Source organism: Tachypleus tridentatus, chromosome 10 (assembly GCF_004210375.1).
Source record: "Tachypleus tridentatus isolate NWPU-2018 chromosome 10, ASM421037v1, whole genome shotgun sequence".
NCBI classification, from domain to species: Eukaryota; Metazoa; Arthropoda; class Merostomata; order Xiphosura; family Limulidae; genus Tachypleus; species Tachypleus tridentatus.
The window spans coordinates 136287634-136359722 of NC_134834.1; the positions used below are offsets into that span (position 1 = coordinate 136287634).

Here is a 72089-nt window from a genome sequence, read left to right on the forward strand (position 1 = left end):
CATATCCCTATCGCACCAAACATGCTCACCCTTTCAGTGGTGAGGAATATTGTTATGTTACATTCAATCCCACTATTCGTTGATAAAAGAGTAGCCCAAGAGTTGGATGCGGGTGGTGATGACTAGCTGCCTTCCCTCTAGTCTTACACTGCTAAATTAGGGGCGGCTATCGAAGATAGCCCTCGTGTAGCTTTGCGTGAAATTCACAAACAAACAAGATTGATACACACAGTTTTCTTTCTTAATATAGATATATTTTAATATGCAAGCAATAATACAATTGATAATAACGATTATTACAAACAGTTATTACAAATAATGATTTATATACAAAGGTTTAACAAACTTACAAATATATTGAGTCTTCTATTCGAAACTTTCTCGACAGCTTATCGAGGGTTCGCAAAGAAGAAGTTAATTCTGAGTTGCTGTAGGTACAATTCATTTAAAGGGGCGCTAGCTAGCTCTTCGCTGATCACAAGTTATTTTTGCACTGCTGAAACTACATAACGTCTTCATAAAAATACTAATGTCCGATGTTAATTCGCTGAAGTTAAGTGGTTTGTAATGTTTGAAATATATAAACGTTCCTGGTTAATATCTAAGTTCCCGATATTAATCACAGTTATAGCTTCCGAGCTTTATAGTAACTCTGTAGCAAGCCTACAATATACAGTTTTCTTGGTGTGTTGCATTGGTTACATTTTTTAAGAGTTAGGCGAAATTCCAGAAAGTTCAGCTAAAAAAAATACTGGCTTACGCAAGTACTTTTTTAGAACATATATTGTTGATTCTTACACTCGAGAATCTTTTACAATTTTAGTTAATGGACCGAAATATTGCAATACACCTTTAAGAGTACAAGTTACGTGCATTTCTAAATATGTAATTAACTGAAAAATAGATATTAAAATTGATATATAATAGTAAATCAGTTACAATATTGTATTTTGTCATGTCTTGGAGCCTTGTCTTTTGTTTTGTATTTCTGGAACTGTTATCGATTTAATGAGTTGTTACGTTGTGTTATCTTGAGTGTTACTATTCCCTCGTTGGACATCTCAGGGACCGAAAGAATATTGTTTGTGTTAAAATTGTTATACTTTATTTGTGTGTTTTGCCCGTGCTTTTCATGTTTTCTAAATATATTTTTTTTCTGCGTTTGTGTCGGCTGAGATGTTATTGTATTTTAGCGTGGGATATATGTGTTTATTTGTGTTGTTTCAACTTAAATCTTTTTAAGTTTGACCAAATATTTTCTATGGTCCGTGGGTATGTTACGTTATGAGCAGCATTCATCCCATTTATTAGTTTTTTATTTGGCTTCCTACTATTTCTGAGGGTCTGGTTTTGTATATTCATATGTATATTTATTTTTTTTTGCGTTAATTTGGTTGTTGGGACACATATTTTTGCTACATTTATAAGGCACTATTTGACTGTACGTCAGTAATTATCGATTATAGTAAGGTTTTCGGCACTACTAGTAATTTCGCGTTATTTAGTTATTTAATTGCATCGGTAACGAATGGTTTATGAAGAGCAGCTAACACTACTCACGTGACTTGTCATTTCTTTTCAAATTTAATGAAGTTGTAACCTCGAGGTATCGCCCCTATCATTAGAAAAGGGGTATGCAGACCTTACACAACGTCTAGCTTACCAGGTATTATCTCAAAGGAAACGAATGACAAAGAGCAAATATAGCTAGAATGAAATCAACAATTTTCTTGGTCATGCGTGATGTGAAAACTGCAAATACCTAGAATCAACGCAATTGTTTGAAAAATTTTACAGTAAGATAAGCAGGTAGAAAACATATCATGTACCTGTAAATTACTCTTTGTTGTATCCCAGTTGGCCTAATGAGCCTTAATACTGGGCTAAAGGTCTCGTCGACTTTCAATACAGTAAGTATGGTGGGATTGATAGATTATTATGCATTCACAGTTTCTTAGAATTCATATATATTGCGTTTTAATATTTTTTTCGTTAATCATACAGCAGGTACTAAAGTGAAGACGTTCATATAATAGACAGCAATATTTTTACAAACAGCTGGATGTGTAACCTCAATTATGATAATTATTTTAAATCCGTCTTAGTTAATGAATTATTGATTGAAATTCCAAAATTATCATTTAAAAGTTAATTGAGTGTGTAAGATACATCTGCACATTGTTTCCTGAGTTAGGTACCCCTCGCTCTTAACGATATTTTAACCATAATCCCAATTATATTTCACGCAGTTCAGTCACCTTAGGATATTTAGTTTAGTCCTAAATACGTTTCACTTAATAATATAAACCAATCTTTATAGCAAAAGTATAATAATAAATGAAAGTCACTCTAGCCCCCAAATTCACCATTACGTTGGTATGTATTTATCACCTTTTATAATTATGCCATCTGACACTTATATTGTTCAAGCACTAACTCTTGCGTTGTCTGATGCTTGTATTTTCTGAAGTAGGACCAACTGACGTGGAAACAAACCTCATAGTGTGGAAAAACTAACTCACTAAAACGGTAACATTAACTTCACACAGACATAGTGCATAGAAAATCAACGCCAGTACAGAAATCACAAATCCTTGACATTTCTGCTTAGGCAGTGGCTATGGAGTACATTATTTTTGCTGAAAAGTTTAACTTCATTTTTTAAATTGATAACCGCACAGATCAGAACACTTTATTCCGAGATGAAATAATTGTTGTCTTACACTGATGGTTCAATCTCATGAAAAATTCACAATTAATTATTTCGTGTTCGTATATGTTTAATTATATATTTTTCTAGGTTAACTACGAATTATTAAACAAATTTTTAAACTTCCGGAAAGTGTTATGTAGACCGACTGACACAGTTCTTCCGAGAAATTCCTTAAGGTTTTCTTTAAATACAATGACATGTTGCGTGTTTCCGTGTTACCCGCGTCATCCGAAACACATACAGGAATTGTGATGTATATTTTGGAACGATTATTTAACTGGATAGGTTAGAATCTTCGAAAACGTGATTGGTTGGCCATGAACGTAGACGCTAACCACGCCGTCAAATAAACCTACTCTAGCCAGGTGTTGGAGAAATATTGTTAGTGCAACTGAGTGTTGGGTTTCAGGTTAGAGAAGCGGAAGTGCGGACAGAAGACCTGAAGTTGTTTTCATAGCCCAACCTAAAACTGTAAAACGATCACGATGTTATTTCCTTTACCCAAAGTAATATATCCATCTACAAGTATGGATCTTCGTCTTTTTGTGTTAGGTGTGCTCTTCATAACAGGTACGTTTAGTGTTTGATTTAGGCTATCGAAAACTTCATTTATGATTTTGATTGTGTAAATTGTAAGAAATACTTTATAACCTTTACGACTTGGTGAAATGAGTGTTCCATACAACTGTTTAGCTTCGATATTCTACATTAATGTCAGTCGTTATAAAGTTTAAAATAATTTTTAACATTAATATTTGTTTTTAAACTTATGAAGGTTATCTCGTATTTTTAGATAAGAATGTATTAATGAGCCTGTCTATATCAGTCTAAAATATCGTTAATATCGAGCAAATCAGTGCATTCTAATCTTTGTAGGTTTTATTTATTGTGTATAATAACCTGTGGTATTATGTAATTCTAGTTAGTTCTTTGTGTCCATGGTGGGTCAGTTGTAAATTAGACTTATAATGTTAAAAATCGGGTTTCGATATCCACAGTAGGCGCATGACAGATAGCCAGTTGTGCTGGTCTATATTAATAAAAACATCAACAACAACAAAGACTTGTTAAGATAGTGATAGCTTCAGTCAAACGCAGTGATTTATAAGTTAGTTCGCTTACTTTTTAATATGAAGCTCTCAGTAGTTTAAACTGTTTTAATGGCATTATGAAATAAGTTATTAAATAGAGAAGCAGTTTTTACAAAATAATTACGAAAGTTGTACTTGAAAATACTCTTTAAGCTGTTATAACTGCACACATTAAATTATAAAACTCATTCATATATCTTCAATGCTTCATTTTTAAGCATAACAACATTGCATTCCTTTTACCAATCTATGAAAAATTATATCTATTTATAATCACACTGAACTAAGTACATAAGTTACAACTTTGAATGAGATGCCGCTAGAAAAAAATAAATTTCCGTATACAGTTGTTCTCCAAGTAAAATTTTAAACCTGTGTTCTGATTTTGTCGTAATATTGGTTTCAGATAGTTTTATTATAGGTTTAGTTCAAACTTCCGAAAATGTATACCATTTCTAAGATATGAAAGTATAAACAATAACGACACCCGTAAAAAAATCGCTGGTATACTTCTTGTTTAGTATAAATTGAAAGTCGATGTAATAGCAGCATGTAACAGTTACTCTCAATACTGAATTTGAAATAATGTTATATTGCTGTCTTGACATAACTTGTAACTGAAGATTTAAAAATATGGAATAAAGGTGTTAGTCAAAAACGACCTTTATGTTCCAGATAATTATAAGAGAACTTTTATTTCAAACGACGTTTTGTTTTTGCGGCTTCTTCAGGGCTGGTACACATAACTGTTTGATGTTTGAAGTAAAAAAAGAAAGAAAAACAATAATTTGAGCACATACAGAATAATAATAGTTTCTATCAAAACACGTAAAAACTAGAATATACTGTGGGTTTCTTAACAATAACACTGAAATAATGAAAAAAGATGTTGGTAGATTTTTAACAATAAATTTAAACAGTATTATGATAAATTTATTGTTTATCAATAATACTAGAAACTATTGTTTGTTTTCAGCAATAACCTTTTAGACAATATTATGAAGCGTAAAAATCATAATAACGAAACACTGCGAAGTCTGAAACAACGGAAAATGAAATATATTTGTGACAAGAATATCAGTTTACAAAAACACAGGTCGTTTATTTCTAGTATTAATAACAAAGCAGCTTAGCAGTGCAGGGAAACCATTATCACCGTACAAGTCTTTAAACATGCAAATCTTTCTCAGATGTGTTTATGTTTTTCAGCTTTATTGAACACGTTTGTGTTGTTAACTTTATGCTGTCTTTTACCGGCTTGTTATTCATAGTTTTACTTGTCAACTGTCGAGAAAAGTAGATACTTCGACTGTTTCCCACAAATGTTTTAAAATTACTGAAACTAAAAAAAAAAGTTTATTAGTCGATTTGAAGATGTTGGTTTCTTTGATAAGAGGATGAAGAAAGTTATAAAACTATTTTCATATACTTGAGATTTATTTCTCTAGGAAGATTATTTTTAACATGCTCGCGTTATTTTGTAAAATTTTCTGACTGTCTTACTAATTTGATTTTATGATGACATCTTGGGTTTTAGGCTGAGTCTAAACATCTACAATCGCGTATTTTAATAAAGCTTTGTTTAGTTTGATGTTCAAGATACATTTCATATTATTTTAGTTCGAAGCTGCGGTTACCCTGGGTCGTCTGCTCATTCCAGTGTTAAATTCACCACTGAGGAAGTTGGTCCTGGTACAGAGGCTATCTACAGCTGTGACCGAGGATTCGAGCTTTTAGGGCCTTCTCGGAAAGTCTGCGAAGAAAACAGTACTTGGACACCATTAGGCATACCCTTCTGTGGTAAGTAGTTATCTTGTCATAAACACACTTACAGAAAAACATCAAAGGTGTGAGATCGCCGGGAAGACCTCTGTTGATGACCTTTGCTACAAACTAGTTTAAAGCCAGACGACCTAGAACTCCTTATTACAAGGAAGTAAGCAAAACATGCAGAGTAGGTTTCCTTTTGAACGGGCAGTTAAGCATGATGCTTATATAATAACCTAAACTACGCTATTTCATACAAAGACCCTAGAAAAGCATTTAGTTCCAAATCATTCGAATTATCAATGTTACAAACAAGTTTCATTATTGTAAACTATGAATGTTAGTAGATACGAGTTATTAAAATATTCTAACTTCAGGTAGATGATTCGGTTTCAAAGCTTATTCCCATACCGTGCAATTTCTGGTGAGTGGGAGTCAAAGTCCTCTGGAGACTACACCGATAATAGTAGTTTATTTAAATTTTAATTTTATCAAGGCTGCGTCTAAAAGTTGCTCAGTGGTAGTTCACAACTACGTTTTACCAAAAACTGTTGTATCTTAGTTCTGAATTCTTAAACTTCTGATTCTGCATTTAAATGACTAATTGTTCACTTCTTATTGCTTGAAGTTAGACGTACACAGAGTGGCAAAAGCTAGAAACTTGCAAAACGTAATGACAAACACCCGCCCCAATGGTTCAGAGGCAAGTATGAAGGTTTATAACGTTGAAAAGTGAGTTTCAATATCCGTAGTTTTGTGCTTAATAATAAACAAAACAAGAATAATTAAAGACACGTAATGTTTCAATGCACTGGATAGATCGTTAAATGTTTCTTCTGATGTTCATTCTCCCTATAAAAACTTAGTATGACTTTAAAAAGGAATACACTACTGAAAAATAATTTCTCATTTGATTGGAGAATATTTATTATGTTACTAATATCAATGACTTTCACTCAACTGACGTGTCTCTACTGCACTACTAATATCCTGGGGTAATTTTTGAAACTTTACAGAAGATTATAGTGTATTAAGAATATCGTAATTTAAACAATGAGAGCTGGCAGACCGTTGAAAACCAATAGGCTTAAGATTTCTAATAAAAATCGTACATAGTGAAAATGTTGTTTAACACACATTCCACTAAAACTGGCCATTCAGATCTCAGATCAGAGAAGTATATAAGTGAAATGTCAAATCTGTCTTTTGTCTCCCATAAGTCACACTACTCAACGGATTTTTTGTCACGTTACCAGAAACTTATTAGTTTGATCGGGCAGGGATATTCAGCTTACATGACTTTTATCACCAGTGATAAGACTACTAGTCTAACTAGTGCTTTTAAGGTAACTCATAAAACTATTTCTTGACTACGCATGCTTATTACAATTCAAATTTATTTTTTTCATAGTTATTTATCGCAAAAGATAAATAATAATAAATGCAGTAGATGAATCTGATGCTTCATGCACAAAGTAAAAACATAATAACATGAACTTCACGATAGTTCTATTTGTTTAGAGAAAGTAACACCAATCTGCACTACTTTTTGTTGCTTTTCGATATAAAGATTTAACAATAAGCAAAAATTTAATCTCTTAAACATATATATAATATAGAAATAACAATGTAATAATTACTATTTTTAATAATGCATTGACATGGTAACTCTTACATTTTCACTAAAAATTTTGGAATACAATGTGAGGGCAGTGAAATTTCTGGTGTTTAAAATGCGCGTGATATCACTTCGTCTCCGTATGCCCTAGCAAAGTCAATGACCTCGAAAGAACGCTACCTGTTTCTTCGACTACCATGACATTCATCTTGGCGCCCTCTATTGCCCAGGTAGAAATGCGGCTGCATGACGTCTACAGGAAGATGAGAAAAATAGATGAATTAATATACTTACTTGGCCGTGACCCTGAAATAAGTGATAGATTTAGTACAATGGTGAAAATTTTCCTTTTCATGTTCATTTTAGTGCCCTGTGGTTTAAATATTTGTCGCAAGTTCTATTGTGACGTGATATGGCATTATGTTAAAATCGGTGCAAAAAATATATATATTCACTTACTTATTTGTAATTCAGCCATCCTTGCCTTTTTTGTTTTTGCTTCGTCCTCTTATTTGTGACGCATTTGTATTATTTTTACTTCTTCCAATATATAATTATTTTTGTTAGTCGGATAACCAAGACAAATGCTTTTTTAAAGGTGGGGTATTTCCTAAAATCCCAAAATAATTATCTGGATATTTTTCTTAAATCTGAAATAAGTAAGGGTTTGGTGGTAAAAAACTACGACCAAAAGAAACGTTTGCTTATCGTTTCAACAATACAACACTAAAAGTGTTCAAGAAAATGTTTTAACATAATAGCTTTCATCTGATTATCGTGCATGTCTTAACACTTTTAACAGTTTATGCGTTATCAAAGAAAATTTATGTAAGATATATTTAACAGAACATGTTAAATGATTATTTGTGGCATACCTTGGTCACTCTGGTAACTTATACGTCACGAAAAATAATAAGTGAAATATTTTGACTGATTATCGTAGCATATTCTGGGTGGTTCAAGAGCTTCCACGTTACTAACATACCTTTATGTGTATGAAATTGTAAATGATTATTCGCAACATATCTTAGTTAATTCAGTAGATTGTACACAGTGAATGGAAGTACTATATAAGAAGAACCATAGGCTCCATATTTCGGGTGTGAAACTTGACGGTTTAGCGATACGTGTTTAAATGGCAGGCTGGTTTAGGAACGGCAGTGTTATTGTTTTTGACAATAAAAAAAAAAAAAAAGAGACTCGACTTGGAACGCATAACTTCTTGGGGGAGAGGGGGGGAATTCACCCTACCATCTTACACGGTTCACCCCTATAAGTTATGTATATTTTATATTATGATTCGTGTAATATAATAATTATCAGTGAGATTAATATATCAGATATAACCAGCTTGGTAGGTCTAAATAAAACCTAAATATTATCATGAGAATCTACAACGGAGAAAGGTGGTTAATTTATTTGTCCACATTTCTATATACGGAAGTTTAGCGGGAGTTTTTCTTAGGTCAGCATAGTAGCTGTAACTGTCATGTCTTGATTTTGCACCGCTGTCTTAGTGCTTTAACGTCAAGACGTTACAAAACGCACTTCGTGGAACTGATAATATCGGGGTTCTTCTGTGGAAAGTAGGGCACGTTACTAGCTCGCGAGCTCTTGTGTGATGACCATGACTTTCGCTCAGTGTTGTTACACTTTTTTACCTTGCTGCCAGTGTCTCACCGGATTACTGACGGATTCACGGACAGTAACGCTCAGAATGAAATGTTGTTCTAAGGTCTATGTAATTATTGCTGATAAACAGCTACTGTGAAATAGAAGACATTGATTGTGGTTGGTTATTTGAAATATTTTGTTCAATCTTTGTAGAACTATGTTGCTATAAAAAGTTTCCAAGTGATATTAATTCACTTTAAATACATTGTGATAACTTTTATTAGGAAAACCTAATTACATTAACCAGATAGTGTGAATCTACTAGGGAGAAATATATACCTCACATTCAAATTACAGACAAGTATGAGAATTGGTCTTTTAATTTTTAAATTGTAAACAGTGCATTAGCTCGCAAACATTAACCATATCTTTTCTTATACTACTTTAAATTATTTCTACAACCCTTTATCAGAATACTAAACTGATATTTTTAGAACGTAAACAAATATCGATTAGAATTGTTTGTTTTGTGGTGCTTCCAGAAGAGCAAGTACTTCTGGGTTTTGTTTTTGTTTTTTGATAAAAATGGGAATGTGAGAGTAACTGGAAAAAAGAGAAAACAAAAATATAAATAAATTACTCCTAGTTTTATTTGATTTTATTTATAATGCAACTAACCAGAAGTTTATAGTTGTTAGAGAAGGGGTTCAACCCTCACGTATTTTCTACAACTTTGAGTTTAAACCTATGATATTACATATCAATATAATATACATAGATTTAAAACTCAAACATTTGGTTTTGATTTATAGTTTTTGCAACATTTAAATGTATTCCAATTATTTCAGAGTTGTTAGGTTATCAAGTTTTAAGAAACATCCATAAATATGGAGTGGGGATGGGGTCTCGTAGGCTTTAAGGAAAATAAGCACTTCTGAAAGTTGTTATGTTCGATTCGAACCCGCTACTCTGAGATTACGAGTCTAGCACCTTGCTCACCTGGCCATGCCAGGCCTTTTATAATTTAGCAGTATAATTATTAGTGATCAATGCTGCATTGTGGGAAATGTATTCTAAGCATAAGTTGCACTGTCACACTTCTTCTGTCATCTTGATGACTTCAATTTTCTCTTTACACCACCTCGTCAAAGATTGTCTAAAGAAATTCTCAACACTAGTCCGAAAAAGTCTTGCTGTGCGTCAAGATCTCTACATTCACAACGATGAACTGAACTGTCAAGAAACTTCTGGACGTAGAAACAACTGCAAAATGACCATTCGTTATCCAAAACACATGTACCCCTTTTTCCTTGCAGTATTAAATACCTTAAAACAAACAAGTTGCCAATTCTTGAATAAGCCTTCGTCCAAACTAGTGAGCCCAGCATGAGCAGGTGGTTAAGGCACTCAATTCGCAATCCGAGGGTCGCGGATCCGAATCCTCGTCATACCAAACACGCTCGTCCTTTCAGCCGTGAGGGCGTTATAATGTGTCGGTCAATCCCACTATTCGTTGGTAAAAGAGTATCCCAAGAGTTGGCAGTGGGTGGTGATGACTAACTGCCTTCCCTCTAGTCTTACACTATTAAATTAGGGACGGCTAGCGCAGATAGCCCTCTTGTAGCTTTGCGCGAAATTCAAACAAACCAAACTAAACTAGTGATTGTTATATATGCTGAGAAACTTACAGCAACAATGCCAGGTAGGGCCCAATGCAACAGTAAAAACAATATTTGAAGAAAATACTACAAGTAAACTGCTGTTTTGTGAATAATATCTAGCTATTCTAAACTTATATCTTTTTTCTAAAACAAGTCTTGATGTTATACAAACACTATATTACGGCTATACTATGATATGATGCGTTACGATAAGCCGGAGAGAAAATTACGTCGTTATACCGTCACAGGTAGTTACATCTGAAGATTTTTTATTGCTTTGACAGTACGTGCAAGAAGGCTTACACTCCATTTCAAGCTACATTTTTAAGGAATGTTTCATACTTTGCAGCTGAAGTACTTAGCACATTGATTTTTATGCTTAGCAAAATTATGTTGCACTTTACATTTCATGATTGCTTGGATAAAACATCTCAAGCAAATTTTATTTCTAATGACGGCCCGGCATGGCCAGGTGGGTTAAGGCGTGCTATTCGTAATCTGAGGGTCGCGGGTTCGCATCCCGGTCGCACCAAACATGCTCCCCCTTTCAGCCGTGGGGGCGTTATAAAGTTACAATCAATCCCACTATTCGTTGGTAAAAGAGTAGCCCAAGAGTTGGCAGTGGGTGGTGATTCCCTAGCCTTCTAGCCTTCCCTCTAGTCTTACACGGTTAAATTAGGGAAGGCTAGCGTAGATAGCCCTCGAGTAGCTTTGCGCGAAATTAAAAAAAGAATTTAATGACATATTAATAAGAATTTCCGAAAAAAAGGTGTTTCTCTCACAGCTACGTAAGCAGAAAAAAACACAAGGCTATTAATTTTAAAATCAGGAATTATTAGCTGTTTTATTGATGCAATGAAGATTATATTTCCAAATAATATCAGGCCTCTAACCATGTTTATTGAATATTTTAGACATTGCAGAAGCAGTGAACTTGCAAGTTTAGAATGTCTTAAAAATAATTAATGATTTATAATTTGATTATTTTAAGTACTTTCAATTTTTTGATCTATCGAATACTAAGTAGGATTTGTGTGGTAATATGAAAACGGTGACAAAATCTCAAATAAGAAAAAATGACATCAAATTATCTTCCATCAAGCAGTTGTGACAAACCATTAGCATCATTACTTTGTTTGTTTTTTTGGAATTTCGCACAAAGCTACTCGAGGGCTATCCGTGCTAGCCGTCCCTAATTTAGCAGTGTAAGACTAGAGGGAAGGCAGCTAGTCTAGTCATCACCACCCAGCGTCAACTCATGGGCTACTCTTTTACCAACGAATAGTGGGATTGACCGTCACATTATACGCCACCACGGCTGGGAGGGCGAGCATGTTTAGCGCGACGCGGGCGCGAACCCGCGACCCTCGGATTACGAGTCGCGCGCCTTACGCGCTTGGCCATGAGCATCATTACTTGAATCCCTTTTCGTAGAAAATTTAATATATTACACAACAATTATCGCTTTAAATATGGTTAAACACACCTTTCAAAGTATTTGCGAGCCTAAATTAATATCATAACGTGTGATATTTACTGCTGCTTTTATAATAATCAAATTAATTAATGCAATTTTAATTTGTTAAAGAACATAACAAAAAGATACATCCGACCTGTTAGATCAAAACACAAGGTCGTGTGGATTAAAAAAAAACGCATCACACCAAGTGTGTTATTTTAACAGGAATGAAATTTTGTATTATTTAATCGTTCGTTTAATTCTCCCCATTAATCAAAACTTCCCCATGTTTTACATGGTAGATCTACCTGGCCTCCTTATCCTACATACCAAGTTTTCACAGAAATCGCTCTGACCCTTAACGTTTTACAGCAGGCCAAATTTAACCTGGAATTCTTCGGTTTTTTTCTTGTTCGCACTAGTGAGAAACAAATAAACTTCTCATTAACCAAGTTCTTTCAATTCTGGTACATAACTGGAATATATATTTCCCTAGCATGGCAGAAAATATAGTAGCAGTAGTTCAAGTATTTTCGGAGAAACTGGTAAAAATATCGCTATAACCTTGCAAAGTATTGTGCCCATCTAAGGAAAAATTGACTAATTCGATCGCTCAAAATTTTCTAACACATATAAGAGTATTTTTAAAAGTGGACCGTTTTTATTATATAAGAACAGCATGCGAAAGCTATACCTCGAGTATCGAAACCCAGTTTCTAGCGGTGGGAGTCCGCAAACATACTACTGTGCTATTAGAAAATAGGGAAAAAAAGCAAAGAAAATTTTAAATGAAAGAAATAAATCTAAGTATTTTAAATAATACAAATAAATATCTAATGGTGAGGAAAGGTTGTTTGGTAAAAATGTTGAACACATCTTCCCCACAAACGTTTTAATCATTATTTTGTATTTTCAGTTTTGTTATCGCGATTTTACTGTCAGAGTGACAATTGTCTGGTCATATAATTTTATTAATATAAAATTTCTTCACTATCTCGAGACCACAAAAAATTAGCATTAAAAATTTACACATTAAAAATGAAATATCATTTTAGAACTTTAGCATTTTTTGGTATTAAATTGAAGATAATAGAAAAATATTTTTATTAGCCCTTAAAAAATAAAAATATTAGTCCCCGAAGAGACAGCAGCAAGTTTACGGATTTACAACAGTAAAATACAAGGTTCGATTCCTCGTGGTGAACATAACATGAAGTATAACGTGGCTTCATTACATTATGTAACAAAATTTTTACTTTTTCTTGTTCCTGGGAAGAAAGTGTTATTTCCCAATTGCTTATACCTAAAGTAAATGGAAAAGATCTATTTTTCTCTTCAAACTTTGCTTTTGTGACCTGGGTAATGAAATTTTCAAATTTACCCATTTTCCAGAACATTCCAGATAGATTCAGTGCTGAGTAGCTGATAGAGAATTTTCGAGAACTTTCTAAAATGTTGTAGAACTTACGAGAATGTTCTAGAACTTTCCATAGTAACATATACAGGGGCTCACCACTTCAGTTTAGTTCTAGCTGCCTATCTCATTTTATCAGAGATGGCATCAAGAAGCTGCAAGCATTCTCCAGACGCATTCTGCTATGTATGTGGCCAACTTATCAAGACAAGAGCGGGGCCTGGCATGGCCAAGCGCGTTAAGGCGTGCGACACGTAACCTGAGGGTCGCGGGTTCGCATCCCCATCGCGCCAAACATGCTCGCCCTTTCAGCCGTGGGGGGCGTTATAATGTGACGGTAAATCCTACTATTTGTTGGTAAACGAGTAGCCCAAGAGTTGGCGGTTGGTGGTGATGACTAGCTGCCTTCCCTCTAGTCTTACACTGCTAAATTAGGGACGGCTAACACAGATAGCCCTCGAGTAGCTTTGTGCGACATTCAAAAAACAAACAAACATATTTAGTAATCTGAAATGTTTTGACTGTTTGACTTAGCATTTAAGAAAATTTAAGATCTCCGAATTTGTTTTATTGGGAAAAGAGTTAGAGGGCATCTAATTGAGGTGTCTAAAATTGTTAAGAGAATTGAGTGTTTATATATCATCTTTTTTTATATTTAATGGTAAAATAAGTAACAAATCAATTTTAGCAGGATAGGAGTCATCTTTAGCTACAAAAATATAAATGGTCTTATGAATGGGTTGCCTTTGGATACCTTCTCAGTCATCAAGTGAAAGATCCAGAGAAGGTGCTATTTTAGACTATTTTTAGTACTTCCTAAGCAAACTCAACAGATCTTGCATGAAAATTCCGTATGTGAAATACTGAATAGAAGTTCTGAAGAGGCAATAATTTATTGGACAGGTCACTGGTTAAGACACACTTGGATAACTGTTTAGTCTGGCTCCTACCTTAGAAAGGATATTGAATTATTGAAAAGTGTTACTAGGATGATAACTACGATGAAAAGGTTGTTATTTACTGTTACTGTAACATCCTTGGTACCCTAGGAGTGTTTAGTGTCATCAGGATACTTTATTAATTGTCCCCCCTGTAGTTTTCATTAGTGTAATAATAATAAACAAAGCCTCAAGCAAATAACCTAAATTTAGTTTTGTTTTGTATTTACATGGCTACAGTATCTTTTTATGTTTAATAGTACATTTTTGCATTTGCAGCAAGGTCCTTCTGATTTAGTTTTGTTTCTTTCACACACTTACCTAAGTCAAAGTGATATCCTTTTGGCAAGATATGATTTCTATTTTCTGTTTTAGTGCCTTTGCATCCAACTGCTAAGTTGAAAACTGGATATAACAGAGGATTGTTTATATTTTCCCTATTACCTCTTCTTGCATCAGCTGATCTTACAGCGCGGCCGTATCGTGGTCGTTACGGTAACTATGTCCAATCAGCAATACAAGTTGAAACTTATCTACTGCCTGTACACTACCGATTTTATTGTTTGTATCCATATGTAAGCAAATAGTCTCACGAATTTATAACCATTCGGTTAATATTAAAGACAGTTAGATATATGAAAATTTAACATTTTTGAGAGACTAGTAAAAATGTGGAATAGTTTTTCAAGTTATATAACAGAAGTTGGTATATTCTTTTGTAAAATGCTCATGAAATAAAATAGTAGTTTTCTCTAAATTCTGTTTCAGGACTTTCGTGACCTGGGTAATGAAATTTTCAAATTTACCCATTTTCCAGAACATTCCAGATAGATTCAGTGCTGAGTAGCTGATAGAGAATTTTCGAGAACTTTCTAAAATGTTGTAGAACTTACGAGAATTTTCAAGAACCTTTTTAGAATGTTCTAGAACTTTCCATAGTAATATATACAGGGGCTCACCACTTCAGTTTAGTTCTAGCTGCCTATCTCATTTTATCAGAGATGGCATCAAGAAGCTGCAAGCATTCTCCAGACGCATTCTGCTATGTATGTGGCCAACTTATCAAGACAAGAGCGGGGCCCGGCATGGCCAAGCACGTTAAGGCGTGCGACACGTAATCTGAGGGTCGCGGGTTCGCATCCCCATCGCGCCAAACATGCTCGCCCTTTCAGCCGTGAGGGCGTTATAATGTGACGGTAAATCCCACTATTTGTTGGTAAACGAGTAGCCCAAGAGTTGGCGGTTGGTGGTGATGACTAGCTGCCTTCCCTCTAGTCTTACACTGCTAAATTAGGGACGGCTAACACAGATAGCCCTCGAGTAGCTTTGTGCGACATTAAAAAAACAAACAAACATATTTAGTAATCTGAAATTTTTTTTAAAGTGTCTCTTTTTCTCTTTCTTTCTTAAAACCCCATTGGTAAGTCTACAGAACTTTAACGCTAAAAATCCAATTTCAGTATTCAGGTTACCTGTTATATAGCTTTATGCTCAACTACAAATAAACTCTCGTGTTTTTTTGTTTTTTTTTTTGCATGTGATATATACAGATGCATCACAACATTATTTGAAGGAAATTTATTAATTTTCATCTATCAAGCAAAGAAATGTAATATTACAAAAAATGAAACCCATGAAACTCTAACCGGCAAGATGTTTTTTTTTAAAGTTTGTATCTATGGATAATTTGTTGATGTGTCACTGTAGTACTCTAATAACAGCTTCAAACATGGGTCATTGCTTCGGCTGTGATGCTTACTACTCAGTAAAATGTTAGGCTTAGCTCTAGGCTACGAGAGCGGGTCAACGAACATTGAAGTTTACTTCCTAATTCTAGGTCTGAATAACCTTGACCTTGTGACGTTACATAACAGGTGGTGCTTATCTGCTTGGTGTATTCGTTTGACGTGAAACTTTGAGAAAGCTGGACTCGACTTAGGAACATGCTACCAACAAACGAAAACCTAAGCCAGTCTTCATTTTACAGAACCTTATTAGTTATCGAGTTGAGTGTAAAATGGACGGTTACTGCCTATCATAAGAAACACTTAAGGAGCTTTAGTATTTTGAAAATTTTCTACCTTTCGTCTTATTGGTTACTTTTATAAATTGCATCGTATTTTTATTAATCTAGATTCCGGAATCTAACCCACACTTAGCTCCTTGTGGCACTTGAATACATGTTATAAATGTAGAAGTTAGGAGGATTACTTATTGAATTATAATACAACGAAAACATTCTGGGAGGAGTGATGTACGTATATTAACCGCCGATACAAACAAAACTGATTGAGCAATAATGTTTCTAAAAGTTAAAAAAATACTTTAATGTTAGCCGTGACTTTACATATATACATAAAATTAATAGGACAAGGAACTCACAATATGTTAGCTCATATTTGGCTCCTACTTAGCAGATAAAAATAAGAACAGGAAACTGCGACGCTGAACTGTTTTATCCAGTTTCTTTTAGTATTGTATACATATATATACTATCTGTCATGACCTTTAGATTACGACTAGAAAGTGCGATAAATTTTTGTAAAAGTTTCGAAATTATCTCGTATATATATATATATATATATAAGACATTAACTTGTAAAGTATAGTGGTTTGAAAAAAGTTGGTTCTCTTGTGGCACTTTGTGAACCTGACGATGAACGAAGAAGATCGAAACGTTGTTCGCTCCTCTATGTAAAAAATTTTCTCAACCCAAACGAGCGGTTTTTACATATATATTTTTTCTACAAGTAGGTTTCCTCGACATTACTGCATAGCTTTGTGTTTACAAACAATGAAACTGAAAACGTTAAATGAAAATACAGTGAACTAAATTCTAAACTTACGATCAGAGTTTTTGGCAGTGATTTTTGAAACAGTTGTTTGTTTTGAATTTTGCGCAAAGTTACACGAGAGCTATGTGTCATAGACATCTCAAATTTAGCAGTGAAAGACTGGAGGATAGGTAGCTAGTCATCACCACCCACCGCCAGCTCTTGGGCTACTCTTTTACTAACAAATAGAGAAATTGACCGTTACATTATAAGACCTCCACGGCTGAAAGGGCGCATATATTTGGTGAGATTCGGATTCAAACCCGCAACCCTCAGACTGCATATCGAGCGCCCTAACCAGCTGGTTATGAACAGCATATGAATCACATCACAATCTTCATTGTATCGCGAATAGCCAGAATCGGTGTCCCAGTGGCGAAACGGTATATCTGCAGACTCACACCACTAGAACCGCTGTAGCTTTGTGTTTAATTCCAATCCAACCAAATCCTAGTATTGGATATGATGTGATTGACATTATTACACGTTTCTTTACTTTCATTCAGAGGTTATAAATTATAACCTTATATAAGGTTATATTATAAATTAAAATATGTTTACGATATCAAGCAAAATTCATTCAACTAAGAAAGCAAAGTGAAGGAAGTGTTCAAAACGTAAAAATAATATTATTTTCTTTAGAGAAGAAACGACACCAAATTAACCAATATTTATGTTCATAATATTTTTTTCCTATATCTATCTACATAGTATTGCTAACAGGAATATTGCTAGTTAACAGGAGTAACAGGAGTTTTGCTAGTTAAGGAAGCAACGAAACATTACTTTTGTGTTTTATATATATATACGTATAATCCATATATAAATAAGATGCACGTAACTTTAAAGAAACAAATCGATAATCTCTAAATATTTTATAGATTTCGATAAAAGTAAATTTCGTAATTTTATTTGGAAAGAGGTGATGATCACTCGCATGTGAGCTTGTTGACCACAGCGAGAATTGTTCAAGACAAAATAGGCTTAGTTTCAAAGCAGACGAGATGGTGAGGTAGGTCATGATAAGCGATAGTAACGTGGTAATAAATAGATTCCTACGATGACAGACTGCAACAATATCTGGTATCTGTGCTTTTTCTCACATTAATAGCCCAGCGATGGCTCAGCAATGAGCTTGAGAGTTTATAGCATTAAAATCTGAAATTCGATAATCTCGGTGGAAGTAACACAACCAGCCTATTTTATGTGCTTGAAAACAAAGCAAACAAATTGACATAAATATTAATTGTCTTTAAAGGTTTTTGGATCAGCGATATTTTTACGAACTTCCAACGCCAAAAAGTGGGATCCAATTCCCTGCGGAAAGAGCTCAGGTATACTGTTGTGTAGTTTTTCGCTAAAAACAAAGAAAATAAAGGTTTTTGGTTTCATTTTATCGTGATTAAAACATATTTTAGTGCAGCTTATGTTATTATATCTTTAAAGACACCCAACTTTCTAATGTGCTTTCTTTTTACAAATAATGTTAAAAAAAGTAATAGAAACCAAACGTATAAAGTCATTGAGCGAACTGATTTCTTGGCCTTCGCAAATTGTCAATGGGTAAGATACAGAGCCAATGCAAGCGTTAATTACAACCATGAATGTCAATTAAAATTAGAACCAGTGGCTCCAAACGTTTGGTTTATTTGGTCCGTATTAAACAAAAATCTGCACAATGAACTCTCATCGCAAGTATCAAAACCCAAATTTTAGCACTTTAAGCAGTAAGACTTGCCATTGGCAGGCCCAGAATTTTAGAAATGGGACGATTTGTGACTTGTAATATTTGAGACAATTGTTAAAACCTGTGCGATATATACAGTCTTGCAAGATGTTTGAATATTTTGTAGCAATGATCATTATTATTAAGATGGAATATAAATATACTTAGTGAGGACAAACTGAAAAACACGTGTATATTAAACATCTACATATGTGATTTGTATAATGACACAGGCTCTAAGGATTTCGTGAATGATTTATTAGAACAACAAACAATGTTATCAGACACCCGTAGAAAGATGTGTAATTCAGCATTTTGTTTATCACAATAAAACCTTTTTAAAAGATACATAATGTTAATTTGTTTATAATTAAGCAGAAAGCCACACAATGGGTTATCTGTGCTCTGCCGACCACGAGTATCGAAATCTGGAATCTAGCGTTGTAATTCCGCAGACATAACTCTGTGCCACTGGAAAGCACATATATAATGAAAAAATATAATATATCATTTTTATTAAATAGTATCTGTAACCTTATATTAGTTAATCTGAAACATTCAATACCTAATTGGTTCTCCTAGTGCTCTAATAACTTCCGCAAGGCGACATGGTACACTAATCAGTGATGTCGAGAAAACCCACTTGTAGAGAAATATATATATATGTAAAAACGGCTCGTTTGGGTTGAGAATTTTTTTAAAATTTTTTTACGTAGAGAAGCGAACAACGTTTCGACCTTCTTCGGTCATCGTCAGGTTCACAAAGAAAGAAAGAGGTAACTGACCAGAGGCTGACCACATGTTTGAAAGGGGTTGTGTAACTGAGTGTCGGAATGTTAGGGCGTGCTTAGATGTTTGAATATATAATTTTTATACTATTTATTTTATATTATATATTATATTATTTTTAATATATGTATAAAGGTGTTCATTTGTATTGGTTTATTTTGGGCTTGAGTTGTTGTTCTCCATGACATTCCAGTTAATACCAAATTTATTCAAAAAATCAGACACAAAACTAAGGTCTATACTATGTAAAAACTACACTGACAAACACCACACCAACATTATTTATAAAGTACAATGTGATAACTGCCACGACTTCTATATTGAAGAAACAAGTAGAAAAATTGAAACCAGATTCAAAGAACATAAAACGTCACCTTCACACGTTTTGGAACACTACAAGTCAAATAAACACAACATAACCATAGAAAACACTCAAATACTAAATAAAGAAACAAACATAAACAAACGCAAAATTAAAGAAGTCTTACTTATACAACAACTCAAGCCCAAAATAAACCAATACAAAGGAACACCTTTATACCTATATTAAAAATAATATAACATAAATATAAAATAAATAGTATAAAATTATATATTCAAACATCTAATCACGCCCTCTATATTCCGACACTCAATTACACAACCCTTTTCAAACATGTGGTCAGCTTCCGGTCATTTACCTCTTTCTTTCTTTGTGAACCTGACGATGACCGACGAAGGTCGAAACGTTGTTCGCTTCTCTACGTAAAAAACTTTTCTCAACCCAAACGAGCCGTTTTTTACATATATATTTTTCGACATGGTATACTATCGTTGAAGTTATTGTTGTAATCCATCCTGATTTCATCCCAACTTTCCACTAGAAAATTCTACAACTTTGTTATATTGGCTGATTTAGGGTCGTGGTTAGAATTTTTCCAGCATAGTTCTGCCAAACATTTATCAATGGGATTGCAATAAGAAGACTGCTGCCCATGGTAATCTTGTAACGTCCTTTTGGTCAAGGTAATCCTGTATAATATGCGTACAGTGGGCAGTGACATTGTCTCTTTGGAACCTAAAGTTTTTGCCAAACCTTCCCCTAGTTATGGTAGACGCTTATAGGAGGTGCACTGACGTTTTTCTAGAGGATTATGAAAAGCAATTTTTCCATCATAATTAAGAGTTGCCTAAACATGTACTGCTCCTCCTCTTGTGTGTTTCCTGTGCGAAAGGCAATCTTTTTTCATCTGTTTTCTACCAAACAACAAACAAGAACCCTACCACACCACCAGCTTCAACTAGCTGGAAAGAGGACTTATCTGCGAAGATGACATTTCGCTAGCGTCCTAATTGTAAGTTAGCATGTTGTCTTGCCTAAGTAACACAGTGACAGTGATGAATTATGGTTATTATCGTTTCGTAGATAATACTTCTTGCAAAATAACTTTGTTTGGTCAGTCTCTAACTCACTGTTATTTTGGATATCCTGAAATGAATGTTTATGCCATTCTTGTAGTAAGGTGTTGCAGTGCTTCTTTCGACATTAACGTGTTAACCCGATCAAAACACAGGCATTGTCAAGCAGTAGTGTTACACCGTCTACCAGTAGACTTTCCTGAAACGTTTCCTGTAATCTGATGAAATTTCATAATTCTGGATACAGTACAGTGGAGATACCCTACCGTTCTAGCAATGTCCATTTGCTTCATACCATTTCTGGATAGTCGAGAAAGTTGACGTCCTATAACTTATGGCATGTGACAAGGCATGGCAACACACAAAGTACAGAGAAATTGTTTGGACAAAGCATTGATCAGTTTCGAAAAAGATTATACCCAAAATACACCATTTTATACAAAACTCTTATGTATGTATGTTTTGATGAACAAATGCTCAATAAAAGTTATATAGATCAGAATAACAACTCGTACAAGTTTGTCCGATCATACGCTACCTTCTCTGTTATTACTTGGACATTTACAACAACTCCATATATGTAGACAGTACCATCAATATAGGACAGTATGCAAACATTTCGGCCAAGATTGGACTTTCTTATTGTGCACTCTTAAACAATTGATTTCATTATCTCTAATTAGGGCCGGCTTTGACCTCGTTACTAGCGTGACCCCCTGTGAAATCGAGGATCTATGGCTTGCGTTCTGTTGCCCATAAGCCGTGCTCTGTACTTAGACCATATGTGCATTACACGAGTAACAGTTAAACCCCGCTATTTGGTTAGAGTGGTTCAGTAGTTTGTTGTGGATGCTATTCGCTAGCTTCCTTTCCCGAAGTCTACCAGTTTTAAGCTACTAGTGTAGATGGCACTTCTGTAGCGTTGTTACTTGTTTGTTTTTTTGAATTAAGCATGAAGCTACACAATGGGATATCTGTGCTCTACCCACCACGGGTATCGAAACCCGGTTTTTAGTGTGTAAGTCCGCAGACATACCACTGTGCCACTGGGGATGCAGCGTTGTTGCAAACAATAAAAACAAAAATAAATTACGTTCTATCCAACCTTAGTAACAATAAAAGGTCAAATAACATTTCTATTTTACTTTCATATAATTTGATATCGGTTAAAAGTAGTGATGCTTTTACTTACAGGCGTAAATGTTCAAAGTTATGGATAAACCACTGATTCCAGTCTAACGTTATGTTGTTCTTTTTATTATTTCAGTAGTGTTAAATTGGTTTGGTTTGAATATCGCGCAAAGCTACACAAGGGCTATCTGCACTAGCCGTTCCTAATTTAGCAGTGTAAGACAAGAAGGAAGGTAGCTAGTCATCACCACCCACCGCCAACTCTTAGGCTACTCTTTTACCAACGAATAGTGGGGTTAACCGTAACATTATAACGCCCTCACGGTTGAAAGAGCGAGCATGTTTGGTGCGAAGGGGATTCGAACCCGCGACCCTCAACTTACGAGTCGAACGCCTTAACCCATTTGGCCATGCCGTGCTTTTTGATAAAAGAAAATAGCTAAGTTTGCAAGTGCCGTCTGAGGGTGACATAGTTTGAGATTTGTTTGCACTTGATTGTTTGTTGTATAAATTATATTGATGGATCGGTTTATATGGAAGATAAAATGTAAATACTTAGTTCTAAACTACCTTCATACCTATATTTTATGGATATGTAATTTTTCATTACAGTATTAAATGTCGCAGCAGGAAAAGCGCCCATGCAATCTTCCGTCATCGGTCAAGGAATTCCACAGAAAGCGATAGATGGTAGCACTAGTACATTTTTCAGTGCTGGCACATGTACAATGACTGAAGCCCAAAGCGGCAAAGCCTCCTGGTGGTATGTGAACTTGTTAGAGCCTTATATGATTCAGCTGGTGCGAGTGGATTTTGGTATATCATGTTGTTGTAAGTGCAACTTCTTTACATTTAACCAAAACAATTATGTGTAATAAAGTTAGATTAAAATATTATAACCTTTTCATAACGTCTGGACAACTGCATTTTCAAACTACTTTTCAAAGATAAGCTTGCCATTTCTTTATATTAATGAGCACTTATTTTAATGTATGTTCGTATGAGTTTAAAGTTTAAACAGCTAAGATACACATATACATTTTTATAAGAATTTAATTGGAAAGTTTAAAATAAACTATTATTTGCTGTTTCTGAAATGACCTAAGTCAAAAACTGTTTATCGTAAGAACTGAGTTTATACCTTTCATGTTCCAAATCATTGTGTCGTTTGCGATGAATTTGAACTTGAAGCCAGATGTGAACGATGGATCACCTGAAGAACTTTCACCCTAGATTCTGCACCTGAAGAATCATCACCAAGACCAACAATTAATATAAGCTCCATGCAAACAAAAAATGCAAAAAAAATATCAAATCTTGTGTTTCATACATCTTTATTAATCAGTTTACAGAAAATATAGGATTAATATACAAAATAATTAATTAAACGTAATTAAAGTAAGGTACAAAAATAATATCTACAGTATCGCAAAATACACAGTATTTATCGTTATTATCGGGAGAATCATCACCCCAGATTGTCCGTCTGAAGATTCCTCACCCTGTAAAAGTCTGGGGTGACACTTTTCAGCTGATCCTGAATAATTATTAGAAATATCCATATTTTATGTAGGTAGATTGAAAAGCCTAATATTGTTTTGATTGAATATTATTTGGATACAATAAAAACTTTAATAAAAGAATTAAAATGTAACAACATCAAAAATTATATTCGCCTTATATCCCAATCTTATCAGAAAACTGAACAGAACGTATTGTGAAACAAATTATTTGCATCTTTAAGTATGTTGTGTAGTATGTATTGCATGGCGAAACTACTCTAGTCGGAGCAAAATTAAATATTGAGTGAAATAATCAGTTATAATTCTTGAAGAACCTATTTCTTTGGAAATTATTTTATCTTCTTTGAATGAGTGTCATTTGGAAACTTAAGCACCTATTTCCAAAATAAACTAAAAACAACAACAACCACATATCTCTAATATTTACATACTCTTCTTTTGATTTCAGCAAACAACAGACAAGCGACTGTCGTTGTTCGTGTTGGTAACAACAGACCTGACTTGGGGCTTAACCCAATATGTAGCAGGTTTATTGGTTTCATTGGTAAGTAGCAGCCAAATCAATTTTATGCAGACAACTTTGAAATTTAGATAGTTTTTAAAGTTACCTGTATATTTATTATTTTTTCTAAGTGTGCTGAAGCAACTATTGTGTGCTTCTACATTAAAAATATTATTTATTTGTCTCAGACATGGAGTTATAATTCAGTTAATTGAAGTCTGTGTAGGTTAAATTTTATTAGAATACAGATAACTAAGAGTGCATTAAACTGTATTTCACAAAAAATATTTAATTGTTTTTAATTTTTAAGCTACACAAAGCACTATCTATACTGTCCCACAGGTATCAAAACTTGATTTTCAACATTATAAGTTCAAAACATACCACTGATGAGCATGCCCCTAAGGAGCAGTGTCATTTATTTAAGTATGCTGGGGGTATTTAATCATGCTTTCTTAAAGACAAAATAAAGACCGATAATTAATGTAATAAACAATGGCATTAAGCATTTTATGCTTATCACAAGTTTTGGATGGTTTAAAATGCCAATCACATCAGTAAGTTTGAACTCTATTTCATTTAATAACCTGTGATAAAACTGGCAAAATAGTTCCAATTTTACTTCATGTGCAAACTGATTTTCTTATTTCCTGTTTATTTATAATGTGGTGATTATTATGTACTGCAAAATTGTTACGTTTATGAAAAAGCAAGTAGAAAAGGAGCACATGAGGATATTATTATTTGATTTATGTAAACTGCACTTTTATTCAAATGGGATGTAAGTAAACTTTGTCTGAACTTATAGTGTTATATTTATTCTCTAGGATTATCTGATATATTTTTGCCATTTTAAGGTCACTGATTTCATACTTTTCAAGATAAGTAAACATCAGTGTTGGGTCATTCCATGTCAAATCATCCAGGGTAACCACCAAAGAATGCCTTGAAAAAATTCACATGTGCTCATCTACCCATAAAATGAAAATTTGATAAAGATTAAATTAATATCTCTAATAGTTTCTGATTTACAGCCCTGTAATTTTTTTTTTTTAATTTTTGGCAAATTCATTTTCGTGCAACTTTGGCTGCTTAAAGCTGCAAGAGTAATGGTGGTAGAAGGCTGAAATTTGCTACACTGACTGAATTAATCTCACGGAATTCAAAAATGGTCCCAAACCAAGTTTATCTCTCTTAGGATTTGCATAGTCAGGCAGTAAAATCACCTGAAAACCCAAAATCATAAAAAAACATTGGTTTATGTAGTAAGCCATAGCTCTAAGACTTAATATGATACAAAGCTGAATTTTGTTTTCTAATTTCCTATAACATATCAGTCAATAAATCAGCAATTGTTGTAATTAAAATTCTGTTAGATCTCCTGTAAAGAAATTTAGCTGCATGCAACCTTTTATAATTTAGCTAAAAATAGCCCTACTTCAAGCCACAGTTTGACCATGTCACCAGTTATTCAGCCTTTTCAGATTTTTACCATATATTCTTACATCTCTGAATATGATTTACAAAAAAATTCAGGGTGTTCAACTTACTTTTTGAGTTATAATTTTTAAAGTATCCTCTGACCAAATGTTTTTTATTTAAAAAAATTCAAGTCAGGTGTGTTACTATGTGCAAATATGTCCATACAATTTTGAAAAATACCTGTCAGAATTTTATGAATCCTGCTGAAATATTCTAACCAGCCTTTCACAATGTTAAATAATGAAGTTGTAAGAAACAAGAAAGAATTAATTCATTTCTGAACAAGTTTATTGGCATAACTAGTTAGATCACATGGCAATGCAAATATATTGTGTATGCATTACAGTTATGCAGATATGGCTGTGTTTAAGATTCATAATATAATAAATACAAAGGTAAATCAGATACAAAAAGCACAGTGCTTCAACAGGGGATAACTGAGAAAAATTATAGTCACACCAAACTGCAATAATCGTGACAATGAAATTTTTCAAAAACTGCTTTGGCAATAAATTAGCCTTAACAACATCAAATAAACATTGCTTTGTTCAGACAGCTTGAATAAATTTTTGACATTCGAGTTTGATTATGTTGAGATCACTTTGACTTAGAACATAGTGGTGAGCACTACTACCTTGCATGGTAGGTGCACTTATCAGACAAAGAATATGTTAGAAAGGAATCCAGCTTTCATCTTTACATGACCTTGCAGGCCATGAGAACAATTCGTTTCTTGATTTCTTCATAAATGACACCAACACATAGGAATGTTCATCTGATCTATTTTTTATGTTTCCCACATATTTCTCTGGCTGATAATTGTCATTGCTATCATTAGACCCTATTTGAGCTGCTGCAGCATCACTTTCACTGCTACTACCAACAGTTACAACTGTGTACACATCATCATCTGATATCCTTCTCATATACAATTTGTTGGTAGAATAAAGCTATGATGTGACCTAATACCTGCCACAGTCTTGCATTTTTCATGATGCTCAAGTAGATCAAACTTTACACAATTCTGCAGTACTGATTCCTAATTGACAAGAAAGAACTGAATGCCCTGCTTATGGTCCTTTGCCCAGTGGTACATATCAGAGACACTTAAAATTTGATAATTTATTATTTTTCACAACCTTGATTTTTTTTTAAGAGATGTAAGAATATATGGTAAAGGCTGATTAGAATATTTCAATGGGATTCATAAATTATTTCAAAATTGTATGGATACATTTGCACACAGTAACACCTGAATTGAAGTTTTTTTTTCAAGTAAACAATGTATTGTCAGAGGATACTTTAAAAATTATAACTGAAAAAGTAGGTTGAACACCATCCTGATTTTTTGTGTAGATCATATACAGAGATGCGAGAATATATGGTAAAAATCTGAAAAGGCTGAATAACTGGTGACATGATCAAACTGTTGCCTGAAGTAGGGCTACTTTTAGCTAAATCATAAAAAGTTGCATGCAACTAGATTTTTTTACAGGAAATCTAATAGACTTTTAATTACAACAACTGCTGATTTATCAACTGATATGTTGTAGGAAATTTGAAAACAAAATTCAGCTTTGTATCATATTAAGTCTTAGAGCTATAGCTTATTAAATAAACCAATTTTTTTTACAATTTTGGGTTTTCAGGTGATTTTACAGCCTTACTATGCAAATCCTAAGAGAGATAAACTTGGTTTGAGACCATTTTTTAATTCTGTGAGATTAATTCAGTCAGTGTAGCAAATTTCAGCCTTCTACCACCATTACTTTTGCAGCTTTAAGCAGCCAAAGTTGCTCGACAATGAATTCGCCAAAAATAACAAAAATTAATTAAATTTTACAGGGCTGTAAATCAGACACTATTAGAGATATTAATCTAATCTTTGGCAGTTTTTCATTATATGGGTAGATGAGCACATGTGAATTTTTTCAAGGCATTCTGAGTGAGTCACCTGGAAAATTTTTCAAAATCTGGATGATTGGACATGGAATGACCCTGTTGTACATTTGTTTAGGTGCTTTAAGAACACTGTTTTACGTCTAAAATAATATCACGATAACCTAACTGGTTTCCTGTTTTATTTGCAGAGGAAGGGCGTCCTTTGTTTTTTCCTTGTGCCACTGCAATGCCTGGAGCTTTTGTTAGTATACATCTGGAAAGTCCTTTAAATCATCCTTTATCCATTTGTGAGGCACTTGTATACACAGATCAAGGTAAGGATGTGGTATTATATTTAAATGGAACCAAGATTTAAATGTTTAAAATATTTAACCACAATGAGACATTTACTTATTGTTACAAAATAAATTGATAATAGTTCTTAAGTACTTCAATAACAAATTAAGAGAAATTGCTAAATATAATTAAACATCTGATGTAATAAATATATAGAATGTTAAGCTTGCAGAAATTTTATGCTTAACATTATGTGGACATCAGAATGATGGAAAGATTTTTAATGTACTTCAAAATAGTTTACAATTGATTAAAAACGTTTAAAGGAAGTTTTCACATGTAAATTGAATTAATATGCAGTAGAGAATGTATATAATTTAAGACTTGTTAGTTTTAAAGTTTTGAGGTATAATTTCATTACTTGTGATGTGTAAGATTTACTAAAAAGTATGGATATATGACAGTAAACTTCATAAACTTTACACTTTTTTTTTTGCTGGAAAGGAACTATTTGAGTTTCTATCATTAGATTATCTTTCATTAAAACACTTGTATTTTTATGCTTTCTTTTTATGTATTTTTGTTGTATTTTTATGTTAGTTTTAAAATACTTTTTGTAAAGAGTAACTGTTTTCACTTTGTAGCCTTACCTATTGAGAGATGTCCCTCCTTCAGAGATCAGCCATTAGGGAGTACTGCTACCTATAGTGGAAAGTGTTACATCTTCTACAACAACCAGCCCATGACATTTAGAGACGCCCATCACTTTTGTGCAATTCGTAAAGGTTCTCTATTAGATGATACCAATCCAGCCTTACAAGGATTTTTGAGCTGGGAGTTATACAGGAGACATAGAAATGATCCTACTGGTCAGTACTGGCTTGGAGCAGTTCGTGACCCTAAAGAACATAATACTTGGAAGTGGATCAATGGTAAGTATTTAAGATTTAAGATTTTATGAAGGCTATGATTTGGTAATATCTTTAAAATATATTATAAAGTTGTCTCACCATATTAGGCTTTTTGATTAATAAAACATTGATAATGACTTGTTTTATCACTCAGTTTATTCAAAGTTTTTTTTTACAAATTTTCACTAGCCTGTAAAAGGCTAATATTTAATGTAAATGCTATTTGAATACCCAAACATTCTTTTGTAGAAACACAGCATAAATAAAAAATTACATGTCTTAAAACTTAAAAAAAAATTAACAAAGATAAACTTTAAAGCTAATTGTTTCAGTAGTTTTGTTAAACATTTCATTAATCATATTGTGAATGTTTTCAACAAGGAAAAGAAGTGACTACCTCTTTTTGGAATCTGCCAGGATCAAATGAAAATTGTTCACGTTTTGATGGTTCCAAGGGTTGGTTGTGGTCTGACACAAATTGTGACCTTAATTTGAATTTTATCTGTCAACACAGTAAGTCCATTTCTTTTATCCTTTTCATATAGAGTATGGTGTGTTGTTATAGTACAATGTATTGGATATTTTTGAAGCAATGTTTCTGTCATTTGGCTTTTTGAAAACAAGTAGAAAGTACCACAGCATTTTGGCATAGTATAATTTGTCTGTTAATATGTTTAATTAATTACAAATATTGCTTATCAATCAAGGACTACAACTGCAAGTATTTTGGTACCAGATATATGTATCACTATTTTTAACTGTTGGTAACCTGGTTTAATATGTACCATCTAACAAACCACTTGTATTAGCTGTAGGTTTTCTGATTACTATTATAACATTTATCTAAAATCAGTCATTATTAATGATAGATTGTATGGTCACAGCCATGCCATATATATTAAATCAGTGGTATTAATTGCAGGTACATCACTTTAAAGTTTAAAACAGGTAAATATCCCTGTTTTATCATCATATATTATGACTGACTGTGTTTTGTCATTTAACAGTGTTAGTAGTACCAGCAGAAACTGTGGAAACATGGAAACAATCTTTTGTTGTGGCATTTTATTAAATAAAATGTAGTATGAATGTTTGATATAATAGATCTTGATGTTCGTTTACTTAGGACCAATTACTTGTGGTAAGCCTGAAAGACCTACCAATTCCACCATATTGGCCAGGAGTTTTGAAATTGGCTCTGTTATTGAGTACAGGTGTACTCCTGGTCATCTCCTTGTAGGGCCTAATATTAGAACTTGCCTTTCAACTGGTGTGTTTAGCGAATTTTCACCAAAATGTAAATGTAAGTATAATTTTATGACTCATGTCTGCTGTTTAAAGGGTTTCATGGCTTAGCTTAGTTTGGATTCTTAGGTGTACCAATTTGTGATGTAGATGGATGTATGGCTCAAATAGTAACAACTCTTTGGAGCCCAGGTAAGAGACTTGTGTATAAACTCTGTATAACAAGTCTTATGTTAAGGTAATGGAAATTCTGAGTTCATCTACTTCACAATATATATAGCAGTATTGCTAAGTTCTTTATTAGTTAAAGATACAGACAATGATATTATTAAACTAATTTACTCCAGGATTCTTATTCATGTTTAAAGGTTGAAAATTTCATGCACACATCATCTTCAGTCATATCCAAATAACTATTTTACTAGTGAAGTAGTTCATTGTTTGTTTTAGTTACAGATGTGATGAACTTTTGTATATAAAAGCATTTATTAAATAATTTTTTTTTAGATTTGGAATGTGGTCCCCCTGCTACTATATCCCATGGTGGTTACAAACTAGTTAACAGAACTCGTTACTACCTTAGTGGTGTTCAGTATTTCTGTGATGAAGGTTATGTACTTGTTGGACGTGGATTCTTGGTTTGTGATGTAGATGAACGTTGGAATGGGCCTCCACCTCGCTGTGAACGTAAGTTGTTGCATTGAAGTAATGTGCTATCTTGCTGCTATATGCATTGTAAAGATTTCATGACCTTTATCTTTTACACTGTTAAATATAAAAAGTGGAATAAAGGACCACATCAAAATTATCTATTTATAAACTGTAAATTTCAACATAGTACTTATAAGAAAAATAGAAATTCAGCAGAGAAAAATAGTCAGTATTTTATATTATTGAACAAAACCTGAAGGGATGTGTCAGGTATATATGACTGTTTCAGTTAAAATTCAATGTGAGAGTTTGGGTTTAGTTAGTGATATGATACAAGTGTTAAAGTTAGTTATTTTCAAAAACTGTTAGCCTAACCTTTTACAAATCACACATTGTGTTGTTCAATTGTTGTGAACGGGTGATTGTTATATTATTGTCATGTTATAAGAACCTTCCTAGTTCTTCTTGTTTAAATTGAATATTATTGCATCACAATATTTAGTAGTATGTGCAGAACATTCTAGACCACTGTCAGGGTGTATATATACACATAAAATATTTCGTTCAATAGTTAAATATAGCCTTCATGATTGCAAGTTTTGCCATAAAGAGTGTAAAATGATAGTTTTTGAAGTGAAGTTACCACATACTGTATTGTAATAACAGATTAGTGGAGAATAATTCATCTTATCAAATTGTGTTCTAAAGTAATTGAACCAGCATATGGAAATTGATGAAAAAGAGAATATTTCAAAGCTGTGGCTACATATACATTTGACTCATTTGAATAAACATTATTTCAAAACAAGTGGACTGTGTGTTTTTTGTTTATTGCTGAAGTTTACTGTTAAGAAGTCCCAGACATCTACTGCAAAGAATCTGGCCTTTTCATAAAACCTGACAAGATAATTATATCTTAACTAATAGAGCATGATGCTCATGTACACTTACATTTAACAAGTAGCCAAAAATGTCCATAATATGACTGGTTCTAGAAGTATTATATGGAGAATAAATTGAAAATGGACAGCAAGAGAAAGGCAAATAAAAATTTTATTCACAGGCAATATTCTGTGAATTTACTTGATGGCCAACTTATTATTTCTATTGAAACTTGTTTTTGAAACTATAGAGTTTGTCCAAAATATCTATACAAAACAAGGAAAGCAAGAATTATATTTTCTGCGCTTTCAAGTCAAACAAGAGAGTTCTAGTGTGGTATCTTATGTTACAGAATATTTCAAACAACCTATTCAATTGGGTTGTTTCCCATCTCATGTCAGTTCATACAAATACTTGTGTTACCTTTTGAGATAGCCTTAGATGGAAATGGATCCAAGGCCAAACTGATATAAGCTTCTATGAAATAGAGTTAGTACATTTCTGACTAACAAGAATATCATGATGACATGTAGAATTGCATAAAAATTTCAAAAATATTTCTGAATAAACCTAACTACACGTGCATTCTATACTAAATATATTAAGAGTCAACACAGAAGGTATTTCGGCTGTAACATATTTTCTGAACTGTAGATTTCAACATACTATTCATTGAAAGAAAAAAGCAATTTTGGTCATCAGGATCTATAAGAAGGTAAAATAAAACTCTCTTAACTAACAGTTTCATTGTTACATTGATTTTGAATTACAGGTATTTCAACCTTCCACAAGAAAAGATACCTTCAATAGAAAGAAAGAAATAAGAAATATTAGTTTTTTATTCAGCTTTTCATAAATGATTTAAGCTATTTGCAAACAACTGGTGTAATAATTAAAATTTACTACATTCATAATTTTTAACTTATTCTTAGCTATTCGGTGCAGTAGACCCGCAGCTATCATGAATGGATTGTTGAGGATGACAACAAACACAAGCATATTTGGTACTGTAGTGGAATACATATGTGAGCCTGGCTACAGACTAGTTGGCAAGGCTCGAATGAAGTGTAACTTTAGTGGTTATTGGGATGGAAAAGCCCCTGTTTGTGAAAGTAAGATTTTAATGTATATCACCTAGTGTGGCAACAAAATCTAAAGGTATATTAACGTTTAGACAAGATATTTCCAGAGATCTTAAATCACTGAAAAGACGCTTTGGAATTTTTTCTTTTTATGATTTAATCAATATTTTAATTGAAAATATCATTTAAGTTTTAAATAAAGATTTACTATAATAAGAAGGGTGTTTGAATATTTTATGAAACATTCTGGGCTCTTATTCTTGAACAATATAAATTGTATTTAGTATGAAAAATATAAACTTTGTAATTGAATGCCTCTACACTTATTAATTACTATTTGTAAGTGAAAGTTTTTAATATTTGTTGGATGATAACTGAAATCAGCTTAAAATTTTGAACTTGTACTCTACAAAACAAACCATGCATTTTTATTTGTATATTTGTAATTACAGAAAAAGATGACCAAGTATTTTTACCATCAGCACCAATCCCAAACATTGAGCAGCCACTACCCAGAAAAACAACTTCAGTAACTACATCAACAACAATGAGGCCAACAAGTTCAACTACTACAACAACAAGGAGGCCAACCAGTACAACTACTCCTACAGCAACAAGGAGGCCAACAAGTTCAACTACTTCTACAACAACAACAAGGAGGTCAACAAGTTCAACTACTTCTACAACAACAACAAAGAGGCCAACAAGTTCAACTACTTCTACAACAACAACAAGGAGGCCAACAACTTTAAGTACATCCACTACTACTACCATTACTACTACAATGGCAACAGAGTCACTCAAAATATCTAAAATACCTTTATCAATAGGTCCTCAGTTTCCACTAAAACCTTCTCTCATAAACAGACTTCAGTTTGGTCCTGTTTATCCTCCTTGGGCAATTACAAATAGACATCATACAACTGCCTCTAGTACCAGTACTTCCTCACCATTACTTTTTAATAGACCATTTCAACATCAAATCCCACCACAAACTTCTACTATCAAGATGCCAAAGATAGTTTCAAGCTCAGAAGTACCTCTTATAACCTTGAAAACCAAAAAAAGTAAAGATCAAAACACCCTTTATCTTCGAACAGTTGCTCCATCTGGTGTTAGAGAATTTGAAAGCCAATTTGGGCAGAAAGACGAAAAATCTTACACTGTGTCTGCAAAGCTCAACTTGGGTAAGTATTACCAAGTGTTTAAGGTAAACAATGCACATATATATGTACATGAGTTAGTATTACCATGTTCTTACGTGTAATAGAGAACATATCTTAGAGATAGATATATAAACATACAAGTATGAGGAAAAAACTTATTGCTAAATAAAAAAGCTATATAGAGCTGGCTGCTGAACTTGAAATAGGAACCAAACAAAACAGAGATGAAAGTGGACATACCATTTGATCCAGCTAATAATCACACAGCAGACTAACCCATCTTAACTTTACATGAAGAATGAAATTCCAACATTACTGGCTTCCTCACTGTGTTATTGAAAACTTGGTGTTTGAATAGAAACTCAGCTTTCATAAATATACCTTTCCTTTAGTTACCTTTAGAATACTACTTTTATAACAATTGGAAATTCTGGTTCTATATGTTTAGGCAGTGGGGAAGCCAGTAATGTATTGATTTTATTCTCCATATAAAGTCGAGACAGCTTAGTCTGCTATGTGATCATTAGCTGCATCAAATTGTATGTCCATTTTACATCAATGTTTTGTTTGACTCCTTTTTTCAAGTTTAGTATCCAGCCCTGTGTAGCTTTTTTATTTAGCATTATTTTTTTTTTCCTAATACTTGTTTGCTTACATTTCTCATAAGAGGGCATATATAGGGGTTACTAGGTTATGGAGTGTATTCTAAAGCCTTGTAAATTTTGAATATAATAATAATAAAATAGGTAGTCACAGATCATTAAGATGTTTACTAAAATGATAAAATTATAGTTACTGATAGGACTAAATAGGCACTAGGCCTATTCGAGCAAGATGATTATGAAAGAATAAGAAGTCTTGGTTTTTTTGTGTTTGTTTTGTACTTTGGGATGCTTTAGATAGCTGAAAAGCAGCATATTCACTAAAGACAGAGCGACTATGCTAGGTAGCTCTTTATATCTAGCTTCTGATAACCTGTATGTATATTTTTTTCTTTAACTTCTTCACTTTATACATAATGTAAAAATGGTCTCTCTAAAGACACCAACTGTATAGTATACAAAGCATTGAATATTATACGTGTTACAATAATCTAATGTTTATTTATTATTGTCTCGTAATTCTTGTTTTAACCTGTAAGTTCCTTTAAAGGAACACCATACTTATTGGAAGAAAGCTAACTTTAAGAAGTAATAACATCATTTACATTACAATTATTTATATATATACACACACACACATTTAATTTTGTATATAATAATAAAATAGGTATTCAAAGACCATGAAAAGTGTTTTACTCTCTCAAATGATAATAAAATTGAAGTTACTGGCAGAGCCAGTTAGATGCTAGGCTTGTTGAAAAATAAATATAAACGAAAATAAAAAAAATCAGTTTTGGTCATTTGCCAGCTTTGACTTTGTAATGCTATGGATAGCTGAAAAGTGATTGAGTAATTATGCCAGGCAGTTCTTCATATCTAGCTTCTGAAAACCTGTAGTAAGGAAAATCTAGATATCTTTTGTATTTCTTTGATAAGGCAACCATGCTTGTGCACTCCCTCATATAGTTCTATGTACTTCTACCTTAACAGTCACCATATATCAATTCTTGATTTGCTGTGTAAGTTTTATTTTGGTATTGCTTAACACCAACAGTGCAAGACAATTCTTGGCTTAAGATATATTAGATTTACCAAAATGTATTTGAATTTTATTGTGCCTTAGAGCTAGGCAATTAAATCAATCAGTTGAATACCTATTACATCAGTAATGTCATGTAAGATAACCCATTAATCCAAGTTGCAGTTAAATAGGTTAATGTCAGGAAAATATCAACTAAGAAAGAAAAATTAATGTTTCTGATTCTTCCAACTATCCATGTGACTGAAATATTTTATTACTATTTTTTACTAATTCAGTATTTTCAGCTTAATTATGTAAAAACTCATGAAAATAATCAACCAATTGAAATTGGTGTTTCTAATTATTAGTGTTTTTGATTATCCCAACTACCAGAGTCTTATGTGAGGATAATCAATTAGTCAAATGTAATTATTGATCAGTTACCTTGACTTAACACATTTGCACATTCCATTAATTGCCCAGCTCTACTCTGTATACTTAGTAAATCTTAATTTAAACAAGGTAATCCAAGAAGTCAAATTTTTAAATATATTTTTTTGAAATATCTTTTAAGGTGGTATCATAGCTCTCGGAGTTTTTGGGGGTGTTATCTTTCTAACAGTAGTCATCACTATTATAGTCATTCTTGTACGAAGGTGAGTTGTTCTTTACAGAACATTTGCTATAAGTGACCTATAAATTTTTGGTCAAATCTTAAAATATCTGATCTATTTAGTTCAATAACACAAACATTTTTGTTGATGATATATGTATCATAAATTTTGTAAAGCTTGGATATCCTTCTACAATTCAGAGTAGTTAAGTAAAACTTATAGTATATATTAAAGCATAAAGTCATTTGTTTCTCGTAACCACCTTATTATAAAGAAGATGAGTATCTTTTAACAATCTTGAAGCCTTACTACACTGTTACAGTTTATATCACTTTCTCCGGTTATGCTTTAACTGACAGCCATGCAGTCTGACATTAGCCCTACAGCATAATTTCTACTGGCTTGATTGTAAAGCTGACATGTCAAAAGCCCACCACTCCTCTTGTTTATAATACATATAGTTATGAGAATGATTGTTTCCCTGTGTCCAGTTAAAACAATGATCACCCAGAAGTGCACAGGTAGTGTGTCTAATGAATTGATAGGTATGAATACCATTTTATTTGCTAAGTGCTTGAGGTATGGAATGACTGAATTGATTGTTTGTGGAATCAATCTGTGTATGTGACTTGTTTCCCTCTTCAGTGGTTTGGTACTGCTGCCTGGGGCACGTGGATAACTTTTGTTACTGACCTTTGTGTTCTTTGGATTCTCACTTTTTACAAAATGCAGCACTTACCACAGATGGGATAAAACATGTTACAGAATTATCTTTGGATGGTCATTTTTCTCCAAGTTCATCTATGATCCTTTGTTTTCCAATAAGCTGTTACATAGCTTACCTAAAAGCAATAAATCTTTAGTGGCATCACACTGTCTGTGAAATGCCAAACAATATCAAAATGGAGTTCTTATAACCACAATTTTATACTTATTGTAATATTTCTTGCCAATGTGCATAATCAAAATCATTGTAATATGCTCATTGGCAAGAAATGTACTCAACCCTTTATATTGGTTACCTAATTTTTCACAACTGTTATATTATAGAGATCACACATTTTTTTTAATAACTACTGTATAAATGAGGTCTCCTAATATACCACAACATTTTATAGGACTTAACTTACTACAGTTACAGCATTATAAAGATCATCTAATTTTTCATAACTACCTTAGTGGTAGTCACTAAGGTCACCTAATTTTTCCTTGGCTATGACATTATAGAAATGACTGGATTTGTGTGTATTAAATAGAAAGGGTCACCTTTTTTTTTTTCTAAATACTGTATTATAGAAGTCACTTAATTTCCCACAACTACCACCACACTATACATTTCTTTTTATGTCCAACTCTAACTTAAAAGTGAAAAATCAGAGAGAAGGTAGTCAACACAACTGACTTCCAATTTTTTGGAAATTCTAAACAGATAACGGGATCAAATATTACATTATAATGGCTCTACATGGCTTAAAGGGCAAGCATGATTGTGAGTAAAACACCCTATTCACCAGGCCATGTCAATCTCATTATATTATAGAGATCAACTAATTTGAAATAAATACCACTTTACAGAAGTCACCTAATTTTTCATAGGTATCACATGAAAGATATAATCTTTTTGTCATTATCAGCACATAATAAAGGTATGCTAATTTGTCAGGAATATTACACCATACACAATCTAATTATCAAAAGAATATCTTGAAGTTTTCTTTTTACATTTTTAGCATCATTTTTCTTATTGCACCTTAAAAACCTGGAACTCAATGTTTAGATTATTTTAAATAATTTTTTAAACTAGAGATTATTCTAGTCTTGCTTCTGGTTTGGTTTGATTTGTTTTGAATTTTGCATAAAGCTACTCAAGGGCTATCTGTACTAGCCTTTCCTAATTTAGCAGTGTAAGACTAGAGGGAAGACAGCTAGTCATCACTGCCAACTCTTGGGATACCAACGAATAGTGGGATTGACCATCACATTATAATCCCCCACAGCTGAAAGGGCAAGCATGTTTGGTGTGGCAGAGATTCAAACCCATGACTCTTGGATTATGAGTCAAGTGCCTTAACCACCTTGCCATGCCAGGCCGTCTTGCTTCCGATATTTTGTTTTCCTTATTTTAAAAACTTTGCTCACATAGATATGATTGTATTGAATTCAAAGCTTAGTTATATAAATAACTATATAAGTTGAGAGAACATGAATAATTTTCCAGCAGTTATTTGTTTTCATTATCATCATTAAACTTATGTTAAAGTAAATGTATATACCAGATTGGTTTTTAATTTAATATTTTTATCTTTTTACAGTTTCTAACTACTGCATGCTATGAATCTTTGGATATATCTCCAAATTAAATTTTACTGTGTGTCTGTTTATTTTCCTTCAGAGACTTGTTTTATTGAGACCCGTTATTTGTAGTAAAATAAAACATTTTTCAACTGTTAAAATTCAACTTTTATATTTAATTTCTAATGCAAGGTTAATAACTACAGTGAAACTTAACTAAATTATTTTGTTTTTAGTTATAGTAAATTTGAGAACTGACAGAGGTCTTAAAGAACATAAATTATAGCAGAAAAGATTTATTCATTGTGATTTTGTTCATATAAAAACAGGACCAGAAGTAAACAGAATTCTAAGCAATCACAAGATGAAACAACAGTTTCAACTTTTGATTGTAATGGAGATCATGGACTTCACAGGCATTACCAACGTGCTTGGGACAATCTACAGTACTCCTTCCAATATCATCCACATCTTCAAGCCGTTCAGCATCCAGTAATTAGACAAGAGGCTCTTGAAAACTCCAATATTCATAGCAATGGAAAAGGAACTGTTGAAGGATTCCGGGAAGCCAATGAAATTTTGGTTAGTGATGTTGCAGCACTATATTCTCAACCTGATAAGAAAAAAATATATAATAAACATAAACCCAGATCTCATCAATCTAAAACATTTTCTACTCATGAACCTCATGATGTTGGTGCCTGGTATTCTCATGAGACTTGCTCAAAAAGAAGCAAGTATTAAATTAAGGATTTTATCTATCAGTTTTTATTTTAGCACTAACAAAAATATTCAGAGTTTACTACATCTACTTATGAAATGTTTAAAGTTAGAGTATGTATTATAAATGGTCAACTGAGTTAATGTAGATATAGTATATCCCTACGCCTCTGCCTTACACTGAGCTTTGTGCAAGTTAAATCACCAATGAAATTAATGTTATATTTAAAAAAAAACAGATTTGCTTTAGTTATACATTTGAAATCAGGTTTTGAGGTGAATCAATATGTGATATTTTAATAACTAGCAGAGATAGTCTGATGAGGGATTTTTTTTTCAGCTGAGATCAAGATTCACAAGCAATAGTCACAAAAATTAAATGTAACTTGAAGTTCATCTGTTAATGCTGTATCTGTGTAATAATATTTGTAATACTACTTATATATAACAAATAGGTTATATACCAGTACCTCAAGCTTATTATATTGATTTGATTCTTTAAGAAAGGTTTGTATGTTGAGGGTTGGGTTGGATGGGAGAAGGAAGAATAATAAGAAATGTGGTATTCTTTTTATATGTTTGTTGAGTTAAATATTGTGAATTTAGATTTTTTTATTTTCTTTTTTAGTATATTTATTACTATTCTTAAATATAAGCTCTTTATACATGATTGTTGAGATAAAAATTCACAAGCTGAATGCCTTAATGTTAATTCTTTTTATTTTGTCAAAATATATTTGAACAACTCAAAATGTAAAACATATAATGGAAATTGTATAAAATCAAGAACAAAATTTGAAATGCTACCCTCAAATACAGCAATATCTCGTACATAACACGTTTTTTAAAGCATTTAACAGTCACTTACATGATCAGTAAATAATAATCAACAATCTTACACTGTAAATATGTGATAAATTGAATAAACAAATTTTGAAAAACCAGGAGTTGTCTCCAGCTACTGTTACTACAGGGTGTTCGGAAAGTCCCTGTGCACTTGTGTATTTATTAACAGACATGTTTCAATATAGAATGCAGGGGGTAAATATGAATGACAATTATAAACAATGTTGAAAGTGTCCCCCATTGGCATCATTACAGGCCTGGATCCTTCTTATTTTGTTTCTAAACACAGCTATCAGTTGCTGGCTTGAAATAGACTGAATAAAATATGATTACAAAACTGCACAGTGACTTTCCTAACACCCTGTAGTTAAAACTAAAGTAAATTTCTAAAATACATACTAATGTCAAAAGTGTCTGGTACCAAACTAGCAGTAAACATACAATTATTGTTTGACTAAATGAAGAAATTTACAAGAAAGAAAGATGACTACAGAATTGCATTAAAAATAATGCAAAATAGTAGTTGTAATGAGATAAAATGTTCCAAAATGATACCACACCTCTCACTCAGTTAATCTATATTACTATGTTTCTGCCTTAAAGATTTGCAAACCATTTTAGCCTTTAGTGAATTCTAAACTAATCTCACAAGATTTTCCCATGAATAACATTACTGCATAATGACATCATTATGTATCAAAAGCCCTACATCAATAGCAGGACAACATACCTCACTAACTCTCTTTGCATTTGCACTCATGGATCTTCATTTCTCTTCCTTAACACTGAAGTCAAACATTTCTTTTTCAATTTGATGTTTAACAAATTTTATTTTCTTCCTTTTTGTACAACTTATAAATGCACTAGTCCAAGTAACATCTTCTACTACTTGTATGAGTAATTAGTTTCCTCTTACAGGTTAAGTATCAACTATTGTTTATGGGAGCATGTTGACTGAAAATGATGTGATACATTTTGCAAAGGGTAGTGAATTCCATTACAAAGCAAATTTTTTTACTCCAATCCCTTCTACAGGTGTTCCTTCCCCTCATTTTGAGGAGCATTAATTTGATCATTTTTTCATCCTGGCTATCTTTTGGAAACTTCTCCTTGTTGAAAAAAATCCTCTTTCTTACATTATCAGGACTTAATTTTACTGGTATGTCCATTCTTTCTCCTTTTCCCTCTGTGACATGAATCTTCTTGTTTCTTACTTTTTAATCCTAATCATAACTAATTTTTGTCTTTTCTTGACTAAATATGTTACTGAAATCTCACTCCTCACCCATTTCTCTTTATTTCATTTTTACATCCTCAGTTTTAGTCATTTTGAACTACCTTTCTCAATTCCCAAATTCAGAATTTCTCTTGTCAGTTTATTTTATAAGAGATGAGAACTATCAGGTTCTGGTGGTTTTGTCCTCCAACTACTTCTGTCTTCACTTGATCCTTCTTACCACACTTAATTGCCTCTCCTTTCTACACTTCAAGACTGAGTCATACCATTATGCTTCAGAGAATTTTTCTCTGCAGTTCTAATTTCCTTCACGTCTCCTCTATGGCCCATTCCACGTCTACCTTGTCTATACCCACTAGGCTCTTTGTTGCTGTGAATTGTTGGGAAGGGATATTTTCCTTTCCCAGGTTTAACTTTTCTTCTCTTGGTCGAGATCTTTACCTAGCTCTCCTTCCTTGCTCTAATTTTATTGGGTATTTCTGATTTGAATCACAACCTGGGACTGCCATGATAAATTCTTGCTTTTGTCGTTAGTTTCCACACTACCAAAAATCCACTTATCTACCACAGTCCTGTAACATAGTCCTCAGTTTCCTACCTTTCAGCTTCCACTTCCCAACTCTCCTTGACTTGGGTCTTGAGAGTGCCCATCTGTCATGGTTTTAAGCATCTGTGGTCACACTTTTTCTCCTCTCTAACTACAGATTTACTTTGCAATTCTCTTCCCTTCACATCCCATTTCCTTTCCTCTTCCATCTCATCTACTGACAAGGTCCTCAAGGAGACCCTGTTCATCAACACTCCCAAAATTTTACTCGGTCTCACTCAATATCTTACTCATTTGGGAATTTTTTAAACTTTTTAAGCTTTTTTCAATCTTCTTCTATCTGCCTATAAGCTATGGAAGTACTAGTCACCAGTATTCACGCTTATTCTACTGATATTATACAAAAGATTATTTTGCTTTTGAAAACCATGACTTCACTGGAATTGCTTTTTTTCCTTTGGTTGAACACATATGCATCTTCTCTATTGGACTGTCTGCAACTTCTGGAACTACTCGTCAAAATCTTTGACCTCAATGCTTTAACTGTCCCCTCCTCTACTCGAGGATTTGTATTGTTTGGCTCAACAGATACAATATCACTATTGGTGTTCCATTACCTCCACTCAAAGTAGACCTGCTCCTCTTCATTAATGCTTTCCTCTCAGGCTGGAGATCATCTCTGAATAGCAATTTTGTGTCAGGCTCAGGGTTGTAGGATGAGTCTTCTTTCCATATCAATGCATTCAAACTCTTGATAGTCCACCATTTAGGCTTTCAATTCTTATCCATTCAAATAAAACATTTCATTATGATACATTCCAACAACTCCAAGGTTTTTTTAAATCAACTACCATGGGGGAACTTAATCCAGGATCCTTTGCCTCAATTCCCAAACCTTCTTTATTGGGCCAATTCTCATCAAATGCCATGTAACAGGCTTCAGATTACCTCACTCAGCTAGACATGTTTCTTCAACCCCAGGTTTCAACTGGATATGCTTTCTATTATGTACTCCATTCACTAACACATTTGAACTCTTCAAAGATCCAAGCTTCCTTTTCTGGTTTCTTGTTCCCTTGGCCATGGCTGTTGATACTTTTAGCCAGGAATGGTCTCATCTTTTGTTTTTGCATACCCACCTTTTCACCTTTTCCTCTGGCTCTAGCCCTAAATCAAGATCATATGCTCCTTGTCATGTCCTGTTGATGGCACTCATATGGCTGGCTCAACCTTGATTTTCTTTCCTATGCTGCCTGACAAACCAATTCCCTCTTCACTTGACAACTGTAATCTTTATTAAACCTGAAACATCATTTCATGAAGGGATCTTTATCCCTCTACCTTCACATTTGGTTCCTTGCTTGTAGAGCCATTCTCCAATTGTGTAATTTTTCTTTTCTCATTTCTGTCACCTCTTAACTTTGTCAACTTATCAGTGTAATTGCTATGACTTTCTCCAGTGGTCTATCTTTCATCACCTTCTGACTAATCTACTGTTAGTCATCTCTCCTCTTCCTTTGCCTAGCTGTTCAACTGAGGATTAGCTCTCTCCACTACTGCCAATTGAGTTTCCCTCTCCAGTTCTTTCCACCTTGTTTTGTTTCTTCCTTCTCCATAGACCCTCTTGTTCTGCTCATGCCTCATTGGGATCTGAATGTCATTCTGTTTACTCTTACCCCAAACCCATTGACAACTTGTACCTTATTTCAACTTTTCCCAACAACTCTTACTTATCATCTGTAGTCACCATTTTCAGATATTTATGCTACTGGTCTTTTATACTGCTCATATATTCTTCTTTATTCTGACCAGTCCTTCCTACTTAAGACTTTGGCCACTCAGGTAAGTGCCCACTCTTTCCTATTTCTGTCTTTCACCTCTACAATTAATTGAGCTCTATCAGTGACATTCATTTCAACTTATCTCATACCTCACGTTTTTGAAGCTCCCATCATCAACTTTTCATCCCTTGGAATTCTTCTTCCTCCAGGCTTGACTAAATCTACATTGAGTCTACTCCTCACTGGTATTGATGTTTATGTTCCCAACATATTCGTCACCTCTCATTTTGATCCATACCTTACTATTCCAGGAAATATCATAACAAACGCCAGCACCATGGGTGTTCTGCCCAATTCCCTGGCTCACACTTTTTGGCTTTTCAAAATAGGGATATGAGGTCATATATTGCATTATATCCAGTAAAATACCTTTCCAGCTGAAGAAATGATGGGGTTCTGGGCATTTTCTCCAGGTCTCCCCACCATCAATTCCTTTGCCTTTTCCTCTTTACATGGAGCACAAGAAACAATTTAACTTACCTAAATACTGGGGTGCCAATCAGTAGGAAGCCAGATGGTGGTAATATATCAGTGTAGCACAGGCCAACCCTCATATAGCTATATTTATTTTACTTGTGCTCTCTCTGTGGTCCCCCCCTCAGTGTGGATTCCTGTACTTGGTGAAGGTGTCTCCCATGAAAGGTTCTGTTCTTTCAGTTTACCTTTTCTGGGATCTAAACATCCACCCACTTGTTTGCCATGCATCGTGGCCCATGAAGGGGAAGAGAAGATCCTGTCGGTTGAGAGGTCCAACACACCCCTTTGGCCTTGACTTCCTGTGGATGGGCAGCCTTGGGATAGCCCCCTTGGGTCAGTTGGCTGGTTCACTTGGGCTAGGATCAACCAAGTACCAATGTTAGATGTTGTGGACATTGTATCTGATGTTGGTGTTTGGGTATAGTACTCACAAAACCCTAGCATTGCTGCAGTATCCTTGTTTGGCATTGTAGTGCATCCCCACATAGGGCTCCACGATCAGTGGGCACCAAGATGTTTTTTAATTATGCATCCTCCAAATCAAAACTTAAATAAAATAGTGACAAAACAATTCATAGGTAAATGACCATGTTTTGAAGATTCTGAGCAGCAATCTTCAACATCTGTAACACCTGTTGCACTTCATTTTCTTATACTACATTCTCATTCAGACAAACTTTTGGACATATGTCTCCCATTTTCATTGAGAAGGTACTAAGGGGACTTGCTGACTATCCAAAGTCACTAAAGAAGCTTTGCTTTGGTGGCATACTGGTGGGAACATCCACATCTCAACACAGTGAAGTCCTCTTGCATGCAAAGGTGCTTGGGGATATACCTGTTGAGGTTATGCCTCATGCTACTTTGAATTTGACATGAGGAGTTATTGTTGAGAGGGATTTGAAGAAGATTCCTGAGTCAGAGATTCTCGCTGGTTTCTACACCCATGAAGTTTCTGCAGTGAGGCATATCTCCACTCCGCAATGACGGAATTATGATGCAGACCAATATCCTCATTCTGACATTTACATCACCACATTCACCTGCTACCGTAAAGGCAGGTTATTTTAATTGCAAGGTATGGCTATACATTCCAAACCTCTCAGATGTTTCCAGTGTCAGTGGTTTGGCTACTCTAAGACATCATGTCATGGTTCCTTGACATGTGCTTGTTGAGGTGGAAAGGACCATGATGCCTATGCATCAATTACAATGGCTCTCACCTGTACTACTTTTGTTCTTGTCCTAAATAGTTGAAGAAAAATAGGTGCAGCATTTAAAAAAAAATTTAAAACATTAGTTACCCTGAGGCTCGATGTATGCTGCTGCACTTTCTTCCACTACTACAGTGGGAGAGCAGATGCATCTCTCTGTGCCTCCAAAAGAATCGTTCTCAAATCAAATGAAAAGTCTTTTGACCTCCATGGTTAAAAAGGTTGGTGAATCAACTTCAACAGCCATCTATGTCCCTAACATACATTCCACCAAACCCCAAGATCCACTTCCTTTGATTCTGGTTATGGGCATTTCCTTGGGTACATCTTCCTCTCCCACCCTAAGTTGCTAAACAATCATTTGTTCACATCCTCAGTTGCTGGACTCCTCTTCCAACAATGAAGACCTGCCCAATCAACCCAGGGCAGGATCCATGGAGGTCGACAAACCTCCCTCTAATAAAAAGAAAAAAGAAAAAAAGACATCGTAAACAGAAGGGCTCTCCACCCATTTCACCTACACATAAATAAAAATGGCCACACTGATACAATGGAACTGTCGAGGTTTACATTCTAATCTGGATGACATTAAAGCACTGATTGCTTTCTACCATCCTGTATTCTTTCCTTAAAGGAACTGTTTCTGAAACCTGCTGATACAGTCACCTTTTGGTAATTTTCTTTGTACAGAAATGACAGGCTATGTGATGGATGAATGCATGGACAGGTGGCACTGTTGGTTGATTGGCAAGTGCCCATCCTATCTTTGCCATTCAACACACCCTTGGAGGTCGTAGTCATCCATGTTTCCTTGGATCGTACCATCACTATTTGTTCTCTCTACCTGTTGCTCCCCTTTTCTATTCTCCCAATTTTCATGGAGAGTTGACAATAACCCACGAAGCAGTGATCATTTTCCTATAATTTTGAGGGAGACTGCCCATGGTTGATGCCACTTGACCTGCATACCCTGGTGGAAACTGGATCAAGCAAACTGGCCCTTTTCCACTGCTCTTGCAGAACTTGATCCTGCATCATCTGTAAACCATCAATAGACGACTGTGTGGCAGCAGTAACGGACTGTATTATACAGGCAGCTACTCTATGTATTTCTAAAAACTCGACACATTTTCCATGATATCCTTGTCCATGATGGAATCCTGCCTGCCACGTGGCACGGAAGGCTCAAAAACAGGCCTGGGATAATTTTCATAGATATCCCCCACTCTCACACTGCATCACTTTCCACCAGGCCTGTGCACATGCTTGGTGGGTAATATGTCAAAGCCAGAAGGACTCTTGGATTAAGTTCACAACCAGCATATCTTCTACCATTAATTCCAAAGTCATACAGGACAAGATTTGAAAGGTCAGTGGGCAATATAATTTTGTTCCCCTCTCAATCTTGCTCTCTGATGGCCAGGAACTAGCTGAAACCCATAGCATTGCCGATATTCTAGGTGAAAACTTTTGCCAGGTATCTAGCACTTCTGCTTCTTCCTCCACCTTCTTAGCTATCAAGACATGGGCAGAGCCATCACCTCTTTCCATTCGAGCTGATTGACTCTATCACTATAATCATCCCTATACACTGGTGGAACTCAAACTGGCCCTTCATCGGTTTGGCAGTACATCAGTTGGACCTGATGATATACACAAAGAAATGCTGTGCCAACTATCTCCTGCTTCTCTTGCTATTCTTCTGATTGTTTTTAACTGGATTTGGCAAAAGAATGTTTCTCCTGATGCCTGTAGCCAGGCTATTTTCCTACCATTCTCTAGGCCTGGGAAGGATCCCAAGATTCCTTCAATCTACCATCCAATTACTTTAAAGAGCTGTCTCTGTAAGACCTCCTTGGTTCCTTAAATCAAACAACCTCCTCTTGCCCACCCAATGTGTGTTCTGACAATAGTACTCCACCATGGACTACTTGATTCGACTTGAAACGTAAATCAGAGAAGCCTTTCTCAAACGATAACATATTGTATTAATATTCTTTGACATTGAAAAAGGCTTGTTATACAACATGGAGGTATGGCATTTTGCGAGACCTCCATTTATATGGGTTACGTGGCCATTGCTAATTGTTATCAAAAAATGGACAGGTGATTTAAAGTTCATGTGGATTCAACACTTTCCCGTTTTTTTCTATAGGAACTTGGAGTCCCTCAGGGCTGTGTATTGAGTGTCACACTTTTGAGTATAAAGAGTAATGCCATCACTGAACAACTCCCTCTTACTGTTGCAAATGGGCTTTATGTCAACAACTTTCACATCTCATGTCAGTTGTTGAACATGAGGTATATTAAATGGCAGCTACAGACTGCCCTCAATCGTTTACTGAAGTGGACCACAGCAAACAGCTTTAACTTCTCTCTCTCTCTAAAACTGTTTGCATGCACTTTTGCCACAAATAGGGTATTCACTGTCATCCTGAACTCCTTTATGGTGAAGTTGCCTGTGGTCCCTGAGACAAAATTCTTGGGGCTTATCTTTGACCTAAGCTGACCTTTATACCACACATCAAGCAGCTAAGGGTCAAACTGAACATCCTCCATGTTCTCTCTTCCACCACAGGAGCAGATCAATGTTCTATGCTAAAGATATATTGTGCTCTTATTCGATTGGAACTCGACTATTGTTCACTGGTCTATGGCTCTACCAGAGCCTCGGCCTTAACGATTATGGAACCCATTAATCATCAAGGACTTTGGCTCTGAACTGGGGTTTTCAGCCCTTTCCAGTTCAGAGCTTATACATAGAGTCTCATGAACCTTCTTTGCACCTCCACTGTTTTCAACTGTCTTTATTGTATGTTTCAAAACTTCATTCCTCACCAAAGCATTCCACCTGGAGTTGTTTTTTCCTTCCTCAGTGGGCCATACTTTTTCAGAATAGACGATCTGCTATTGCTCCTTTTGGCCTTCATATCCAGCTGCAGTTGGAATAATTGGGTCTGTCCTTGGATAACATTGCTATATCCACTGGTCAGCCCATCCCACCATGGCTTCTTACAGTCCCCAAATGTGACCTATCTTTAAGTCATCTGAGAAAAGCAGACACTCCTGATTGGAAATACTGTCTGCTGTTTGCTAAACATCTTTTGAACCATCCTTCCATTCCTATTTATACAGATGGTTCGAAATCAGGTGACTGTGTGGGCTCTACCTTGGTTTGTTGTGGTTTGATGGTTGCACGCAGAATCTCCTCCACAGCTTCTGTGTTCACTGCTAAACTGTATGCCATTTCTCTTGCCCTGGATCATATTGAAGCTAAATAGTACTCAAATTGTACTATTTATAATGACTTGCTTTGTTCTCCACTGGCCCTGTAGTCTCATCATGTTTGTTCATACCCTGTTCTCCCCGATAATCAAAACTGACTGGCCCATTTCTCTTTAACACCTACTTCTTTCCAGTTTTTCTGGATACCAGGCCATGTTGGTATTTGCGGGGAAGAGCTCACCGACACAGCAGCTAAATCTGGCACTATCACTGCTGTGCCTGTTTCATACACAGACTATGGTCCTGTATTCAAGGCTTGGCTTCATGCCAGTTGGCAGTTGACTTGGAGTGAGCAATGTGAAAACAAGCTTTTCCAAATAAAACCCTCTATTGGACTTTGGCCATCTCTCTTTCATAAGATTCGGAAAGAGGAAGTTGTTCTAACTAGACTACTCATTGGTCACAGTTTTTTAACCCATCGTTTTCTCTTATCTGCGACTAATGCACCAATGCGTTGTCTGTGTAACACTCAGGTCACAATAAGCCACAGTTTACTGTCTTGCCATCCTTATGACTCTCAATGACGGCACCATTTTAAATATATTCTGTCCCAAGATTTGTCCATAACGTTAGACAGTGTTATTGGTGATGGTGACACTGTCCACCTTGGAAATATTTTTAGTTTTTTAAAGGCCATTAATCTTTTTAATGTTATTTAAGATTTTTAATTGATACATTAAACCTTTTTTAATGTGATTCCCTTCTAAGAATCAAAGTATATCTTGTTCTATTTGAAATTATAAAATGGCCATAACGTGAAATAACTTGAAACCAAGACTGGAAAGGCAAACTTTAGGTGACTGACGCTGGTTTTTGAACTTACTCGTTAGTCATCCTGGTGAGTTGTGATAATTAGAATTATGCTACAGAAAGTTCTTTACAACTTGTGTCACTGTAGACTAGATGTAAAAATTGGATTTAATGCTATTTATGTTTTAATTCAAAAATTGTACTTTAACTTGTTTCACCTTAATTACCTTTTATGAATTTTAATATATTTGCTTTAATTTTAACTTTTTACCATGTGTTTGATGCAGATAGTCTAGTTGTTTTGCACCATAAAACACCTAACCAACTAACCTCTCCGTGGTCTAAGTGTGTTAAATTAGTTGAGATTAGCACATTACATGGTGTTTGCCCTCCTTCTGTGGAGATTATCTGTTCACTTAAAGTAAGCACGTACTACCAAACCTTGCACTCTTCCTATAGCTGATATCTATTTAGTCGAGTCGTGCACATATCACATTACTCTTTATGGTATGATAAATATGCCTCTTCCAGTGGTTGGTGTTGGTTCAATACATCAGAGTTGAAGGTAGCATAAGGTACAGTTTGAGTGTACTCCAACCACACTACTCATATTGGCTCTTCAGCTTTTTGTGTGCAAGTACTAGGACAGTCATGCTCTTATTCCACCCATCCCTGTACTTCTGTCTTGGAAATTTGAACGCCACTAGCCTTTAGTGAACTTCTAATTAATCTTGGAAGTTTTTTTTTTATAAACCATGTTACTGCATTATTACATCATTGTGCAACAGAAGTTCTCCACCAATAGGAGGGTGATGAACTTCCTTGCACATTAACACCCTATATGAATTTACACTCTTTGCTGAGGCAAGTAAAAATGTGCACTATAACTGGGGACGATGGGTAGTAATGTTTGTGAGAGGTGATTATTTATGGAAATCAGTTTTCAGGTAAGGAAAATGTTAAAATTTCATGAAAGTACAGAAAATTGAAAATATATTAGTGAAAAAAGCAAACAAACACCTTCCAGAACAATAGAGGAAAATAGTGTTAGCAATGAAAATAATTCCAAACAATACAGAAAGATAAACAGTAGTGGTGAACTAAACATCTACAGAACAATACACGTGTAGAATATGAGCAGTGACGTTTGACAACAAATATTCGAAGCAATATGCAATAAAAAGAAGGTAAAATAACGAAATCAAGAACTGAAGAACAAATATACAGCTGGACATTCCTTGTGAAGTTGCATTATTTTCTAATGAGTATATAGCAGCTACAACAAACGAGAGTTTAATTTCAAAGAAATGCACACTTTTAATGTAATCACTGGGAAAACCATTACTTATCGTAGTATGATAAGTTCAAAAATAATTGGGTGCAGAAGAATCCAAGAATATAAAATATTGAACTCTTACACATGTTGCCAGTGGTGGAATTTCTCCTTACTTAATATCACAGTCATGCTGGTCAGCTTTTGTAGTTCTGGTTTAAACAGGTTGCTAGAGAGAGATAACAAGGATCTCTTACCATAGTTTCAAGTCAGACCTTAATCCTAGTGTGCTATTAAGCAATCATAAATCAATTATGCCACTGATCATACTCATTACTCAATACAGGTGAAATTAACTCCCATGTTGTTTCAATCTGCTTAAAGATCTGTACCACCCTCTAAATGGGTATTATCTACATACCAGTGGAGAAGTGATAAAGTAGCTTGACTATAAAGTATAAGTTCTTAAATTACATGTTTAATATGTTACATTGGTCTTAAGTGATAATCAAACCAAGTTCATGAGTATTTATATGCTGTTTACAAAGATGTTAAGTTATTGCATGTTGATAAACATAAAACTACACAAGACTTTGTGCCCACCGAGAACAATGACAAACCTATTTTTAGGATCCAAAGCCATCAAACTTGCAGCTCAGCCACTAGGAGGTGATAAGTGCAGAATGCCTGCAGAAAATTGCAAAATTGTGAGAACTGTTAGTTTTCAATTGCTGCAGTCTACTATTTCCTTATTTCAGAGCCAGATTTATAAAGATTAATTTAAAATGTTCAAGTGTAAACATTCATCAATGTAGATTTTACTCTCATAATCATATACATAAATAGACTTAATCCGTGTGTTGGTCTGTATAATATGGATAGCACTACAATGTTGCTATAATGAATCAACAGTGTACCATCTTACTACACCCATCCCCACAGACTGATCATTAAACAACATAGTTGTTACAGAATTTGTCAATCACACCAATTCTAACACTTTTATAGCCTTATGTATCATCTATTGTGGTTAAGATTTGGCATTACAAAACGAAAGTCCACTATTAACTATTCCAACAAAAAATCTGCTGACAAATGAAATCTTTCTGCAGTTGGAGAAACAATGTAGTGATGACTGAAGTCCTCTACATAAATTGTGAATAAGCTTTCTGAAATAATCACAGAAAAACTTTAGTTTACAATAATGCTGCATGTACATAACAGTTTATAATAAAGCCTATAAAAATAACTTTATGTATAGATGATGACTCTCTGAAACACTACATTTATATGTAATTACCAATAAAATTCTAGTAGAATTTAAACAAAATTAGCTTGCCAAGTGTACTTCTGACCAGCTTACCAATAGTAGCATATGTAAATGACCTATCCTTGATGCAACCTGATCTATGAGAAGGGCAAAAATATGCACTTTATAATGTTTTCTTTAATTTTATTCTTTACAACTTTTATTAGCCAACTTGTGTTTTGTTTTATTTTACGTGTAGCCACCTCCTTTTTTTTTAAAGGAACATATCCTTAATATTTAAAAATTCATTCTTTATAACTATTTATGTATTTGATCAGTATTACAGTTAACTTAGTTGCTCCATTCATAACAGATAATTTGATATTTGCAAGAAATATTTCAGCTTATCTTCATATGTATCAAAACATCAAACCTATCTGATCAATGAACACTTTAATTCAAACCTTCCCCAATTTCTACCACATCAACTATTTCTATATTAGAATTTAACAATAAATCTAATAAAATACCATTGTTCTTACTACGTTCCCTGACCAATTGATGAAAAAAACTACCCTAAGTTGTTTCTAAAAACCAATTGTTCTCATGGTTTGACTCTTAACATTTCCCAATCTGTATGCCTGAAATTATAATAGTACATAATTATGACCACATTAACAGCTAAAATACTTATGGTACTGCAGAGTTTCTCATCAATTTATGAATTTCATTGGGTAGCTTATAACAAATTCCAACCAATTGCCTTTTATCATTACAACTACTAACAGAAAACCAAATACATTAAACATCTTTGTTATTAAATATGATATCCTTAACTTTAGGATAAAAAGCCACTCCTCTCCCTCTGCTACACTTTATCCTTATTGAATAACCTATAATCCAATATTTCAAATAAATGTTTGTCATTAAGAATGTCTACATTTAACCAAGTTTCAGTTATTCTTATCACATCAAAATTCTCTGTTGCCACTAGTGCTATAAGATCTTTTATTTCATACTTTTAGCATTACAATAAAACAGTGAAGTATCCTTTAAACTACTTCTCTAATTGTTCCCACACAATACTTATCTTTACATTTTTATTTTTATTTAGTTAATTCATTCTGGCTCTCACCACTGTCTAATCGTAGTTTAAATTTTACAATTACAATTTATTAATTAGGCCTTTTAAGTAATCAATCCTACCCCACTTCATCCGTCATGGCCAGGTGGATAAGGCACTAGACTCGTAATCTAAGGGTCGCGGGTTCGAATCTCCGTCATACCAACATGCTTGCCCTTTCAGTCCTGATGCCGTTATAATGTGACGGTCAATCCAACTATTCGTTGGTAAAAGAGTAACCCAAGAGTTGACGGTGGATTGTGATGACTAGCTGCCTTCTCTCCAGTCTTACACTGCTAAATTAGGGATGGCTAGTGCAGATGGCTCTTGTGTAGCTTCGCGCGAAATTAAAAACTAACCAAACCTATCCTACTTAAAATTACATTTAAACCATCCATTCCAAATAGCTATTTTCCCACTGAATTAAAGTAAGTTACGATGTAGCGGATACAGAACATTTGCAATAAGGTTAAATAAATATTGGTGCAACGAGTTCTATTATTGGGGATTCTTTTAAACTTACCACCTAACAGTAACACAGTACAGTAAAACCTGTCTAAGGCAGAATCGCACAGGACGATGTAAATTTTCGGCTTAGACATTGAACTTGCATTTCCTTAATTATAAATAATTTTTGAGCGAAACGTTATACTTGCTTGATTCAAGGGAAGTGAGACGTTTGTGAATAAAGTTTCGCGGGTTCGCATCCCCGTCGCGCCAAACATACTCGCCCTTTCAGCCGTGGGGGTGTTATAATGTGACGGTCAATACCACTATTTGTTGGTAAAAGAGTAGCCCAAGAGTTGGCGGTAGGTGGTGATGATTAGCTGCCTTCCCTCTAGTCTTACACTGCTAAATTAGGGACGGCTGGCACAGATAGCTCTCGAGTAGCTTTGTGCGAATTTCAAAAACAAACAAACGTTACGTTACGTTACGTGAATAAAGTTTATTGTTTATGCTATATGCTGTTCTACAAAAATAGACGTTCAAAATATACATAAGTATACAAAATTTTGTCACCCCGATAGTACAGCGGTATGTCGCCGGATTTACAACGCAAAAATCAGGGGTTCGATATCCCCTCGTTGGGCTGAGCAGATATCCCTTTGTAGCTTTGCTATACGAAAAACATACACACACACAAGATTTTAATCAACTTAATTTGAAGAAAGTGTCCATTTTCAACTTTAGCTTTTTTAATAGGCTTTCTCATGCGGTTAAAAAAGAACGCCGATTCTAAAGCCTTTTCATGAAGTTCATTTCCCCCTTAATTTTTGCATACAATTTCACAGTGTTAATATAACTTAACACTTGCGATGAAGTACGAATTTCTATTTCCTTACTATCTTTTCCATTTTGTTTATCTTCTGAATCTCTCACACTGTTACCATCTTGCGATTCTATTATAGATTTTAAATCAATTTCATCAGTTTCTGTTAAAATATTCTTGTTAACGTTCAACAAAACTTTCCGCTTTCACATAATCATCTGCATCAATCTTTTCAATCAGTGTGTGTGTGTGTGTGTGTGTGTGTGTTTCTTATAGCAAAGCCACATCGGGCTATCTGCTCAGCCCACCGAGGGGAATCGAACCCTTGATTTTAGCATTGTAAATCCGGAGACATACCGCTGTACTAGCGGGGTGCCTTTTCAATCACCGTTTGGATTTCACTGGAATCGTCATAAAAAACAACTTCTCCACAATCTCCGCTATTATCAAGAATAAATCCACAGTTTCGAAAGCACGTTATTTTTGTTTGTTTGTTTGTTTTTGAATTTCGCGCAAAGCTACTCGAGGGCTGTCTGCGCTAGCCGTCCCTAATTTTACAGTGTAAGACTAGAGGGAAAGCAGCTGGTCATCACCACCCACCGCCAACTCTTGAACTACTCTTTTACCAACGAAGAGTGGGATTGACCGACACGTTATAACGCCCCCACAGCTGAAAGGGCTAGCACTTTATTACGCATTTGATTGAATTACTTAAAAATGAAATTACATCTAACGCGTCAATTTTCATGGTCATTTTAGATGCTCTCTTACAGTCGTCCATATTTTCAAAAATATGCTGAAGCATCAATTTTCTGCATTTCAATTTTATACACTGTACAATTCCATTATCTAGTGGCTGTAGAACTAATGTTGTACATGGGGGTAGCGAGACTAAACGAATATTTGAAAGTTGAACTTTTGGGTGACAAGTTGCATTATTTAGGAAAAGTAGAATATTCCTATTTTCTTGTTCCATTCTTTTATTTAATTACCTGCAAAAATAATGACGGCAGAAAAAAGAACATAATATATTGAACCAATACTTACTGTAACAAAATGTTCGAGAATTTATTAATATGTAAATAAATTATTAATTAAATAAGAAATTAATATTTAATCAAAAACATTTTTTCCGCCTTGCTCAGGTTCTAATCCTACTTATTGATAGATGAGGTAAGTATAAGATTACGCAGGTTTCGACATATAGAGAGCCTTTTATAAGCGAAATCGTAAGATTATGCTGCAAAATTTTTATATTTCCGGCTTGTACAAGTTTCTGCCCTGTGCACTTTCCAGCTTAGACAGGTTTTACTGTAATTATTTGAATGCACGGTAACAATAACCGATCACTAACTACTCAGTTGATTGATTCGCATGATTGTATTAAGTCTCTTTACTCGCCCAGTGACTAACTCTTTGTCTAACTAAATAATCCACTCATTCACGATAATGATAAACCCACTTCAAGTAAAAATGTATTCTCAAGACGGCTAGTATGGGTATTAAAACCTTAATTAAGATAAAACACAGAACAATATTTCGACTTTCTTCAGTCATCTTCAGAATTTTGTTAAACTGAAGATGACCTGAGAAGGTCGAAACGTCATTGTGATTAAAATTTAATACCCATACCAGCCGTCTTTAGAATATAAGCCACTCATTATCTGACTCATGTTTTATGTACGTTACTTCACTTCCTCAAAAACTCGAAACATCACTATCACTTGTTCTGCTCAGGCCTCATCCAAAAGATCGCCCTCTAGCAACGAAAATATTTCAATTAAAATATTAAAGAACATAGCACTGCCCCTCCTTGAATTGTGACGTTCCTTGAATATACGAATAAAAGAGTATAATAGACTTAAAATTCCATAACTAAAAATAAAGGCACCATTTAGAATTAACAAAAAATAATAATTATTAAATACACATTACAATCATTATTTTATTAGTTTAATGTATTTTAAAGCTCTGATTAGCTAAAGCTCAGTTATCGTATTTATTGTGTTTAAGCTGCTTTTTCGTCAATTTTTGTTGCTTTTTTTTTTTATAAGGCTTATGGTATGCAAAATGGATGGTCTTTTGTTCTTATGTGATATCTTGTCAATGGCTGGGGTCACTCTCTGTGTAAACGACTAAGTGAATCAATATATATCTCTATCCTTTGTGATACTTTGGAACTGGTTTCAACAGCAACCCGGGGCCTTTTTAGCAGATTGACTTTTTATTGACGAAGTCTTCTCTGAAGTTAACTAGTCTGTTGTTTTATCGTTCATACACTTGTAAAGATATTCATGTTTAATAACCTTTGTCTTTGATTGCCTGGCCTTCTGGATTCCGTAACTGCATCATTGATTCTTTCCACTACAATATATGGCCTCTCCCATTACCTACTTAGGAGTTTATCTTCTATTATGGCAGGGATTGTACAACTATCACATTCCACAAAATTCAGCCTCATCAGAATCAAAACAACTTTCCATCTAATCATGGGTTGATTTAAGTTTCTCTCGGGTAAAGTTATGTATGGATTTGATGGCATTGTTTAGTTTTTCTATATATAATATGTAAACCTCTACTGAGTGGCTATCCTTAGGATGTGAGTACAAATCCAATGGCACTTTCCGCTCTTTCCCGAACATTAATAATGCTAATATACTACCTGTAGCTTCAGATCTCGATGTTAAAATAATTCATGAATAGCAGTGAAAGACTTTGATCCCAACTTTCTTATTTTTATTTGGTTTAAAAAATAATCTATGGTTGTATCTGTCCATCATTTAATCATAAGCATGATAAAGCAGTATTGTCTGGGTTTGTTTGTTTTCTTCAAAACTTTGCCATATTTCTTGAAACCAAACTGATTAAAAGTTTTATACCTGATCTAATAGGCACTTCAAATCTTGAAACAAATTCATTGATAGATTTTCTTGATAAAATTCCTGCTTCCTTGTCAGGAACAGCACGTGCTTCAAGCCTTTTGATCAAATTTCACCAAGCACATCAGTAAAACCTCTATCAAATGGTATAGTGTTGTTTCAACTGTTTATGCTGTTATTTTCATTGTCAAAGCAGAATTGACATAATTCACACTAATTCGCTGCAGATCTCCGACACCCAACTCAATAGAAGAGTTGACTTGCTCTCTCTAGTGTCTTCTTAACACTTAAGTATCCAGCAATTAGAATAAGACAAACTACTTCTGAATATCGATTGTGGAAATTCTAACTGTAGTCTTAGTTTCTGTTCACTACTCCATCCAGTTATTTTAGAAATTATTTCGAAATGAGGCCGATATGTACAATACCATTGCATTTTCCTTTTTTTTTTTTTTTACTTGGCTAAATTATTAAATTGCATTTGGCAGTGGCATAGCTAGAGTAAAGTTCTTATAGTCAAAAATGGAATGACAATAATGTTAACAGGTGTGGACCAAATTGATTCTCGTAGTCCATATTTTATAGTAAATGATGTTTTGAGTTGAAATAGTTGGATAAGTGCAACCCCCCGCTAGTACAGCGGTATGTCTTCGGATTTACAACGCAAAATCAGCGGTTCGATTCCCTTCGGTGGGCTCAGCAGATAGCCCAACGTGGCTTTGCTATAAGAAAAAACACACGGATAGGTGCAGAAATATGTTTGGTTGATCTAATACTTTTATTTACAAATTCATTTTCTAATTGTCTTAACCTGCAATTTTGTTTCTTTTTTAACCTCATAGATTTTGCTGTTATAATCATTCTGTGTTTTTAGACAAATTTTTATATTTCATTTAATTTTATAACTCTGAACGTCATTAATTTCCTTTGATGCTTTTTCACTTTTGTTGCACTAATCATTCTGTAGAACATCCAAAGCTTTCTGATATGTTCTTAAAGAAAATTTATTTTTTAATACTTTAAATTTTACATTTTTCTTTTAACTATTCTAATAAATTATGTAATTTATTCTTTGTTTTATTTTAATGTTCTGTCATTTCTAATTATCTGTAAATTTCTTTTTCTTCTTGAACTTTGATTTTTCTGTAATTTTTATCGTAGGTTATTTTTTAGCTCTTTCTTCCTATTTTTCATTTTTTTCTTCTCACTGTTATGTCATCTCTAGAAGATTTTTAAATACGTCTTGAGTACGTATTGTCATATCTTGAAATCTGATTTTTATTTTACTTTTACTGACACCAGTCTTGTGATAAGTTCGGAGGATTTATCTTATTTATTTGGTGAAAGTAAGGTAAAGTGTAATACATTTAATGATAATGGAAGCAATCTATATCTTAAACTTACATTCGTTACATTCGTTTGTGTGCCTCTTTTACAAAGAGAATTAAGTTACTTACTTACAAAATGTCTTCCCGTATCTACGAAACACCTTAAAATTGAGTGAATGATAGGGCAACAGCTTTACTACGCGAAATCTTCATATTAAACCATATAAACACAAAAATAATGTGTCTTGAATCTCTTTTTCATTTCAAACATCATAGGAATTTCTAATAATGTTTAAAAACAAGCCAGGGATCCACAGGAAGCTGCAGGACTTATTTAGGAAATTGAAGTTAAGAGAATACTTTCGTGATATGATATGAAAACATAACTATGGTTTTAGTAAATAAAAGTATACAACGGCGCGAACTTCGGACCAAACAAAAAATTAACACCCTACCAACATAAGAGATCAATCTCCAGCTTGTGCTTATACAAAACGATCATGTAAGAAATATAAAATCTCCATGAGTATATAAATAAAGATGGTAAATTGTATACGCATCAGTTTTGACTACTAAAGAAAAGACTAAAGATTTAACAAGCTTTGAATAACTTGTTATTATGGAAGCTTTACTGATGAGTCCTACAGTTGCGATAATGCTCGAAATGATTGACATTGTTTAGTCTGTTTGGTTAGCAGATCAATAAACTTTGTGTAATAAGGAAAGATGCGGACAAAAAGATAGAACAACCAAAGAGAAATAAGAGACACGTATCGACAACTATTATTGCTAACAAGTATTTAACAACGTGTAATATAATGGATAACTTAAATGACGATCTTTGAATATCCAATTTCGCCAGAACAATGTGTAGGGAGCTTCAGGAAATTAGCTTTAGTAACATTGCATTTTTTGTATTCGCTAACAATCAAAAGAGATGTCTCTAGTAGTGCTTAACTCGTCAAGATTAGACTCTTGTTGAATTGAAATGTGTAATGTCAAATGAATCACACTTCACATTATTATACATTACTGGTATTTTTATAAAACTTGAATTATTCATGAATGATTTATCAAGTATGATACAGATTTTTAACATTTACCTTGGCGTTCACTTTCCCTTGACATCAAGCCAATTTATGACCAATTAAACGTTTTAGAATGAGCTACCATGAGATATTGTATAGTAACACCAACTCTACAAGAAATGAAAATGATGCTGATTAAGGTTTAAAGCAGATACCTTTTAGACATTTAAGTCAAATCCAGGCTTAATCGACACACCTGATGGTTCAATACATTATTAGGTTAGATTTTCAAATATTTAGCCAATGAGAGTAGATCTTCAATTTAATAAAGAGTGTGTTCAACGTTCGTGTGCATGCCAATAAATAGTTGCTTCTCGTAACTTACCTTACTGCGCTGTTGACATGCTGCATATGGATTAATCCAGCCAATCTCAAGTTACTTACATGCTGATTGGCTTGTCATAAACTCTCTTTTCAGATGTAACCACTTTAACCAAACTGTTGACACATTGCATTATATATGAGTGTAAGAAACCACTCCATATATTCATATGGACACTGTAGTACATCTGTACTGAGTGTAAAGACATATGTCAAATCTACTCGGAACTGTAGTTCTCATTCAAATATAAGGAACTTAGGATAACAACCATTCTAATGATGTTCAGTTTCATAGCATGCTTATATGAAATATGGGTAGTGGTATTCAAAGTTCAGGTTTCACAAAATTAACAAACACCAATTTAGCATACGATTCCCACTTTTCATCGAAGCTACTAAACTAAGAGTATTTTCATCTCACCCACAGTTGTAGAACTCTGTAAGGAACTGCCTGTTGCAATTTGCTTCTTGATTCAAATGAATAATCGCAGGTTCATGAATCATGTTCTGTTCGTCCAACACATGAATGTTGGACTGAGTTAAGTTGTTGACAAACGGATAAGTATTGAAGTAACTGATATAGTAAAAACTCACAGTCAGCAATTACTGCTTCTGTTTCTATATTTTCAGCAGGTGGCTAGCTATATCCAAGAAAATTCCCTTTAATGATATACCTACAAAATTGAGGAGAAAAATACAACTGTGCGTTTCACAAATACGTAATTTATTACGATCATAGTTTTGCATCGTCGGTTTGACTTAAATGTTTTGTAGCAGGAATTTATATATATGGTTAAATAAAGAACCAGAAACGATCTTGGCATTCTCCTACAGAGAAGTGGGGGTAGGAAGTGAGTAAAGCTTGATCTGGTTTGGTCATTTAAAGCTTTTTGTGGATTTTTTAAATCATCTATTCATTTCTAAAGTTTCCAGAACTGTCTAGTTTACCCTTTTCTGTAGTGCATGCCACTGCCTGTTGCTCTTTAAGCCTTTGTATTTTGTAAAGGCTTACATATTTACTATATTAGAAACTTGAGTACCATTAGTTGCATCACAAGCTATTTACCCTTTTCCAATGATCTGATTATTATAATAATTAAACCAAACACAATCCTTTACTTATAACTGATCATATAATTTCCAGATTTTAAGTCATCAGTAGTCCTGATCACTTATTCAAGTTGTCCGTATATAAATTTAATTACTTGTTTTTGCAGTTTGTTAGACTGCTAAATAGTGTCGAATACCATGATATTCAATAAATGGATAAGATAATCTACAAGTAATGTTTATATTAAACCATACTGTGTCTTATAACAAAGTTGTGCTATAGTAAAGCATCATTTTCCAATGTTCGGCCATATTTATTGGAATTTTAAAGTACGTTAACCATTCCAGTGATGCATTACCCATTAGAATAGTAAACTTCTTATTATACAAGTAGCAGTAGTAATATTTGACAGATTCTACAATTTTATGCCATTTTTTATTATTTTTTTGTCGTACAAAATAAGCATTCGGGAATTGCAACATTTGGCTTGCATACAAAATTATACATTTCATTTTATAACTGTAATGATACTACCCCAACCTCATTAACAGTGTTCCCAGTATGCAAAATGAATGGAGAATCTCAATGAGGAGACTACAATGCTTTCTAAAATTTTTGTGTCTACGACTATCTATTGTCTTAGCAAATTTTATCAGGGATGTGGTCATTTTTCAGAAATTTTTCTCAAACGGCCAGGAGTGTGATGCAAAGTTTAGAAGACTGTGCAATTTTAGAATGGTTTCAGACTGAAGTCAGACCTTGATCACTGTGATCTTTGTAGGATCATAGGGCAGTTCGTCCTAATATCTAACCTGATATATATATATATATATATATATCTTGGTTGTCCAAGAAATGTTACTTCCATATACGTTAAATCATAAATCTCTTATACAAACGTTAAGCATTATATTTAACATACCAAAATACTATTCTTGGATTCTGAACCTCTCCCCCTATTTAAGCCTCACTTGCCTCTCAAAACTGATAGTTTTCACCCAAGTCACTTGCATTATGTAAGATTCATATATCCTTTATCTGACATGAAATCAGTCTTAGATCTACTCTCATACTCCAATTTGATTTACTAGATGCTGGAAATAAGGTCTAGCACATCGAAGCAAAGGATACCTAATATATAACATGCTTTCACTTTTTTGAGAAAAAAACAGTTACAATGATGCTAGTCTGCACCATTCATATCTTCATTATCATGCCAATGAGAATTATATCTGGAATATGAACAGCTAATTATCATATTTAGCATAACAATCACTAATTTATTTGAAATATGATTAGATAAATGCCAATATTCACCGATATACATGAACGGAGCTCTGACATTGGACAATAACTTTTAGAGCAAGTGTTTTCTTAGTTTCCTTACTTTGACAGAAAATAATATATTTTCTGTATCAGTTTTCACAATGTGAGAAGCAGTGACAATATTAAAGAGTGCAGATGTAGCATACCTTAGAGTATCACTTACACATTTGATAGTAATAACAGCTCCTTCTTAACATGCACATGTGCAGTCCCCTGTTTTTAGGCTCAATGATGTCAGCAGTCGACACACTACTTCATTACTTTCCATTTCCATGAACACAAAAATGCAAAGTACTTTGGGAGGCACCTATTAGTTCACTACATTATACCTTTCACCAGTTAAGCAAATCAAACTCATTCGTGAAAGGATATATATGACTACATTCATCACATGTAAATTACTGTATGAATTCTACACTATGCCAGTAGTTTACGTAAAGTATTCATTACTTTCAAAAACTCCTGATGCTCACACTAAAAGGGCTGTTGTGAGATACATAGGTATTTCATCTATATAGACGACCAAGAAATTGCTGATGCTCACACTCAGAGGGCTGTTGTGAGACACATAGATATTTCATCTATGTAGACGACCAAGAAACTGCTGATGCTCACACTCAGAGGGCTGTTGTGAGACACATAGAGATTTCATCTATGTAGACGACCAAGAAACTGCTGATGCTCACACTAAGAGGGCTGTTGTGAGATACATAGGTATTTCATATATGTAGACGACCAAGAAACTGCTGATGCTCACACTAAGAGGGCTGTTGTGAGATACATAGATATCTCATCTATGTAGACGACCAAGAAACTGCTGATGCTCACACTAAGAGGGCTGTTGTGAGATACATAGATATTTCATCTATGTAGACGACCAAGAAACTGCTGATGCTCACACTAAGAGGGCTGTTGTGAGACACATAGATATCTCATCTATGTAGACGACCAAGAAACTGCTGATGCTCACACTAAGAGGGCTGTTGTGACATACATAGATATTTCATTTATGTAGACGACCAAGAAACTGCTGATGCTTACACTAAAAGGACTGTTGTGAGACACACAAATATATCATCTATGCAGACCACCAAGAAACTGCTGATGCTCACACTAAGGGGACTGTTGTGAGACACATATATATCTCATCTATGTAGACGACCAAGAAACTGCTGATGCTCACACTAAGAGGGCTGTTGTGAAATACATAGATATCTCATCTATGTAGACGACCAAGAAACTGCTGATGCTCACACTAATAGGACTTTTGTGAGACACACAATTATCTCATCTATGTAGACGACCAAGAAACTGCTGATGCTCACACTAAGAGGCCTGTTGTAAGATACATAGATATTTCATCTATATAGACGACCAAGAAACTGCTGATGCTCACACTAAGAGGACTGTTGTGAGACACACAAATATCTCATCTATGTAGACGACCAAGAAACTGCTGATGCTCACACTAAGAGGGCTGTTGTGAGATACATAGATATCTCATCTATGTAGACGACCAAGAAACTGCTGATGCTCACACTAAGAGGACTGTTGTGAGACACATAGATATCTCATCTATGTAGACGACCAAGAAACTGCTGATGCTCACACTAAGAGGACTGTTGTGAGACACATAGATATTTCATCTATGTAGACGACCAAGAAACTGCTGATGCTCACACTAAGAGGGCTGTTGTGAGACACATAGATATCTCATCTATGTAGACGACCAAGAAACTGCTGATGCTCACACTAACACTAAGAGGGCTGTTGTGAGACACATAGATATCTCATCTATGTAGACGACCAAGAAACTGCTGATGCTCACACTAAGAGGGCTGTTGTGAGACACATAGATATCTCATCTATGTAGACGACCAAGAAACTGCTGATGCTCACACTAAGAGGGCTGTTGTGAGACACATAGATATTTCATCTATGTAGACGACCAAGAAACTGCTGATGCTCACACTAAGAGGGCTGTTGTGAGATACATAGATATCTCATCTATGTAGACGACCAAGAAACTGCTGATGCTCACACTAAGAGGGCTGTTGTGAGATACATAGGTATTTCATCTATGTAGACGACCAAGAAACTGCTGATGCTTACACTAAGAGGGCTGTTGTGAGATACATAGATATTTCATCTATGTAGACGACCAAGAAACTGCTGATGCTCACACTAAGAGGGCTGTTGTGAGATACATAGATATTTCATCTATGTAGACGACCAAGAAACTGCTGATGCTCACACTAAGAGGGCTGTTGTGAGACACATAGATATCTCATCTATGTAGACGACCAAGAAACTGCTGATGCTCACACTAAGAGGGCTGTTGTGAGATACATAGATATCTCATCTATGTAGACGACCAAGAAACTGCTGATGCTCACACTAAGAGGGCTGTTGTGAGATACATAGATATCTCATCTATGTAGACGACCAAGAAACTGCTGATGCTCACACTAAGAGGGCTGTTGTGAGACACATAGATATTTCATCTATGTAGACGACCAAGAAACTGCTGATGCTCACACTAAGAGGGCTGTTGTGAGATACATAGATATCTCATCTATGTAGACGACCAAGAAACTGCTGATGCTCACACTAAGAGGGCTGTTGTGAGATACATAGATATCTCATCTATGTAGACGACCAAGAAACTGCTGATGCTCACACTAAGAGGGCTGTTGTGAGATACATAGGTATTTCATCTATGTAGACGACCAAGAAACTGCTGATGCTCACACTAAGAGGGCTGTTGTGAGATACATAGGTATTTCATCTATGTAGACGACCAAGAAACTGCTGATGCTCACACTAAGAGGGCTGTTGTGAGATACATAGATATCTCATCTATGTAGACGACCAAGAAACTGCTGATGCTCACACTAAGAGGGCTGTTGTGAGACACATAGATATTTCATCTATGTAGACGACCAAGAAACTGCTGATGCTCACACTAAGAGGGCTGTTGTGAGATACATAGATATCTCATCTATGTAGACGACCAAGAAACTGCTGATGCTCACACTAAGAGGGCTGTTGTGAGATACATAGATATCTCATCTATGTAGACGACCAAGAAACTGCTGATGCTCACACTAAGAGGGCTGTTGTGAGATACATAGGTATTTCATCTATGTAGACGACCAAGAAACTGCTGATGCTCACACTAAGAGGGCTGTTGTGAGATACATACGGTATTTCATCTATGTAGACGACCAAGAAACTGCTGATGCTCACACTAAGAGGGCTGTTGTGAGATACATAGGTATTTCATCTATGTAGACGACCAAGAAACTGCTGATGCTCACACTAAGAGGGCTGTTGTGAGATACATAGGTATTTCATCTATGTAGACGACCAAGAAACTGCTGATGCTCACACTAAGAGGGCTGTTGTGAGATACATAGATATCTCATCTATGTAGACGACCAAGAAACTGCTGATGCTCACACTAAGAGGGATGCTGATGCTCACACTAAGAGGGCTGTTGTGAGATACATAGATATTCATCTATGTAGACGACCAAGAAACTGCTGATCTCATGTAGACGACCAAGAAACTGCTGATGCTCACACTAAGAGGGCTGTTGTGAGATACATAGATATTTCATCTATGTAGACGACCAAGAAACTGCTGATGCTCACACTAAGAGGGCTGTTGTGAGATACATAGGTATTTCATCTATGTATACGACGACAAGAAACTGCTGATGCTTACACTAAGAGAGCTGTTGTGAGATACATAGATATTTCATCTATGTAGACGACCAAGAAACTGCTGATGCTCACACTAAGAGGGCTGTTGTGAGACACATAGATATTTCATCTATGTAGACGACCAAGAAACTGCTGATGCTCACACTAAGAGGGCTGTTGTGAGATACATAGATATCTCATCTATGTAGACGACCAAGAAACTGCTGATGCTCACACTAAGAGGGCTGTTGTGAGATACATAGATATCTCATCTATGTAGACGACCAAGAAACTGCTGATGCTCACACTAAGAGGGCTGTTGTGAGATACATAGATATCTCATCTATGTAGACGACCAAGAAACTGCTGATGCTCACACTAAGAGGGCTGTTGTGAGATACATAGATATCTCATCTATGTAGACGACCAAGAAACTGCTGATGCTCACACTAAGAGGGCTGTTGTGAGATACATAGATATCTCATCTATGTAGACGACCAAGAAACTGCTGATGCTCACACTAAGAGGGCTGTTGTGTGAGACATAGATATTTCATCTATGTAGACGACCAAGAAACTGCTGATGCTCACACTAAGAGGGCTGTTGTGAGATACATAGATATCTCATCTATGTAGACGACCAAGAAACTGCTGATGCTCACACTAAGAGGGCTGTTGTGAGATACATAGATATCTCATCTATGTAGACGACCAAGAAACTGCTGATGCTCACACTAAGAGGGCTGTTGTGAGATACATAGATATCTCATCTATGTAGACGACCAAGAAACTGCTGATGCTCACACTAAGAGGGCTGTTGTGAGATACATAGATATCTCATCTATGTAGACGACCAAGAAACTGCTGATGCTCACACTAAGAGGGCTGTTGTGAGATACATAGATATCTCATCTATGTAGACGACCAAGAAACTGCTGATGCTCACACTAAGAGGGCTGTTGTGAGATACATAGATATCTCATCTATGTAGACGACCAAGAAACTGCTGATGCTCACACTAAGAGGGCTGTTGTGAGATACATAGATATTTCATCTATGTAGACGACCAAGAAACTGCTGATGCTCACACTAAGAGGGCTGTTGTGAGATACATAGATATTTCATCTATGTAGACGACCAAGAAACTGCTGATGCTCACACTAAGAGGGCTGTTGTGAGATACATAGGTATTTCATCTATGTAGACGACCAAGAAACTGCTGATGCTCACACTAAGAGGGCTGTTGTGAGATACATAGGTATTTCATCTATGTAGACGACCAAGAAACTGCTGATGCTCACACTAAGAGGGCTGTTGTGAGATACATAGATATCTCATCTATGTAGACGACCAAGAAACTGCTGATGCTCACACTAAGAGGGCTGTTGTGAGATACATAGATATCTCATCTATGTAGACGACCAAGAAACTGCTGATGCTCACACTAAGAGGGCTGTTGTGAGATACATAGATATCTCATCTATGTAGACGACCAAGAAACTGCTGATGCTCACACTAAGAGGGCTGTTGTGAGATACACACTAGATATTTCATCTATGTAGACGACCAAGAAACTGCTGATGCTCACACTAAGAGGGCTGTTGTGAGATACATAGATATTTCATCTATGTAGACGACCAAGAAACTGCTGATGCTCACACTAAGAGGGCTGTTGTGAGACACATAGATATCTCATCTATGTAGACGACCAAGAAACTGCTGATGCTCACACTAAGAGGGCTGTTGTGAGATACATAGATATCTCATCTATGTAGACGACCAAGAAACTGCTGATGCTCACACTAAGAGGGCTGTTGTGAGACTACATAGATATCTCATCTATGTAGACGACCAAGAAACTGCTGATGCTCACACTAAGAGGGCTGTTGTGAGATACATAGATATCTCATCTATGTAGACGACCAAGAAACTGCTGATGCTCACACTAAGAGGGCTGTTGTGAGATACATAGATATCTCATCTATGTAGACGACCAAGAAACTGCTGATGCTCACACTAAGAGGGCTGTTGTGAGACACATAGATATTTCATCTATGTAGACGACCAAGAAACTGCTGATGCTCACACTAAGAGGGCTGTTGTGAGATACATAGATATCTCATCTATGTAGACGACCAAGAAACTGCTGATGCTCACACTAAGAGGGCTGTTGTGAGATACATAGATATCTCATCTATGTAGACGACCAAGAAACTGCTGATGCTCACACTAAGAGGGCTGTTGTGAGATACATAGATATCTCATCTATGTAGACGACCAAGAAACTGCTGATGCTCACACTAAGAGGGCTGTTGTGAGATACATAGATATCTCATCTATGTAGACGACCAAGAAACTGCTGATGCTCACACTAAGAGGGCTGTTGTGAGATACATAGATATCTCATCTATGTAGACGACCAAGAAACTGCTGATGCTCACACTAAGAGGGCTGTTGTGAGATACATAGATATCTCATCTATGTAGACGACCAAGAAACTGCTGATGCTCACACTAAGAGGGCTGTTGTGAGACACATAGATATCTCATCTATGTAGACGACCAAGAAACTGCTGATGCTCACACTAAGAGGGCTGTTGTGAGACACATAGATATCTCATCTATGTAGACGACCAAGAAACTGCTGATGCTCACACTAAGAGGGCTGTTGATGATAGATATCTCATCTATGTAGACGACCAAGAAACTGCTGATGCTCACACTAAGAGGGCTGTTGTGAGATACATATATATCTCATCTATGTAGACGACCAAGAAACTGCTGATGCTCACACTAAGAGGGCTGTTGTGAGATACATAGATATCTCATCTATGTAGACGACCAAGAAACTGCTGATGCTCACACTAAGAGGGCTGTTGTGAGATCAAGAAACTGCTAATGCTCACACAAAGAGGACTGTTGTGAGACACATAGATATCTCATCTATGTAGACGACCAAGAAACTGCTGATGCTCACACTAAGAGGGCTGTTGTGAGATACATAGATATTTCATCTATGTAGACGACCAAGAAACTGCTGATGCTCACACTAAGAGGGCTGTTGTGAGATACATAGGTATTTCATCTATGTAGACGACCAAGAAACTGCTGATGCTCACACTAAGAGGGCTGTTGTGAGATACATAGATATCTCATCTATGTAGACGACCAAGAAACTGCTGATGCTCACACTAAGAGGGCTGTTGTGAGATACATAGATATCTCATCTATGTAGACGACCAAGAAACTGCTGATGCTCACACTAAGAGGGCTGTTGTGAGATACATAGGTATTTCATCTATGTAGACGACCAAGAAACTGCTGATGCTCACACTAAGAGGGCTGTTGTGAGATACATAGATATCTCATCTATGTAGACGACCAAGAAACTGCTGATGCTCACACTAAGAGGGCTGTTGTGAGATACATAGATATCTCATCTATGTAGACGACCAAGAAACTGCTGATGCTCACACTAAGAGGCTGATGCTGTTGTGAGATACATAGGTATTTCATCTATGTAGACGACCAAGAAACTGCTGATGCTCACACTAAGAGGGCTGTTGTGAGATACATAGATATCTCATCTATGTAGACGACCAAGAAACTGCTGATGCTCACACTAAGAGGGCTGTTGTGAGATACATAGATATCTCATCTATGTAGACGACCAAGAAACTGCTGATGCTCACACTAAGAGGGCTGTTGTGAGATACATAGATATCTCATCTATGTAGACGACCAAGAAACTGCTGATGCTCACACTAAGAGGGCTGTTGTGAGACACATAGATATCTCATCATATGTAGACGACCAAGAAACTGCTGATGCTCACACTAAGAGGGCTGTTGTGAGATACATAGATATCTCATCTATGTAGACGACCAAGAAACTGCTGATGCTCACACTAAGAGGGCTGTTGTGAGATACATAGATATCTCATCTATGTAGACGACCAAGAAACTGCTGATGCTCACACTAAGAGGGCTGTTGTGAGATACATAGATATCTCATCTATGTAGACGACCAAGAAACTGCTGATGCTCACACTAAGAGGGCTGTTGTGAGATACATAGGTATTTCATCTATGTAGACGACCAAGAAACTGCTGATGCTCACACTAAGAGGGCTGTTGTGAGATACATAGATATTTCATCTATGTAGACGACCAAGAAACTGCTGATGCTCACACTAAGAGGGCTGTTGTGAGATACATAGATATTTCATCTATGTAGACGACCAAGAAACTGCTGATGCTCACACTAAGAGGGCTGTTGTGAGACACATAGATATCTCATCTATGTAGACGACCAAGAAACTGCTGATGCTCACACTAAGAGGGCTGTTGTGAGATACATAGATATCTCATCTATGTAGACGACCAAGAAACTGCTGATGCTCACACTAAGAGGGCTGTTGTGAGATACATAGATATCTCATCTATGTAGACGACCAAGAAACTGCTGATGCTCACACTAGGAAGGCTGTTGTAACATGCATAGGTTATTCATTTATGTAGACGACCAAGAAACTGCTGATGCTCACACTAAGAGGGCTGTTGTGAGATACATAGATATCTCATCTATGTAGACGACCAAGAAACTGCTGATGCTCACACTAAGAGGGCTGTTGTGAGATACATAGATATCTCATCTATGTAGACGACCAAGAAACTGCTGATGCTCACACTAAGAGGGCTGTTGTGAGATACATAGATATCTCATCTATGTAGACGACCAAGAAACTGCTGATGCTCACACTAAGAGGGCTGTTGTGAGATACATAGATATCTCATCTATGTAGACGACCAAGAAACTGCTGATGCTCACACTAAGAGGGCTGTTGTGAGACACATAGATATTTCATCTATGTAGACGACCAAGAAACTGCTGATGCTCACACTAAGAGGGCTGTTGTGAGACACATAGATATCTCATCTATGTAGACGACCAAGAAACTGCTGATGCTCACACTAAGAGGGCTGTTGTGAGATACATAGATATCTCATCTATGTAGACGACCAAGAAACTGCTGATGCTCACACTAAGAGGGCTGTTGTGAGATACATAGATATCTCATCTATGTAGACGACCAAGAAACTGCTGATGCTCACACTAAGAGGGCTGTTGTGAGATACATAGATATCTCATCTATGTAGACGACCAAGAAACTGCTGATGCTCACACTAAGATATCTCATCTATGTAGACGACCAAGAAACTGCTGATGCTCACACTAAGAGGGCTGTTGTGAGATACATAGATATCTCATCTATGTAGACGACCAAGAAACTGCTGATGCTCACACTAAGAGGGCTGTTGTGAGATACATAGATATCTCATCTATGTAGACGACCAAGAAACTGCTGATGCTCACACTAAGAGGGCTGTTGTGAGATACATAGATATCTCATCTATGTAGACGACCAAGAAACTGCTGATGCTCACACTAAGAGGGCTGTTGTGAGATACATATGATATGCTCACACTCATCTATGTAGACGACCAAGAAACTGCTGATGCTCACACTGATGCTCAGAGGGCTGTTGTGAGATACATAGATATCTCATCTATGTAGACGACCAAGAAACTGCTGATGCTCACACTAAGAGGGCTGTTGTGAGATACATAGATATCTCATCTATGTAGACGACCAAGAAACTGCTGATGCTCACACTAAGAGGGCTGTTGTGAGATACATAGATATTTCATCTATGTAGACGACCAAGAAACTGCTGATGCTCACACTAAGAGGGCTGTTGTGAGATACATAGATATCTCATCTATGTAGACGACCAAGAAACTGCTGATGCTCACACTAAGAGGGCTGTTGTGAGATACATAGATATCTCATCTATGTAGACGACCAAGAAACTGCTGATGCTCACACTAAGAGGGCTGTTGTGAGATACATAGATATCTCATCTATGTAGACGACCAAGAAACTGCTGATGCTCACACTAAGAGGGCTGTTGTGAGATACATAGATATCTCATCTATGTAGACGACCAAGAAACTGCTGATGCTCACACTAAGAGGGCTGTTGTGAGATACATAGGTATTTCATCTATGTAGACGACCAAGAAACTGCTGATGCTCACACTAAGAGGGCTGTTGTGAGATACATAGGTATTTCATCTATGTAGACGACCAAGAAACTGCTGATGCTCACACTAAGAGGGCTGTTGTGAGATACATAGATATCTCATCTATGTAGACGACCAAGAAACTGCTGATGCTCACACTAAGAGGGCTGT

General features: G+C 35.1%; 1 protein-coding gene and 2 long non-coding RNA genes across 3 annotated transcripts; 1 reads left to right on the forward strand and 2 right to left on the reverse strand.

Annotated features, from left to right (window-relative positions):
• Positions 1-3054: 3054 nt before the first annotated feature.
• On the forward strand, positions 3055-39944 carry LOC143230409 (uncharacterized). The gene is made up of 13 exons (XM_076463920.1): positions 3055-3283; positions 5425-5604; positions 22766-22984; positions 24125-24220; positions 27751-27876; positions 28483-28770; positions 29131-29262; positions 29876-30052; positions 30502-30681; positions 32460-32639; positions 33062-33796; positions 35973-36054; positions 38634-39944. Exons 1-13 carry the CDS (start codon positions 3199-3201, stop codon positions 39046-39048), a joined length of 2895 nt encoding a protein of 964 aa, XP_076320035.1. The 5' UTR covers positions 3055-3198; the 3' UTR covers positions 39049-39944.
• LOC143230411 (uncharacterized) lies at positions 7248-33559 on the reverse strand. Its single transcript, XR_013016428.1, has 4 exons — positions 33428-33559; positions 28489-28737; positions 23295-23395; positions 7248-7442 (listed from the first exon to the last, which is right to left on the reverse strand). It is a non-coding gene; the product is annotated as an uncharacterized LOC143230411 (long non-coding RNA).
• LOC143230410 (uncharacterized) lies at positions 38585-53175 on the reverse strand. The gene is made up of 4 exons (XR_013016427.1): positions 52950-53175; positions 51115-51181; positions 50640-50723; positions 38585-38917 (listed from the first exon to the last, which is right to left on the reverse strand). It is a non-coding gene; the product is annotated as an uncharacterized LOC143230410 (long non-coding RNA).
• Between the last annotated feature and the right edge of the window lie 18914 nt (positions 53176-72089).

What these genes read in the sequence shown, in the direction of transcription:
- LOC143230409 (XM_076463920.1), top strand. Translation starts at nt 3,199, where the DNA reads ATGTTATTTCCTTTACCCAAAGTAATATATCCATCTACAAGTATGGAT. An exon ending in GAATTTTATCTGTCAACACA is followed by an intron (nt 29,263 to 29,875) that starts GTAAGTCCATTT and finishes TCGTTTACTTAG; the next exon opens with GACCAATTACTTGTGGTAAG. An exon ending in GCCTCCACCTCGCTGTGAAC is followed by an intron (nt 30,682 to 32,459) that starts GTAAGTTGTTGC and finishes ACTTATTCTTAG; the next exon opens with CTATTCGGTGCAGTAGACCC.